The 72,089-nt window shown below is 36.5% G+C and overlaps 1 protein-coding gene across 1 annotated transcript; it reads right to left on the reverse strand.

Annotated features, from left to right (window-relative positions):
* Positions 1–13,967: 13,967 nt before the first annotated feature.
* vstm2a (V-set and transmembrane domain containing 2A) lies at positions 13,968–59,897 on the reverse strand. Its single transcript, XM_051882910.1, has 5 exons — positions 59,623–59,897; positions 57,945–58,114; positions 27,585–27,635; positions 26,763–27,096; positions 13,968–19,188 (listed from the first exon to the last, which is right to left on the reverse strand). Exons 1-5 carry the CDS (start codon positions 59,699–59,701, stop codon positions 19,112–19,114), a joined length of 711 nt encoding a protein of 236 aa, XP_051738870.1. The 5' UTR covers positions 59,702–59,897; the 3' UTR covers positions 13,968–19,111.
* Between the last annotated feature and the right edge of the window lie 12,192 nt (positions 59,898–72,089).

Raw genomic sequence — 72,089 nt, forward strand, 5'->3', positions numbered from 1 at the left:
TGTTACGTTTGCACATTTAAACATCATTAAATAGCTTTATCTATGCTTATCGTCACCAGCTAGTGTAAATGCAAGGCTTTGTCTTCCCTCTCTGTCTCTCTCACATACAGAATGACTCGTACTCACACAGGCACAAAAGCACTCAGGGAAAGACAAATCAATGCTGGGAGAGAGCGCTTTGAGACAGTTCTTTTAAAAACAGTGAGGTTAATCTGCGCATGCCAGACTTCCTGTGCGATGCATCACCTCGCACTAATGATCTTAAGAGTTCTGGGAGGATGTTTGCCATATGTATTGTCAGGAAGCAATTTTCGTACCTCTCTAAGGAAGATCATCTCTGCTGTAAACCAATGTTCAATTGTATTAACTCCAGTGGATAAAGGGCACAAACAACAATAGCTCAAGAAAAGGTGATATTTGTGCCAGTTCAAAACCCTGTGAACCATGACGCTCTTGGCAGATAAATATGCTCTGTGCTTCTAGACCAAATCTAAAAGCAATATAGTCTATCCTTGTGTTTCAGAAACTTCAAACTAATGTGCACCAGAACAATACTTTAGCAAAGTTAACTGGGTGATGACATAACATTCAGTCAGGTCGCTTGGTTATCGATTCATTGACTGCAAATGTGTTCAACTGGTGCAGTGTTTTGGAAAAACATTGTCTCATGCAGTTCTTTTTTTCAGTATCTGCAAGATGCAATGCATTCCAGTTATAATACTACTGAGCTCATATTTTATCAACAGAAGTCTGGCTCACTCATTCTAATGTAGCTACTGTGTACTGAACAGTATATTTTTGGGAATTTCAGGGCCTGTAACAGTGGAGAAAGGTTTGTTACATTTTGATTGGATCTTGGTGGACTAGCACAAACAAATGGCCAACAGCATCAGATAAGACTGCTAGGACAAACACCTCAAGGCCATGACAAACCAAGCCAAAGTCGGGCTGTTGTTGAGCATCTGTCAGCTCAGTTTTTGAGGAGTATTACACACCATCGACACTAGTCGGACCTCGTCTGCCGCCTTTTGGCCGGTTTAGCATGTTGAATCAGCATTCGGCAATGAGGCAGATCAATCTGATTGGCAATTCAGTCAAGAGGGCAAACAAAGAAGACACTTCCTGGGCTGCTTTTGCTGCCTTGGTCCCCTGAACTGTTGGAGCCACCCTGGAGGTGTCCTAGCCTGCCAGCATTGCCCATGCCCTGCGACCCAGGCCCACCATTGCCATACCATTTTGTCCGACTTGAGACAGCGCCGACGCCATGTGACTGTTATATATATATATATATATATATATTTTACAGGGTGCGATTTGTAGGGGGGGATGGGGGGGATTTCCCCCCTTCTGGTCTATGTATCCCTGCCTCTGCTGAATTATTTTTATCCCCGGTGGGGATAAAAAATATTACCCCCGGGTGTTGCTACTCCACAAGCCACTAGCATATAAAATACCAAAAATAAAAATATTTTTTAAAACAATTTTTTAAAACATCGGCAAGTAAAACGCTGCGTTTATATAGAAGTGTCTCTTTACGACCACAACAAACGGGACACTTTTCAGACGCGCATTCCGACTTCGCCTCAGCGCCAGGCTCAAGTCAAACGAGCGCAGAAAAGATAGGTGAGGACGAGGGAGCTTTACTTGAACAACAGTGAACTGTGGTCAGATGAGATGTTGTCAGGCTATGTCAGTAAAACTCAGAAAAATGAACATGACTGTCCAATCAGCCGTTATACTGTGCTCACGGTGTGCACTCAAGAATCACGCGCAAATGCGGCGGCGCGCTGCACACTACTTTATTATAGCTTAAATAAAGCGCAAATGAAACTACGAGCATTTGATTTCGATGTCGATTCAATATCTATTTATTTGGATGTAAATGCATGTAGTATGTTAATTTTTCTCAATGGGAAAAAAAAAAAAAAAAAATCTAATGTAACCCCTGTATTATTAAAGGTTACTTAATAACAGTTTTGTATACAATTGCATATAAGGCCGTTTCTATAATGATGATATGATAATAAATTAATCGCATTAGAGTAAAAAAAAAGTGCTTTTTTTTTTTTTTTGTAAAATGCTCATCTCTAGAGTACATTTTTCTCACTAACTATACAGTTTAAGGAGAATGAATGGCTTTTCTGAAGTACATGTCACATTACATGACACATTTACAAGCTGTTTTATCCGCGGTTGAAACATTGATTGAGTGATTAAATGAGACCTGATACATTAAGTTGTACTGGTTCTTTCAACATAACCTCTGATATTAATTCATTTTTATTTTGTACTGTAACTAGTAGTAAAGAGGAACAGATGAACCAATTCCCTTGAACTGAGGCACTACAGCGAAAAATCACACCACATTAAGAGCAGCAAAATGGTGGTATTTGAATTTTGTAAAAAAACTTACAAAAAAGCTCAGCCAACATCTTCGTATCTCCCACAAGGTGATAAAGAAGAATGGAAATGGCTCTTGGCTCTGGATTCAGGATGTGTGAACGTTCGCCAGGGCTGTTGTCCCATTCCTAGATGTGGCAAGGAGAACAGCCGTATAGAGAGATACCTGAATTGCCACAGAGTTCATGCACAGGGCCAGGAAAAAGACGACGGTGGAATTAAAAAAAAAAAAAAAAAAAAAAAAAGATTATGCAAGTTCTTGGGAAACCGAGGACCTCGAATCCTGCTGTGCCCATGGCATCCACCCTTGATTTGGAGCCAGAGCAGCCTGAGACTGGAGGTTTGGACGACCCCGTTGTTCCCGTGAATGAATTTACTGAAGAAAATTGCAAAAGGGAGAAGCTCAAGAATTTAAGAAATTTGAGAAGCAGATGGCTGCATATTCAGCAGGACGTGTTAAAAAGGCCACCCGACAGCTTTTATAGCCAGCTTGCCAGAGATTCCAATCCAGCATTCAAGTCTACCATTCCCTATTCCACGGTCTCTGAGCCAGCAGTGGTTTGTCTGTTGAGCAGCCCTCTGGAAGCCTGGATCTCTCCACCCATCCTGGGCCAGCTGAAGAACAGCTCAACTTCCCCATCCATGTGATGGAACCCAGTAAGTGCTTTTCAAACATGTTGTGATCATGTGCTAATTCTCACCTGCCTTTTGTTTGCCATGGCTAAACAAAGTCCTGAAAGAGTTACTCAACTATTGTAATGTATTTATATTTAATATGTATGAGACATATTCCAGATGAATTTTGCAATCTAATACAGTGGTTATATTACAAATTGCACTCACTAACAATACAAATATGCAAATATAATTTGCATATTCAAAATACCTTGATACAGATATCATTTTGTGTTGCTGTACTAATTCCCTCTTGTTTTTTGCTATGACTAGATAAATGAAAGGAAGATAACAATGAGCAGCAGCTATAGACCGAACCCCTTCAAACAGGCTAAAAGAAAATGTAAAAAAACAAAAACAAATTCTGCCACTTCCAGGCTTTCATAGCCTTTATGTCTCAGGGGAAGTCAAACCTGGACACATTTGGCTTTCTTAACCAGCAAAATCAAAATGTAAGTTTTGTTCTGAGCATGTCGCTTATAAAGGCCTGTTTTCATAGTAATAACTCATTAATATATTGTGTGTCTGTTGCAGGTGGGTCAGCTCTCTGAGGCAAAACAAACAAACAAACAAAAAACAGTTCCTGGCCATCAGGCAAAGTATTTCTTCTTTACGTCCAAGCCCAAACCATGCAAAAAAGCATTAATAGCCATTTTCAGGACACCTGGAATTGGATGGCTTTGCCAGCCTGCCCAACCTTTACAGATCTGAGGACCTCTATTCTCTATGTAAGCGTTTTACAATTCAGTGTTCGCTCACCTGGTAACCAACTGCCTTGTTTATCTCTCTTTTTCCAGGCCAAACACAGACACTCTCCAGAGGACTGGCAAAAGATTTCCATGTTTATATGTGCCTTGAGCCTGCCACATCCAACAAGGAATACATGTTAAAACTGACCCATCAGCAGGCTCTGGAACATCTGAGGCTTCTGGAGGATGACCTGAAGGGGCTTGCCTCTGACAAACAACTTCCCCATCCCCAACATTCAAACCCCTTACAAACAAGGGAGAATGAATGAATGAATGAATGAATGAATGAATGAATACATACATACATACAAGAAACAAATGTCATCAATACATTATTTGTGGAGGTAACATTTGTATAACAAATAACTGGAGCAGGTTACATTACTGTTACATCAGTTTGTCATCTTATTCTTTAAAACCCATCTTAGTTACATATCTAAATATATTATAATACTTTCCCATCTTTGCAGAAATAAAACATCCATCTTCATTAGGCATGCAGTCATTTTTTTCCATTGTATAATCTTGTTTCAGTCTCCACAGAACCAAGCTCGGAGGATCTTCCGGTGCACTGTTATTTATTTATTTTTTAGCCATCAATAACAACATCCCACTGGATCTAGAGGTATCTCTACCTTTAGTATTCTGTCTTTCTTTTTTAACACTTTTCCAGAATTCTTGAATCTTTGGCCAATCCACCTAAAAAATGTCTATGATCTCCAATTTGACCACATTTTCTCCAACATAATGCCACAGATGATTCTTTCACATAGGCAGAGATCACATGAGGTCCATAATTGACTATTAATTCCTTTATGACACCCCTCACATAATTCCTCCCAGATACCATCTTCAATTATAGTATTTAGTGCCAGTTCCCATTTTCCTTTAAAATCCCCTGTGTTTTGTATAGGATTTATTATTAACCTTTTATATAAATTTAACCTTTTGTATACATTTACAATATATTCCTCTATTTGTTTGGTTCTTTCATCACCAGTTCTTTTTCTTTTATCTGTCCATATCTTTAGGAATTCTAAATTGTTCTTGAAGTTGTGAAAAAGATTTAAGTTCCACTGAATTATTGAATCATTATACTAGGACCTTCATCTGCCCATGTTCTGAATCCACTGTCCCACATAGCTGCAAGAAATTCAATATATGGGCATTTTTTACATTTTTGTCCATTTTTTAATGTATGTTTTATCCATTCATTATCAATTCTCCCTTTAAGAGCTGATTTTATATTTATGAAAGTTTGTGCTTGGTCTATTTCTACCCATCCTGATTCCCTATTTCTAAACCCAAGCCACTACTGCAGTTAGCTGAGCCGAGAACCAGAGATCACAATTGCTTCAGATTTATTTTCATCAACTTTATATCCTGAAACTGATCCATATTCATCCAGACATTGCATGAGTGCAGGGATGGAACAAGGTGGGTTTTCTTTGAAGAGCTGTATATCATCAACGAACAATGCTATTTTATGTTCTATCCTCCCTTCATCCTCCATTCCCTGAATCCTTGCATTTTGATGCATGGCTTCTGCTAATGGTTCAATGCTCAACGCAAAAAGGATAGGCAGCAATGAAAACCCCTGTCTCACACCTCTCTCCTCCCCCAAAACACTGGCCATTCACCCTTATTCTTGATTTTAGTTCAAGTTAATCCATGCCACAAATTTTTCACCAAAACCCATTTCTATCAACGTTTCTTCTAAAAATACAAGAACCTCGCTTCAAATCTCCAAGTCCAACACGGGATCCCACCTGTAACTTATTTGACTTTCTACTGCATAGACAGCCAAGTTTTACTACAAGCCCATCATGCCAGTGGTAATTAACAAAGATTTATTTATTTATTTATTGCATGTTTTTGGCTCAAGAATCTGAGGGAGCGCATGCCCTTGTTCCCTGAAAAGACATCTCCCTTGTGTAACATCTGCTGGTGCTTTTAAGTTCTCCATAGGGGGCCAGGCCTTTGTAATCAAGGGTCTGATTGTTCTCGAGTGTTTCTGTGCGCTCTCTACAGGGAGAACTACACTGAAAAATAAACTATTTCATCAACAAAGGATTGTCTCAAATGAACACATGAATGAACTTTCAAACCAATATATTAGTTTAAAGAGTTTTCCTGAAACAAGTTGGTCACCTCTTACTGCATGTAGAGACTTTTTGTTCTTAAACCTCTAGTAATCCACCCTTCCCCCTTTTTTAATCCAGTTTACAAGATTGTTCTTGCATCAAACCATATAGACACACAATAAATGTGAGCCCTTCAGAACTCCCTATCTGATGTTTATTTTTATTTATAAACCTGATGTCGTAGATTTATTTTCATGTAGATTTGGTTTGGATCGCTGTCTTTTTGTTAAATGTGTCGGATACTAAGTGCTGGTGTTGGATAACAAGTCAAATGGGTGTGGATTGGCCAAAAAGGACTGATGCAGCGCTCAAACTTAGAAAAACAATATATTTGCTTTCTAGTTTCTGACTGCTGTCTGAAGAGCACTCTCCAATTTTGCATATGAATGTAATATATCATAAGAGTGTTGGACTACTGGATGCTCCTTAGAGCACATCATTTAATGTACATGGCCATAATGATAATTGTGTCTAAAGAAATATGAAGTTTTGGAGATGCTTGTCTATCCATCACAATTGGTCCTTGTCAAACTCGCTCAAATCCTTATGTTTGCCCATTTTTCCTGCTTCTAACACATCAACTTTGAGGACAAAATGTTCACTTGCTGTCTAATATATCCACCCACTAACAGGTGCCGTGATGAAGAGATGATCAGAGTTATTCTCTTCACCTGTCAGTGCTCATAATGTTATGCCTGATTGGTGTATGTTAATACAGTGATATTTAACCCATCCATTATTGCTGTGGGAATAATCACGTTTTTGGGGTTATTCGTGGTGTGCTGAAAGTGTTGAAATGTCTGTTCTTTTAAAATAAGTGTTGACTTTATAGATATTTTTCCGCCCCGATATGGCTGCTTTGTACATTATTTCCTCCTGAAAGATTTTTTTGCTGTTATAGTATTTCATATTTGGTCTCCTCATGTTTAACAGATAAACTGTGGGATCAAACTCCAAATTCAGTGATGCGGTTTTTAGATTATAAGACTATTTAAGTATACCAAACATGTCCTATTCCAAATAGGTTATGAATGTTATCGATTAGTTGAAGGTTCGATGCCAAAATTAAATTCATAATTTGACGTTCCTGCACTTCTTAATGATCACAGTCTGTGGAGCTGAGGAACTGTACTTTACATCCTCAATCAATACTATGGACCTCCAGCGGGCAGTGAATATTTCCTTTATAGATTTCTCTGCCATGTCCTCAAAACAAATAATTGTGCAAACAACATCTATTTACAGCAAGGTCTTCTCAGATGGCCTGAGGGGAATTTGCTGTGTTCAGGTAACCAGAGAAGAATGATATTCCTCTCCTTGATAACAACAGCACATATAAAGTATCCCAGAGGATGGACTATAGCAGCGTGATCTCATTAGTATTCGCAGCTGTTCGTACGTGAAGTGTGGTTTTAGCACACATGCATTTTTTCATACGCTTAGAGAGACACTAATAAGTACTATATCAACACATTGACAGTTTTATATATGAATACATATTTATGACTCCCATGAGGTTCACAGACTATGAAATTCATGGTATTCATATGTTGTGTTTGTTAAATTTAGAATAACACTTTACAATAAGACTCAATTGGTTGAACTATAGTTGAACTATATATATATATATATATATATAATCTTGAACTAAGAATAATTTTACACTGTTTATTAATTTTGGTTGACTAATGCATTTTAAACATTTCAAGTTGTATACTTTATCATTTGTCAATGTATTATGAACTAAATGAATAAACAAATTAAGGTTAACCTAGATTAACAATTAACAACAAATTTTTACAACATTTATTAGTTCATGATAGCTAATGCAAAATGTTAACAATTTGAACCTTATTGTAAAGTGTTACTGTATTTATAAGAAATAAGATTAATTAAATATGTTTAATGGCATTACAATTAATTGATTCAACAAATTTGACACTTACAATTTTATGTACAAATGTAACATTTTTGACAAATGTAACATTTATGTAAGTTATAATCCATGGCTAGATGTACATTAAATGATTTTAATGCATAACATGGAGGCAACGAACCACCGGATGCGAAGCGGAGTGCATTCAAATCAATTCCAGTCATCATAGCATTCGTAAAGATGTGTACATCTTTAAAGTTTTGTTAATAAAGGACTTTACATTTGAGATGCTTTCAATTTGTTTTTGTTTTGTTGTTTTTTTTTTTTTGTTTTTTTTTGGTGTGTGTCCTAACCAGTGTTGGGGAAAGTTACTTTTAACAGTAATGTGTTACAATATTGCGTTACTCCCTAAAAAGTAACGAATTGAGCTACTTAGTTACTTTTTATGGAACGTAATACATTACATTACTTTTGCATTACTTTTTCTCACCTGGGCTGGGATTGATTGTTTTTTAATAATAAAAATTATAAATAATAAAAAGTTCTATTTTTTTGTAAATGTAAAGTGATTGCTAAATCGTGTGCACAATTTACTTTTGTTCCCTTGATTTACTAAATCATGTGCATGATTTACAATTTTTTCCCCTCGATTTACTAAATCGTGCGCACAATTTACTATTTAGTTCCCTGGATTTGCTAAATCGTGCACATGATTTACTAGTTACTTCCCTCAGTTTACTAATCGTGCGCACAATTTACTATTTAGTTCCCTGGATTTGCTAAATCGTGCACATGATTTACTAGTTACTTCCCTCAATTTACTAAATCGTGTGCACGATTTACTGTTTAGTTCCCTCGATTTACTAAATCGTGCACATGATTTACTATTTACTTCCCTCGATTTACTAATCGTGCGCACAATTTACTATTTAGTTCCCTTTCAAAAGGGAACTCGCACTATTGGGGAACGCCGCCGTGTGAACCGGTGTCTGAAACGCTTATCAAATCACGGCAATCCTATTGACCGGCGACAGCCTATGATGTCACTATAGGTGCGAGCCGGAAGTATATAAGGGGCACCTAGAGAACATGTCATCCTCTTTTCATCTTCAGGGACTGTTTTGTTTGAAGCTCAATATCAAACTAGTAAGAAAATTATCTCTGACAAATGTTCCAGAAAGTGCGTGGATCCGTGTCCCAGGTTTTTGACACCTGATGACACACACAATCTGTGTGTTTTCCGTCTGGGAGAAGAGCACGCACGGGCAGTTCTTGAGGGATCTGCTTGTGCAAACTGTAAGCATCTGCCTGTTAGGACACTCTGCTCTCGTTTGGCCCTCATTCGTTGTCATTTTAAAACTAATGTGTTACTTTACTAGTTACGCAAAAAAAGTAATTTGATTACATAACTCACGTTACTCTGTAGCTCGCGTTACCCCCAACACTGATCCTAACATACTAAAATTTACACTCTAAAAATGCTGGGTTATGTCAACCCATGTTTGGGTCAAATATGGACAAACCCAACCACTGGGTTTAACATTTTTTGTACAAATTTAAACCAATAGCTGGGTTTCTCCATATTTGACCCAAACATGAGTTGACATAACCCAGCATTTTTAGAGTGTACAGTTTATGTGCACATATTTATGGATACAAATTAGATCAACATGAAGTTCAGGAAAAGCTTCAGAATGAAGGAGATTTTGGGCTGGTTTGAAAGTGTCATCAGCGAATCACTATGCTGTTAAACAGTAAGTGAATCAGAATGACTCATTTGGTGCAAATACAGAGGTTTTGTAGATAATTATGGCTGCACAATTAAGAATGAATCTGACACATTATTCTCACAATCATCTGCCAGATTGATTCATCATCCCTGTTGAGGGACACTCTTTAGATTTAGCAAAGAAAACAGCTGAAAAATGAGAAAGTTGAGCTGAAATGAGATGTTTTGACACTTTGAAATACAGTCCTCGGCTGCGTGTCAATTGGTAGGATGGGTGTCATATTTCTCTCTCTTTCGCTGCAGTTTTTAGGCCATGAGTAGAGCGAACACATCTTTAATTAGGCAGTGTGAGTCGAGGCTCAGAGAATGGCCCTCAGTTAACAATATTTCGTATTAATTAAAATGTTAATTAGACAGAATCCCTGAAGCCAGAGTGTGAGTCAGAGTCCTTTTTATAGGTCATGTGCACTTCTCTTTTGGACACTGTCAATATTCAGACTCCGCAGGAATCCAAACTTTTAAGTCTCTGCATACAAATATCCTGCGCCCTTAAATTCATGAATTACTTGCCTTCGTTCTTGGCCTTTGCTTCAGTGTAGCAGTCTGGGATTGTCGGGGTGATCTCTTTCATATTCGTAGACAGACTATTTGTATTGACATAAAATGCAAGATTTTTTTTTATGTACAACTTTAGTGATCTTTAAAATCTTATGTAAGTGTAGTCATTTATCAGTAAATGGTGGAATTGAGAAAGACCTTTTTTTAATAGCATATTTATTTATAAATGAAATCCATAAATCCAGTTTAGAAATATTAACTGACTTGATATCAGGCAAGGCACAAAATGCTAAGCAAGCAAACGCTGGCATTTAATCACAGCAAAAACTGAGTTTAGTGCTGCAATTAAAAGCTTACCTCGTCGTCTACCAGTCATTTTGCGGCGGCAGTACAGTCAGATGACAGAACATAAGGCTGAACACCAGTACTGACAGTTTCTGACAGTTTCAGTGCGTGAGATTGTCCTGTTTTGTTGTTGCCAGTATGCTGGGGCATCAGCTCTAGAAGCTCCGCCCTCTTCTGGAAAGGGGGCTGGGAACACCAGCTTATTTGCATTTAAAGGGACACACACAAGAACGGCGTGTTTTTGCTTATCCCCTACAAGTGGCAATTTTATATATGCTATAATAAATGATCGGTGGGGTATTTTGAGCTGAAACTCATTCTGGAGACACCCGAGACTTATATTACATCTTGTGAAAAGGGGCATAATAGGTCCACTTTAAGGGAACATGTGTTGACGTCAAGTGGCTTTCAAGAAGTAATAGCAACCTAAAGGTTTGCATTATTAATTCTTGGTAAAATTTTATCTTAATTAAAGAGTTTTCAATGTTTTAACTTGATTTCTATTCTTGGGTGCTGTACAGTTCTGGAGAAACTACATCTTTTTATACTAAGAAAGTCTGGATGGCTGACCCAATTATTATACTTAAAACGAGTAGTTGCTGTTTTAACAGACTGATTGGTGCCGAGGAAAATGTAGGTCACAACTTATATTCAGATAAAGTTATTTCTGCTAACACAGCTGCTTTTGAATGACGGTTAAAGGGATAGTTCACACAAAAATGAAGATTATCCCATGATTTACTCACCCTCAAGCCATCCTAGGTGTATATGACTATCCTCTTTCAGCCAAACACAATCAGAGAAAATACCCTTTAAAAATATCCTGGCTCTTCAAAGCTTTATAATGGTAGTGAACTGGGCAAGATAATTTTCATTTTTGGGTGAACTAACTCTTTAATGGAGAAAGATGTTTTTTGTGAAGTTATTACAACTTGATGAAAGATTAAGGACAAACATTTTTATTCTTAAGAATAACATGCAACACTAAGAGTGCAAAATGACAGAATCCTTTATCAATTTATTATTTATTACGGTGATTTATGTATAACAATAAAATAGTACATTAATAAGTAATCTTCTAATGCAACATTTAGAATGCATTTTTAAAAGACTTTTTTATTTTTATATATTTATTCAAAAGTGTATGTATGTACGTTTTTATGTTTGAATTTATACATTGATCATTGTGACCCACAAACAGGGTCATTTTGATTTCATATTGATTTTAAGTTAAGCAATGATAAGATGCACAGAATACACTTTCAAAATCACTTTCAAAAATTCAAAGAAGTAAGTTTTGAATTCATGCAATTTATTTCATGTTGTTTAAGGACACATTTTGGACATCAAGTTGAAAGATGGCAGGTCGTGTGGTAAAAACAGTGAATTTCCAATGTTTACCGTAGTTAATTTAGTTATAAAAATGGCTTTTGTACGGTATAGTTATTTGAATCTGCGAAATGCTGTTAGCAATGATTTGACGGCTCATAACTGGAACTCGAGCCCATAATAAATTTGATTTTGGTGTCATTTTTATTGTGTATTCAGTAGACTACAGGCACTTGCTGGCAGAGATGCAGGAGTTCACTCTCACATGCCCTCTGAAACAATCCTCTCCCTAAATCGTCATGATGTTTTCATGAGCTCTTTCTTTTCACTCGTGAAGCACTAATATTCCCTCATTGTATCACGATCTCTATATATCTCTCCTCTTTTCTTTTCAACCCCAGTCCCCTCGCAGAAATCACACCCACTCATGACTCGCAGCGGCTTCACTTTCCCAGTATCTCCAGCTTTGTGTCAGACGTGGAGAAAAACAGGCTTCAAGCCATGCAAAACCCACGGCAAGGCCGTTTCTGTATCATGTAAAGTGTTTTAAACATTACATTGTTCTTTTGATGTGTTTAGCGGTGGATGCTTCGCCACGGGGGGAATTTGCTTTAGTTGATCTACATTGACGTAGCCGTGCTTCCCCTCTCCGTGTTTTCCCAGACACCGAGTTCATTAACATGAAGGATTTTTATAGGATGCCATTAAAGGACCTTACATCACCGTCACCTCAAATTGATTGGTTTTAACGAGAACAAATAAAAGATGCAAGTATCTCATTGGTGTTTTTACAATGAAATGTTTATTTATTGTCCTCATATTATTCATTCAGTAAGTATCTGTGCTGCTGACACAGAGGTCACGGGCTCAAATGACCCAAGAAACTGGAGAGATACTGAGATTACAAATTCTGGCCCATCATTATTACGCCCTTGAACAAGGTCGTTGACCCGGATGCTGCCCTTGAGTTAGTGCTACCTGGTCTAGTGGGGATAATGTGATTATTCATGTGTTTTTGCCAAAGGTGAAATGACCACTAGACCAGTGGTGCTAAAAGTGCTATGACTTTTACTTCCAATGACACGGAGCAAGAATACAGGGGTTATCAAGTCATAACAGCTTTTCCTCTTCCTCAAATAAAGCTATTATATGGCTTCAGATATTATATTTTTAGCAGCATTTATTAATCTTTGTTAATGTTAGTTAATAAAAATACAACTGTTCATGTTAGTTCAAAGTGCATTAACTAATGTTAACAGAAGCAATTTTAATTTTAATAATGTATTAGTAAATGTAAAAATTAACATGAACTAAGATTAATAAATGCTGTAGTGGCTTAAAATTTAGATGAAAGGGAAGTTGCATTCATCTTTTCTTCTCTATTGTGTCGTATTTCCGCGTGAAACGCTTCGCAAACAAGAACAAATGTAGGGCGGGGCTTGATTTTGTCTGTGAGGAATTGATTGGATAGTTGTGGTTTGCTATTGGTGGATCTCATGTGAGTGACAGGTTGCCCCGCCCTCGTCATCAGAGAAGAGAAGAGATGCTCAAAGAGGGAGGAGAAGATATTGACAGCCAATCAGAATCCATCCTGCTTTAAAGAGCTCGAGAATTTAAAGTGATAAACAGAACATTATTGTGCATTGGAGTAGATGCTAATATAGTTTAATAACAGACCTTTATCCAGTTCTTCTGAAGCCAAACATTAGGTTTGGCACGTTAAGTTTGCAATGACATAAAAGACTTCCAGGGACACCCTTATTTCAATTATTATAAAAGTAAGATAAAAAAAAAAAATAGCTTTGAATTCAAGTCAGAGAAAATATTGGTTTATGTTTTGGACAGTGTATCTGCATTAGTCAATGCAGGTCAAGCCTCCGCCTGTCAGAAGCTCTCAGGATTTATATAAGACTACAATAAATTTCTGGCAGGGTCTTTAGCACTTTCATCAAGCAGCTTCTCATTGGATTCCCGATAAAATGGGTATAGAATATAAAAACTGAATTTTCAGACCAGCTTTATGGTGGCATCCAAAAAAGCCACAAATCATGACTCTAAAAAGTTTGTTTAGAAGAACATGAGGAACATATTGGCTGCTTTCGCAGTCTATTTCTCTTTTCTGTGTTTTGTTTTTGTTTTTGAGGTAAATGAATAAAAATGAAGACAGTGCTTTAGAGAAATTTAATTGTCATATTTCATGAGCGTGGTGTGGAAATGTCTTTGAGCGGGTTATACAGCACCATGTCATATCTTTCCTCTCATTTTCAATCAATCATCCCTCAAATTCTGTTCTTCAAACATCAGATCCTTTAAAGCACATCTGCAGATGATACACAAGCGGCTCCTTTCTGCAGTACAAATAAAACAGCTCAGAAAACTGATACACCACATACTGTAAATTACACTGCACGTCTCATAAAAAATCTGTCTGTAGACAGCCCGTGAAGATAGTTTATTAAAATTTGGCTCATTTTGTCTTATAATACAAACTTCAGCTTTGCTCAGCCATGACAGTAAAATGAAAATCACGTCATGTATTTGAAAGAGTCCAGTAAACATTTAATCATGACTCAAACAAGATGGTGATCCATATATATACATCGATTCCCGTGTTGAAACATTTGAAGAAGATCTTAACCTGGAGGACGACTTTCTGAAATACAAATCCTGGGTTTTCTCCGAGTGGAACGGCTTCTCTCTGTATGAATGGATTCGTCACATGCAGAAATCAATATCATAAACATCCAAAATAACATCCAGAGATCCATCTTTAGTAACCGTTTTTGTCAAATTCAGCTGCTGCTGTTCTGCTTTCCAAAATTGAGCCAATGATTTTTGGCCAAAACGGCGTCCCAAATGTTGTATACGGACGGAAAGTCTTTCCCATGGAAATCTCCAAACGGATGGAAACATAGAAACACACATAGGAACATTTCTGTCCTTTCAATTCACTGTAATCGTACACATATACAATTTTTCTTTTCTGAGATAAAAAAAAAAATGAAAAAAAATAAGAAATGGAAATAAACCATGCGGCTTGTTTTTACAGTGACTTTTACACAGGCTGTACAAGGCATCAGAAACTCTCTTCTTCATAAACTTTTTAATGAAATTAGTTAGCTTTTTGTACTTTATAATATGACAACCCCAACTTTATTTATAGCTAACCACAGGTGTCCAGCGTTAAAATGCCGCAGATGGATTTAGATGAGGTGTTTTGTCTATTTACAGCACACACAAATGTGGATCATCATCACCGTGTGCCCTATTTAAAGTGCCGTCTTAAAGTAACAGTTTTATGTAGATAAACCTACTCAAATCAACAACCCTACGCCGTGCATTACCATCGAAGGACTCTCGGATAGCAGCTGCTCTCAAAGTCACATATGCCCATAAATCTAGAGAGAATTTAGAGCTTCCAGCTGGTTTTATGATTAGTCTTCCAATTATGAGGAGTACAATTTGGCAAGAATCTTGCTGAACAACCTTCTATTGCATGACCCGTCTCATTATTCAAAGACACATCATGGTGTATTTTTTGTTCCATGACCTCATTTAAGGATCCGGATCATACAGCCATCAAAGTACAGAATAACAGTTTACATTACAGTGTTCCTGTTGGAGCTACAAGCCAGAAACTTCCGTTAGTAAACGTTACCGCAACTATTTGTATCCTACACCATCAAAACGTAACCGTTTTATAATATTTCAAACGTTTATGAGGGTTTTAAGAGGGAACCTTTAGGGTTAAATTAGAAATGTTGTCATCAATACTCATTACTTTCCATTGGATCTCAAATCAAGTTTATTATAGTTAATTAAAACTGAAACCATGAAAAAAAAAAACATTTAACACAATAAAGTTCCATTTGTTAACATTAGTTAAGTACAGTACAGGACAATTAAAATGACTTCTAAAGCATCTATTAATCTTAATTTCAACATTTTATAATACTTTATTAAAGTCACATTTGTGTCTGTTTATATTATTTAATGGACCTGAGCTGACATGAACTAACTGTGAATAGCTGTATTTTAAAAAATGGTTCCAAAAATGACAAAACCCCTTGGGTGCATCATAAATTAGTCAATTCTAGCCATGCATCATTTTTCAAATTGTATTTTATAACTTTTTGTCATTAATTACTGATAATGCAGCATAACACTCTACTTTTCGCAGAGGTTTAGACAGAAAACTGAAGTGAGAATGCGACATTTTGCTGGTGCAAGATAAAAATCGCTACGGGGTCCTTCCCTTATGTGACTTTCTTGAAGTTAACAGCATTTAAAGTCACTTTTGTGTTTTCTTTTAAAACAGATTCTATTCCTTATGCTTTATTCCCAGTGTAATCCCAATACAACTGCCCTGAAAGCCAAAACTGAGGAACAAACACTATACGCACAACTCCACCATGGGTGAGAAAATGAGCTTCAAAAAATGAGCATAGATTTGGCATAATACATGGGGGTGTTGTGTGTTTTGTAAACAGTCCTGCAATGTGCCCGTCTCAGCAGTCTTTGGTTAAATTATATAAAAACACCTCAAGACATCAATACATGAGCAGAATGTCAAACAGAGTAAGCTCCATCAACCGCAGCTTGAGATTCTTTTCAAAACCTTGACATTCCTGTAGGGACGTCTTGTTCTTGTTGATAACACAGTGTTGGTTAAATGTCACCATCTTATTTCCAACCACTACTGTCGCATTTAAAAAATATGGTGATGAGGGCATCACTGGTGATCATATGTCATTTTAAAGGTGTCATGATATCAGAAATCAAATTTGCCTTGATCTTTTAACACATTAGAGGTCTTTGTAAGATTAAAACATCCTGCAAGTTTCAGAGCTTAAAACATCCTCCTGATTATAAACAAAACATTTATTTAATAAAGCTCCAAAAATGCCTTATTTTAATATTGTGGGATCTGTGATGACACACTGGCAAATACATTTGCATATGCCCGCCTCCAGAGCAAGCATCGACCAATAGTTATACATCATCGCATCACATGCCCCGCCCACTGGCGATCAGTCTCTTAATGGCTGACATTTGTCTACACTGGATGTGAGCGTCACGTCAAAAGCAAATAGAAGTCATTATAATCACTGATGCTGTCTACACTGATGCAGAATACAGATGTGTGTTCAGTTTCTGACATCTGCCGACAACAGGACGAATGGAAGAGTGAAAGAACATTCGCTTTCACACGTTCAGTTTACACAGCTGGTTTGCGACTTCAGAAGGATCTCAACATCAGAAACAAGTGGATGGTTTATTTTAATGACGTCCCAGATTGCGTCAGAGGATTATATGTTTGTTCGGAGCATTTGACTGCAGATTGTTTTGTGAACGAGGCACAGTGTAATGGAGAGTTCACAAAGAAACTTTAGTTGACAGATGAAGCAGTCGACTGTATTAGATCTGACAGCAGCTGCATCACAAACCGGAAGTAAATTATTTCATAATGCTTTGTCTGTAAATGACAATTTTATATGGATAATTTTTCAAAACACTCACATTACATGCAATAGCAAGTGGGCGTTGATACTGTTTCCTATGCAGTGATGTTAGCCAATCATAACAGTGGGCGTTTACTGACAAGCCTTAAAGGAGCCACGCATTAAAAACGGATCATTTCAAACGGAGGATCTGAAAATAATAGTTTTTCCGCATATATATTTGATTTTTTGTGTGAAAATAACTTTACTAACATTATACGTGACCCTCAAGGAACATATTAAAATAATAATAACAAAAATCCACGTCATGACCCCTTTAATGCAGCCTATATCATGGATATTAATCTCAAAACGTTCAGTGTGGCCCTGATTAAGCAGGACGAGCTGTATCAGTCAGCTTCTTCTGGGAATCAGAAGACGTTTTAGTGACATATTGTGTTTAGTAACTGAATAAACATCTTCCTTGTGATGTTAAATGATGAGAGTAATTTTTGTTTGGACTAAGTGCCTTTGGTGGCACAAGAACAAGGCTGAAACATTAATTTTAAAAGTCTCCTGCAAAGCCGAGTCTTCCACTGCTTTAGGGAAAATGGTACCTATCTCATACCGCTTGCAATCTGCATTGCCAAAATAAAAAGACAAACGCAGATATAAATCATTCTATGTTAGCCAGAAAGTACAAAGCTCTTCCTTTTTAATTAAAAGTAAAGGGAGAGGACCAGAAAACCAATCGTCAACAGCTATTGATTTTGTCAGCTTTAGTGGAAATCCATGATGCAACTTGATTTTGAAGATGGTAAACACACGGCGGAAATGACAGTTGCTTCAAGAGGTGAAAAGCAATCATCTTCGACACTTAAACATAGGTGAATCACACTTGAGATGTTTAGAGGACACAATCACAACATTCAATAGCACTGAAGGTCATGAAACACCTTTAGTGATTTGAAGGTTGAAAGCTCAGAACATTTATTTCTTTCAATTTGTCCGACCCTCCGCTCCAACAAAAAGCAAGCAAGAGCCAAACAAACAATATCTCTTCAATCCAGCTCCACTGAAACGATGCTCTTAAATGGCATTGTCGTGTGTGATTTAGTTTCCAGTCAAAGACTACTATGCTCACATGCTACATGCTAAGTGAACATGACTGGGCATGTGAGTATACAACGCTACTAACAGGACGGAGGGGCGAAAGGAATATACTCACATTTATTATGCCAAAAATAAATGAAAAGCACATGTATTTAAGCAAGAACATCTGCATTAATGAAAATCACTGCAGCTCAATGCAGTGTAAACACTGTGATTTACCACATCAATTAGCGATCCAGAACACAACATGTACTAAGCCGTGGAGCTGTTAGTTTTGTTTTCAAGGCTGTTTTTGCATATGAATGGATGGCAGCTGTACAGAGTCAAGGGAATTTAAAATCAAATACTTTATATATATATACTGTATATCTGTTCATATATTCATATGTTACACAAATATAGACTCTTCCGAACTTCAGAGCAATGTATTAAATTCACAGCTGGAGATAAAAGGTAAACAAAAACCAACCAAAAATATATATGGGGCGCAAGATCCCATACGAGTCCGTGTCCGTTTGTGTCTTCTGTTTGATTTGGAGCGTGAAGCACGTGTCCGCTATGGCAGTTTCCTTCTCCTCCTATAGGCTTTTGAAACAAAAGTGCTTCTGGTGATGATCATTAGACTACATTGGTGCAGTGTTGTGGTTTGAAGTAAGGGACGACTGTGCTGTCCGCTCCGTCCAAATAGCAGGCAATTTTCTCTTGGCTCTGAAATAAGAGTGATTCTGGGAAAAAGAGTCACCGTCTTGAAACTATAGCCACACTTCCCTCATGAGGCCGGATGTGAGGAGAAGAAGAGCAAGTCCATTACTTGTGGCTATCCTCGTACCTGTGGGGAAAAATGATAGGACATTGAGCCATGAAAAAAAATGTTACTAGTTACTGTTAGATGCAATGTAATTATACATCATAAAAAAAGACTCAAGCTTCAAAAATTTTTTTTACCTCTGTTTTACTCTCAAAATCTTATTTGTTGATGTGTCAGGAGTTATGAACATGAAAAACTGAGTCAATGATTGATTGAAATATTTGTGTCAGCCACATTCATTAAGAAAAAAACAAACAAAAAAAAACTCCTGTATGATCGTCATGAAAACGCTTGACAAAACAACATCCTTTAGAGGGCTTTCAGTTAAAAAGCATGCACATTTGCAGAAATATTGATGGATTCTCATATGTTTATGTCAAATTTCTATACAATATTTATTCAATTTTTACCCAAAATGCGCCAATATAATCATTTCAATTCATACTGGCAGCCTGAGGGTACTATATGTACATTTTGTCCATAAATAACACTCGTGATGAACAGGCATATCATGTGACATTCCAGGAAATCAAACAAAGGCTTTCGGAGATCACTGTAACATGCAGATAGACACTTTTGAAGACAATAAACACAAGATTGCGATGATCTGTGTTCTTTATGCCATGTTGGGTATTTTCATAATGATAGATTTTATTTATAATGCAACGCTAATCGACATAGCTTTTATCATTGTGCAGAATAACGTAAAAGAATATATTTTCTGTCTGTTTTTTTTTATTTTATTTTTTTTATCCGAAGCCACATCAGATCACAGAAGGTTATTTAAAACACTCGACTTGTGATATAAAGTAAGCTTGGAGCAAAAACATGGTTTTAATCTCATAAATTATTGTGCATTGATGGTGTGCTAGGCTAACATGCTACCTAGCCCTAAGATGCACCTGCCACCTAGCTGAGCAAATAGTAAAGCTCACTGAAATGTTTCTTTTTTCAAGAAGGATTTGCATTTGATAGTTTCAAAGAAGGTGAAGTGAGAAGTTTGATCAAAGAAATGAGGGATTAAAACAGTGTGAATAGAAAGTCGTCAGTATTTATAATGAAGACAAAAGAAAAGAATAATTAGAGCCATAAGCAGGTTGGAGAGGTGTAAATGTGTGCATGGAAGACTGAATGGGGCAGTTTGCACCACAAAACAATAGAGACAATACACTGAATGGATGCATTGGAAGATGACAATAAACATTAGAGTGTCCTCAAAATAAAATCACATGACATGATCTTTAAAAAAAAAAGTTTAATAAAACTCAGAGTTTTAGACTTATCATCTTCAGATTTTAAATATAGCATGGTCAGACATGTGGCTTTATCTGCAGTGCATTTCTAGATTGCAACAAGGCCAACTTCAATTTTATTTTCATAAAGATATGTCATAAAAATAAAACTCTGATGCTATTTATAACTATTTCTTTCATTATGACAATAATTAATTTTCCCTTTACATTAAACTGCAAAGTGTCTGCTTTCAAATGAGACCATACTTTCAGTATGCTATTAGTGCAAAGCCTTCATGAACTGTATCTGTTTTAGTTTGGGTAGACCATTTCTTGGGATGTTTTCAAAAGCGGGGGTTCAGGCTAACAGGTTAAAGGTTCCTAATTTTGTTTTGCTTTCTCCTACAACAAGTGTACATGAATCCAAGGTCAAAAAACAGAGCTTTTTTTTTTTTTTTTTTTTTTTTTTTCATAATATCCACTGTAGCATCAGCTCTTTTCTCACAGTGTCTGAAATGGAAACAAGGATTCAGTCTCTCTAAACCCCGCCTTTCTGAGAGCCTGTTCTGATCTGATTGGTCAGATGGCCCAGTCTGTTGTGATTGGTCGACTGCTTATAGCGTGTGTCAAAAAGAGAAAAAGAGAAAAACTCCCTGTAAGAGTTTTGAGCACTTTTCCAGGTACATTGGCCGTTTTGACCCTTATGTGAGCTGTTGCATTCATTCTGCACATCTCCTGACAGTATTTAATTACAGTATGTAAATTTGCTCCAGTACGGTAAATACAGCTCTCTCTCCCCCAGCCCTGTGACACTCAATAAAGATCCATATTATGCTGTGCAACTCCTTTTAATATTACTATTTTTTAACAAAGTGCAATCAAAACAACTCTAAGCCACCCGGGTACCACAAAATTGTACGGTTTTATTGGTCTGCATAAATAAAGACGACGCTATCTACCTATTCACAGAAGCCTTGTGCTAAAACCTCCCCACATAAATCAAAGTGAAAACTGCCATTACACCATGAAAAGGGATTAATGCACACAGCCTTCCTGCACACTTTTCTAAAGGCTTTTCAGAGTATTTTTAAAACACCTATGTGCTGACAGATGCGTTACACAGAAAGGTATGTGTTGGAAGCAAGTTTAATTTAATAAAATGTTTTTTAGTAGTGCAAGGATATGCAAAAAAGTGCAACTTATCTGAAAGAGTGGTTGTTTTTATATGATTTAAACCATAAAAAAAATGTGTTGATGTAAATTAATGTATTTAGGTTGATTCAGCAATATTTTTGACTTGAATAAAACTTTAATTTTTCCTTTTTTTTTTTTCTTCAGTGTAGGAACGCTTTGATGACATTTGTAAATGATGCAAAAAATCCACTTTCCAGCATATTGTGAGCAGGTTTGTTCATGTTCCATTTCTCGCACAGAACTATAAATAACCCTGAATTTTTAAACCGCATTTCCTTTTGTTTTTCCTCATATTTTTCTCTAGACCTCCTTTGAACAATGAAATTAGGTGGGATGCAAGGCCTAAAGACTTCAAAGCAAATGCGATCTGATTCCGCTCTCAACGTACTGCATTCCTGCATTGACTACTGAAAACAATGAGGGAAGCTCAAGGATGTACACCGACCATAAAACCCCCGAAAACAAGGCAACAAAGAGGAAATAGAAAATGAAATATTCACTAAATCACAGTGACATTTACGGGATTTTTCCGTCAGACCAAGCACGCCAATGTTCCGCGGGGAGCTTCATTCCAGCTCTATCGCAGGGAGGAGAGCCGGAGAGGAGGAACCTCCCGTGACCCGCTGCTCCTCTCTGCCAGATCTCATTTGGCCCGAGGTGATCAACCCGAACGGGAACGTTCCTGAAACAAGCAATCGCATCGGACCGAAGCTTCCCTCCCTTCTTCTGCTGGCAGGGAATAATTAATCATTTCTGCCGGCACTTTTTACTCTGGGCTGAAATGCGCTGTCGATTATGCACCGCATCTATACGTTCATTACCAGTCGCGTCTGATTAGCTGTAAGGAAGAGTATGAGTCATGCCAGAATGTCATCTTCTATAATTACAGCTCGCTGATGTTGTTGTAGTGAAGGTTCTCGAAGGTTAAAAGAGCTCAAAGTACTCGTGTTCAAGTGAAACGGGTTAGATGCGAAAAAGGTATACAATATGTACCTATATAATATAATCTGACCTCGACTCATTTTACATGCTGTACAAATGATATGTTAGAAGAACCTCCATGCAATCATATTTAATCATCTTGATGGTGGATGGCTGATTGATGAAAGATCTTTCTCTCCATCTTTCTCTCTCTCTTCAGCTCAAACAGTTGGAGAATAATTTGATATCTTTGCTGGTTTAGGAATTTGCTCCTATTCAAATCATGAGCTGAAAACTGAATTGAATCGGCCACAGTACGCAGCAGGAAGAGGAATTTATTGAATTGCAATTCAAAGAAATTCACCAAGGTTACTTAGTTTCATTAGTCTAACATGATTTAAAGGGTTAGTTCACCCAAAAATGAAAATAATGTCATTAATTACTCACCCTCATGTTGTTCTACACCCGTAAGACTGTCCTTCATCTTCAGAACACAAATTAAGATATTGTTGATGAAATCCGATGGCTCAGTGAGGCCTCCATTGAGAGCAAAGCCATTGAAACTCTCAAGGTCCATAAAGGTATTAAAAACATATTTTAAACAATTCATGTGAGTTCAGTGGTTCTATCTTAATATTATAAAGCAACAAGAATACTTTTCGTGCACCAAAAAAACAAAATAACGACTTTTCAACAATATCTATATGGGCCGAGTTCAAAACACTGCTTCACAAAGCTTCTGAGCTTTATGAATCTTTTGTTTCGAATCAGTGATTCGGATCTCCTATCAAACGGCTAAACTGCTGAAATCACGTGACTTTGGCGCTCCGATCCACTGATTCGATTCGTAAAGCTCTGAAGCAGTGTTTTCAACTCGGCCCATACAGATATTGTTGAAAAGTCATTATTTTGTTTTTTTTTGGCGCACAAGTATTCTTGTCGCTTTATAATATTAAGATAGAACCACTGAACTCACATGAAGTGTTTCAAATATGTTTTTAATACCTTTATGGACCTTGAGTTTGAATGGCTTTGCTCTCAATAGAGGCCTCACTGAGCCATCGGATTTCATCAACAATATCTTAATTTGTGTTCTGAAGATGAACAAAGGTCTTACGGTTGTACAACGACATGAGGGTGAGTAATTAATGACATTATTTTCATTTTTGGGTGAACTAACCCTTTAAGACAAAACCTGAATAATTACATGATTCATTTATACTATAGTTTATGCATATGTGTTCATAATTAGTATTTTGGTAACACTTTACAATAAGATTTCATCTGTTACCATTAGTTAATTATATTAGTGAACATGAACTAACATTTCTGCAGCATTTATTAATCTTTCAGTGCAGCTTCAAAGAGCTCTACATGATCCCAGACGAGGAATAAGAGTCTTATCTAGAGAAACCATCGGCCATTTTCTAAAAAAGATTAAAATTATATACTTTTTAACCACAAATGCTTGTCTTGCACTGCTCTGTGATGCTCCACGCATTACGTAATCATGTTGGAAAGGTCGCGTGACGTAGGTGGAAGTACAGCGGTAGGGCGAAAAACTCATTTTCAAAATCGTCCGACATCGTTTGACTTAATCTTTGTACGTTCACTTTGTAAACACTGGATCGGTACTTCTGTCTACATCACGCGTGACCTTTCCAACATGATTACGTAATGCGTGGAGCATCACAGAGCAGTGCAAGACGAGCATTTGTGGTTAAAAAGTATATAATCTTTTTTTTTTTTTTTTTTTAGAAAATGGCCGATGGTTTCTCTAGATAAGACTCTTATTCCTCGTCTGGGATCATGTAGAGCTCTTTGAAGCTGCACTGAAACTGACATTTGGACCTTCAACCCGCTGAACCCCAGTGAAGTCCACTATATGGAGAAAAATCCTGGAATGTTTTCCTCAAAAACCTTCATTTCTTTTCCATGGAAGAAAGAAAGACATGAACATCTTGGATGACATGGGGGCGAGTAAATTATCAGGAAATTTGAATCCTGAAGTGAACTAATCCTTTAGGATCAAAAGTTGTATCTGTTGACATTAGTTAATGAACTGTCAACTAACATGAACATTTTAATAACTAACATTAACAAAGATTAATAAAAGATGTACAAATATATTGCTCATATTTAGTTCATGTTAGTCAATGTATGAACTAATAATAACATGTGAGACCTTATTGTAAAGTGTCTTTTTTAAATTTCAGATTTGTATGGTGGTTTATAAAATCAATTACACCTAAGAATATTATTAAATATTACATTTTCAGCAGAGGTTTTTTTTTATTATTATTATTCCTAAAATCTCATTTGTAAATCACCATCATGTTTCCCCAGCTAACAGGGAACATTATCAGAACGTTCTGGCAAGGTCCTCTCAAAGTTATGAACAAACGTTCTTCCAGTAACGTTAATAGAACGTTCGTTCAGAGTTATCCGGTCCTTAATAATGTTCTCAAAACGTTCGCACAAAAACATCGTTCATGGAGCGTTTTTTCATCTCACAATTTTTTAAATATTACTACTTGTTTCAAAACGTTCAGAGAAAATTAAAAAGTAACATTCCCATTATGTTTACTAAATGACAAAATGTGATGTTCCTTTAACTTTTCTATAACCAAGAAAAACTTTCAGCACGTCCAGATAACATTCAGTAGTAACGCTTTCTTAACTTAATGGGAACATTAGCAAAACATACTTAGAACATATATTTGTAAACTCTTATTTCAAATCCAATTCAAAATCAGCAACTGAACTGGAATATACGTGTCATTCTCAGTGTAATTCTGAATGAATCTGATATTTGATCATTTGTTGATCTTTAAGTGTCTGTTTTCATTGTTGTTGTTGGCAGTGACCAAATTGAGCGCGTTAAATATCGCCTGCTTTTAAATCTTTTATTTATTTATTTATACATCACCACAAACCTGATCTCATTTGACATTCAGATAGATCTGGTCCAAATATTTGCTAGTGTTTTTATAAGATTTTGTAATTCTTTTTATGCACAGGTTGCCTGTGATTTTAAAACTGCCACAAGCTCTGTGTCGAATTAATATAATGCATGTTAATCTCTCGGCGCTAACATGATCTCGCAATAAACGCCGAGGCAGAGTTCGCTTTCAAAAGAGGAACACATTTGAGCTCAATATAATCTGTCAATGAAATGACAGTCCTGCTATTTATTGTCTGCTGATGGTTTACACTCCACTACTAGTTTAAATAAAACCTATTTCCAACTCTATTACATATGAAATTATTTATCCCATAATATTGCAAATCTTGTAAAGCATATTAATATGAGCTGTAGCTCAAACAGTAGATCACGGCGATATGGCAAGGTCACGGTTCGATTTCCAGGGAAATCAAGAACTAATCAAATGTGTACCTTGAATAAGCAATGCAAGTCGCTCTGGATAAAAGCATGTGAAAGTCAACTCCAGTTGTTTTGGTTGCATTATTTTCCTACACTCTCAAACACGTTTCAAATAACAATGAAAATGTACAAGTATTATAATTGCAATCCCATTATTATGTAATGCAAAACTTTACAAATTGGTTGCCAATTGAGTATGAATTCCAATTCCATAAATGTGGAAGTAATTAAACGTACCTTATTACACAAGCTGTGATTGGTAATAAAAATCTTGCTCAAATATTCATTATTATGTACATATTTTAAATGTTAATCTAAATGTTATTTGCTGCCTCGGCCACTCACTAGCCGCACAAGAAGGATTTTTATTTATTTATTTTTTATTTTTTGTGGGGGGTAATGCATAATATTTCACTCAGTGGTCAGCACAAAAATAAAAAAACAAAAAAACAAAACATGATTTGAGCTCATAAGTTTAAAATGATTCACTAAGCACTGCAATATCTTTGCTGTCATTCTATTGCACGATTGATGATTAATAATGAAATCTTGCAAATGCATATGAATCCCTTTTTTATGGCAATGATTTTTAAACACAAGGAGAACTCTTAGAAGAAAATAATTAAAAAGAGTTAATTGTGAGTTTGGCAAGCATTTTTTGAGATTTCAGGATGAAGTAGATTCCCGGAGGCATTGCAAATATAGACTTTACTTGAAAGGGACTTTGGTATTATGCAATCGTTTCTCCTTATATATAAATTGAGTCAAGAGCCCTAGGATTCTATAAGGATCCCCACCAAACCTTTTTTTTCTTCTAAGCGTGAACATTAGACCCGGCAGCAGATCCTGCGAAAGTCTCTCACCTGACCCTGTGCTGTGTTCGACTGTTTTGGAGTGTGACGTCTGAGAGGTAGAAGTGGACTGGGACCTCTGGTCTGAACTCATGCTGTCCTGGCCGGGAGCCGAGCTGCTCTTGCGGGGTTTCTTATCGGTCAGGTGCAGCGGCGAGCTCTTCTTAATGGCCCTGTTGCGAGGGCGGATGGTGGCGTTGACTTTCAGGTAGGCTTGAGCCTTGTACTCCTTGAGCTCTCCGTAGTTCGCGTCCGTGACTCGACATTCATACAGGCCCTCGTCGTTCTTGCTCACCCGAGAGATCTGCAGCTTGTGGGAGATGTCATTGCCTTGGACCTTGACTGTCTGTGGAGAGAACGAGACAAATCCTCACATGAACTCACGAATCCCACACTTCCTTTCATAAAGATTGTCTCAGAAAATGCCAAGATCAAGTTATTTAACCCTATAAATCCTGTATCAGGCCTCTGTATGATCAACATGATCAAAACAATCTCCTACAGTCCTTCTGTTGTGCTGTTTTTCCCTCCATATTCTCACTATACTTTACTATGAGTCAGGAAAGCCTGATGAATCGAATATGATACTCAACAAAAAGACATATGTAAACTTTTTGTTTTGATTTTTATTTAAATAGTTTTGCCCAAAGGTAAAAAAAAAGTGATTTTTCTGACTGTTATTTCATGTGAGGCTTTACAGAGCTAAAGATTAATGCTCTTTATTGAGAAACTGGGATTGTTCACCCCAAAAATGACAATCAATGTACAGTATCACTGCATCTCTGTGAATCTGTGTGCACAGTATGTAGTAGTGTATTCTGAACACATACTCACACTTATTTTGGTTCCTTCTTCATCAGGATCTGGATCTGGAATCATCTCCATCTGATCATAAACAACAAGAATAAGAGTGTTTATGGTTTCTCATATTTAAAATTAAATCTTCACTAGGAATGCATGATGTAAGAGTTAATTTTAGTAGATATTTTATTGTACTTTATTGTTCATGCTCATTTCACTATTTTAACATTTCAGTGACCTTTGCTGTCATCTAAATTTCCACATTAAATGTGAACAATAGCATACATTATTTTACTTTTGACCATAACAAAAAGTATTTTATCAACTGAAATTTATATAAATATATAATTTCATAATAAGTTTTTTTTTTCTTTATTTTACTTCACACTGCAGTAGTAAAATTGCAGTACATAACTTCACTTGCAAGAGTTAAATCCTCAAGCTTTTGTTTTTGTGGAAAACTTTCATGTTTCAGGTTTATAAACATGTCACAAAAATCTAGTGAAATGCTGAAATCATCTGCCCACAGAAATGTTTGATTATACAGAAGTGAATATGGAGTGTAACAAGCACATATTGTGTTCCCACATGCACTTTAAACTCATGCAGAGATGTTCACTGCATTTACATGAGCCGAGCCGCTTGTGATACGCTTCACTCTGAAACACACAGCGCAGTGGATATACACACACACACACACACACACACACACACACACACACACACACACACACACACACACACACACACGCACACACACACACTTATTAAATTTGGAGAGAAAAATAATTGTAGAATTGTTTATTGTAAAGAATTGTATCATCTGCCATTTTTTTGGTCTTAACATGAAAATAATTATCAGCTGAGAAATGAAAAAGACAGTTCCACAAAATGTCAGTAGGGACTGTCACACGTACTATTATCGACACTGTTTAATATTGATATCAGTATATTTAGTTGCACTATTGTTTTGTAATTTTGTAACATGTATTGGTCAATGTGCATGTGCACACACATCAAGTACGCTTCACCTGGAAAGATAATACATGAAAAAACACCAAACCAAAAAGTTGCATCTTCATGATTGTGGTCCTGTGTGAACGGCCACTTTCTTGCATTTTATTTTTTTATTTATGTTAATTGAACATGTCAGTTGGACATCTTGCACCGATGTATCGGCCGATAAAAGCTATTATTATCACTATCATCCATCGGCCCATTGTTTGAAAACAGCTGATGATCAGGGTGATTATATCCTGTCAATCAAAAAAGTGCGGAAAAACATGTTCAGACTGCAACTCATACTGTGTGTGAAGAAAATCTCTGCTGTGTTGAATTTAGCTAACGCGACAATAACACATTAACAGTTAATTAAAGCACACTCTATTTGTTCCTATGAATCACCTGTAGTTCAAGCCAGGGTTGACAGGTCTGCTTTTTTTTGGCTACATCAAACATTATTAGCGCCTCCCATCCAATTTTCAAATTCTGTCCATTTTATCACAAAATTCAAACTATAAATGGTTTTTTTACACTCTTAAAGGATTAGTTCACTTTCAAATGAAAATTATCCCAAGCTTTACTCACCCTCAAGCCATCCTAGGTGTATATGACTTTCTTCTTTCAGACGAACACAATCGGAGAAATATTAATAAATATCCTGACGCATCCGAGCTTTATAATGGCAGTGTGCGTTACCAAACGATTATGAGCTGAAGTGAGTAAAGCTTACCGTAATTTTCATTTGAAATTGAACTAATCCTTTAAATGTGACGTGGCAGATCACTGTAGCGCCTCAATTGAAGCGGCAGTGTGGATCATGAGTCTTTTCTTCCATATTAATACAAGGTATATCTCCAAAAACAAGCATGAACATCAGAAGGTATGTTGAAAGATACAATACGTATCTGTGTCTCAGTTAATCACTTAATCTGTGTTTCAACCGCAGAAAGACGTCAATAAAGCTACCTTACAGTATGTTCCCTGTGTAGTTTGCAGCATTTTTTGGGAGAGATTTTTTTTTTTCCTTAAGAAAAATAAAACTATCGTTATCGGCATTGGCATCGGCCGATATCATTCTGAATAATCATTATCGGCAGAAAAATTTAGTATCCATGCATTTCCACTAAAAATAGATGAGCTAATGTGTCAGTCAGATCACTTTTATGCATTGTACACTCTCAGAACAAAAGGTTCAACTATATGATTTTAAAGAACACTTTATGCCTAAAATGATTATTGCTTAATATGTTCATGTTTAACAGGTTATCTCTCTTTTTTTTTCTTTTTCTTTTTTTTTTTTCTAGTGATAAATATGCTTACAAGCTGATAAATTCATAAAATGCAATCAAAATAAAAAATTAATTAAAATAAAATGAATTCATGGAACACTTTATTGTTCCATATAGAAACTTTTCTTCTAAGAGTTTAAACTTTCAGCCGACTATGTTGTGTCAAGTGGGTGGATTTTATTAATCAGCAAATTAACCATCCAGTAAGAGGTCAAGTAACTGAGAATCAAAATGGCAACCTGTTGATTATCGGTTATTATTATCAGCTCAGAAATACCGTATTTTTACAGCTCTAATTATACAGAGAAAAGAAACATTCAAGCTTTTGTCGCAATGTCACAATTCTCGCTCGGGTCCCACGACACCATTAAAAACTCTGAATGCTTCAAAAGCTGTTAATTGTTTGTTCAGGGGAAGGGGAAAGCGTGGCACACAGACGGCGAGAGGTGTTTCCGTCGCGAGAGCTAAACAGAACAATGATTCATTAGAACAGGCACAGGAACAGATGGCACTGCAGGAACCATTTTCTGCTCTTTAAGGAGTTTGAAATATTCAAAAAGCACCACATCAAAAAACAATCAGCTCAAAATCCATCAGGCTAAAGAGGAATAACGCTTCCGCTCAACGACACGCGGCCGAATAATGAACTTCATCTGCTTGAGGTCTGAGGCGATTGGTTTTAAATTAAGCAATAAGGAACAGATTAGATCCATGGTAAACATGTTCATCCTTAACGCCAATAATGTCATGTTTGCTTGCGGCTCTCCGAAAGAATTATACGCTCAGGCTTCATCCTAGCTAACCTTTTGAGAGAACACCTTGAAAATAAGCTGGAATGAAGAGACGTCATGCCGCCTTATGAGCCGATCCCACACTATTTGAACCCAGATTTAAAGCTGCCTCTGCTTTATGGCATTGATTTTAGTAGGCATCATTTATTTAAATGAAAAAAGCGCCAAATGGCATTTTGAAGAGGAAGGCCTTGCTGACAGGGTTCATCGTAACCGCAGAGGCTCTCGTCTGCCACATGATATAAACAACATTTGGCTGAAATGCTCTAAGTTTCTTTGTGGTTTTGAAGAAGGGAATGCAAGGATAGAGAGTCAGTTTCAGGACTGGCAGTTTTTACTACAGAAGACAAATACATTCTTAAAATTAAAGCTTTTTTCACAGTGAAGAACCATTTTAAGTTCCCCAAAGAGCCTTTCAGTGATCAGTTGCCCAATAGAAAGATTTCATGAATGTTAAACGTTCATCATGGAAACACTGATGTCAATAAAAATGATGTCCTTTATTTTTAAGAGTGTTCAGTGTTGAGACTCAAAGCAAACCTTGTGAAAAAGTGCGCTTAATTGTATTGAATGTAAAAACAACACTGTAATTGCAGATAATATTAATAAAGGCCACTGAAGTGCACCTAAAAAGAAACTGTAGTGTGTAACACACTTAAGTATGCTTTTAAAAAGTGCACTTTATAATAATGCCAAATTAGTATGTTTTAATAACCTTCTGTCGTGCTTTAAAGAAGTGAACTTGTCTCGATGTGTTGACTAAAATGCTAAAGCACATACTTATTACATAACACACTATGTAAATTATTAATGCATGTAAATACATGACTTAAGTTTCATTAGAAATGAAACTAAAGTATATTTTAGTTTACCATAAATGCACTTTATTTCAAACACAAGAGAAGTTACTGTGAAATGACACATATAGATGCACTGAAGTCCAGCTTGAGTGGGTCAAAAACTAGTTGAACTTTATTTTATTTAATATAAATGTATTCTATTATATAATTTGGTTACTCTTTATTCTAAGGTGTCTTTGTTGCACTGTAATTATACATTTAAATACCGAGTAATATTAAGTAACTATAGGGTTATGATTGGTTTAGGGTTAGTTACATGTAATTATGCATAATTTACTGTTATTACTATATTAACTACATGTAACATAACAAATGACACTGTAAAATAAAGTGTAACCTACAATTTTATTTAATTGTAATTAGCTTGCAGTTAAAGGTCTGAAAACACATATTCAGTTCACACTTAATATACTTTAAAAAAATATTTCCACATTAAGAATGTTAAAGTGCATTTCTTTTTCACAATGCTGTAAGCCTTTTCAAAGGGGCCTCAGTAATTTGACCCATATTAAAAGTTTAACACCTGAAGGTACTTCTGTAAAGCATGTTTAAAATCATGTACACTCACACGAGATGAATAATAAAAGCTGTTCCCTTTCAGTCGGTCACGTTCGACGTACGTCTCCATTCCCTCCTTCAGGGAACGAGGATTATGTACGTAACCGATACGTTTCATTTTGCATGTGGCTTGTCCCATCTGTAACACCGTCTTCTTATTGCACACATTAAACTCATGCGAGAATTAATCATGTCCAAGACGTACAAGGGTCTAACATTCTTCATCAAACATATTTATCTGTATTGTGTCTAACGTGGAAACCACGTCAAACCCTCAAACCTTCAGGCCAGTGTTTGTCAGTCTCAGGAAACGAGTTTACGTGGTATGACATCTAATCACAGAATTATCAATGAAGTTTATAAAGAAGAAGGAGATGAAATGAGGGGAAATTCCATGTAAAAATCCTCTTAAAATGCATGTTATATAAATGTTGTGTCAAAGCAGTGTCAAAAGTTCCAAGAGAAAATATGAAATAGCATATATAGCATAAAAAATGCATTAAAAAATCAAATCAAATATATTTAATCAGTGTTTTTATCTTTTGTACAATATTGAGAAGCAAAAAACATATTAAGATGTTGTTTTTAGATAGCAAGTCTTTGGCATTCTTATATATTTTAGGCATAAATCAAACTACATTTAGTGAAGTTTATGCTTAAATCAGTAAAGAAATAAAACATACTAGAGGGGTATGAAAAATAATCTTAATCCAAGAAGTATTCTCTTTTAAAATGCATTTCATATTCTCAGTTTGTAAATCTTGTTATCTTAATATTGCTTCTGAAACAAATTTAGGGACATTTAGATATGTTTACTGGAAAATAAAAACAAAATTGTGATTAATAAAATGATGATTTGCAGAAGGGATCCAACTGATTGTTCTGAAAGTTGGTGAAAGGAAGCTCTCAGAGCAGCAGAAAGGATAACTCACTCGCAGCTGACGTCTCGCTAATACGGCCCGTTGATCTCCATTACGCTGCGATCTCTTATCTCGGCTATCACATACCGAGCATTTAGCTGGACCTCCAGTAGCCTCCCATTAAAATCAAATACAATTAAACTAAATGTGCTCTAATGAATTTCCAATTTCAATAGCGACTCTGGGTGTTCAGCATTGACTTCTAAGTAGTATCAAGCTTAATCTGCAAACAGTGCCACTTCATTTCATGAACCCAGAGTCTGCTTCGTAATATTTAAAGGAATAGATCAAACTAAATATATCAAGTTGATATATTTATGATAACACTTTACAATAAGGTACCACTAGTTACATTAACTACCATTAAAACAAGCAATACATCTGTTACAGTATTTATTAAATACAGCTTTCATTCATTGTCAGTTCAGATCCATTAATTAACGTGAACAAATACAGATTTTGATTGATTATTAGTAAATATTGAAATTTACATCGAGTGAGATTAATAAATGCTTTAGTTGTGTTTTTCTTAAGTTAATTAATGTGAACAAATGCAATTGTATTGTAAAGTGTTACCATTTTTATATCAGATTAATCATATATATATGATATAGAAGAGTTTTCTCTCTTCTCTACAATGAAAGCATTTAAAGAACGGGTTATTGAGCTTCAAAATGGAAAGAAACACCATAAAAACATCACAAAAGTAGTCAATATGACTTTTGAATGTATATTATAGCTTTATGTGAGCGAAAGGCAGGAATTCGCAGAAACCTCAGTGAATAAATATTTTTGGTCTGATTCATTGTGACATTATTATTATCATCACACTTTAGAATGATGTTTAATTTGTTAACATTAATTTGTTAAAGCTGCAGTCTGTAAGTTTTGCCTCTTTGTCGCCATCTCTGTTTGAAACCTGCAATTGCAGTTATTTGCAGAATTATCATCTTTACGTGGGTTGTGCCTCGGCACGGCTCCTTACCGCGGATGAACCTAATGTTTTGAGGAGAATGTGTGGATACTGTACTTCTGAATCGCAGATTGTAGTCTTGGAAGCATGACCAAAATAAGAATTTTTAACGGAAAATATCATCTGAACAAGTAAGTAACATGTTTGCCACTTTTGTTCTGACCAACTGAGAAAACCAAAAAAAAAAAAAAAACAAACAAAAAAACATTACAATAAATCACACTACCATTGGTGATTAAATCTAATGATCTCGGATCACGTCAAACCGTGCAAATTATTATTATTGTTATACTTTGTTCTCAAATTGTTAATGTTAACAACACCAGCGTTGCGTGACTGTGTATTTAGTGTGTATTGACATTACATGTAGATTTCAATTTCTGTACAGTCTAATCTCTAACGTTAATTTGTCATACCATACAATCCGCCATCAAAATGATGTTTAATTATTGCAGCTGCTGTGAGAAAAGGCTATAAATGATTGTATTATCGCTGCTGTGAGCCTGTAAGATCTGCATAAATAGACACACATCAATCCTGTAGCAGATCTAGGCAGGTGGAGCTGGGGAGGTGGAGGGGTTCAGAGGAACTCTGATAGATTACAGCAAACACTGAACCAGAATATTTAAATGTTGAGCAAGCAATCTCATTGGCTGCAGGATCAGCAGAGGCCAATCACATGGTAACTGATGTAATTGCATGTAAATGACTGATCATCCTGCGCCCTCTAGAGTTTGATCTAGATACATCTCTTTTCCTGTCACACCCACTGTCTTGTTTATGCAGAGCAGCTTAAGCATGTTTATGTTACTTAATAAGTTCACACCAAGTTTAATAATATGCCAAACAAATATGTTTCCATTCCTTTTCATGCATGCAAACGCGCTGCTGCCCGACAGGCCGATACCTTCAATAGCTTCGACAAGTCATCTGTGATTCTTACGCTCTTCATTACAGCAAACTGTCGTTCTTCATGCCCGCTGAAATTGACTTCTTGTAAAATGTGGCCCTGCAATTATTTTGCATAATGCACGAGGCTCTGAGGTCCCCAACACTAAATTAATGTCAGGGAAGAAGGATAGCATCATCTATATTAAGATATAAACATATCTCACTTGAATGGCCACGGCCGTCAAGCATATTTCACCATGAAGATGGAGATTAAGCCCTCGGATATCTGCAGCTGAACCTTGAGGATATCATTATTATGAATCTGTATCTGCCTCCTTATGAGGATATTGAACAGTGTTTTTTTGTTCTCAAGGCAAACAGTATGATTAGATACACACTTCTGAAACTTTCTACTGCCACACCAGCTCCGTTCCATATCCGTTCAGCATGCAGTTTCATCAACTTAAAGCTGGCTGAACTTCAAGCAGTTATTATATTGCTCTTGTATGCTGTGTGAACAGTGATGCATTATGATGGCCTTGCTTTACAGCCGATGAAATACAGCTGAGGCAGCACATGGAGCCACTCGGTAGAGCCGGCGTATGAGGAACATGTTCCCCCTCCTTGCTTAATGACATCTGGACTCTGTGCAATGAAATAAATGTGTGTGCATCTGCAGATTTCAAAACACTAAAGCAACTTATGCACAAGAAGACGAGGGGCTGTGTTTCTGAGGAGGAGCAGGTGATGATTAATCCGTTTTTTCATGCACTCAGGGAGATTTCCCAATAAAAGCATCAGGATTTGCATTTAATGGCAGTCATCAGAGGTCTTTTCATCATTTATCACTGTCATTAGAGTTTGAGATTGTTCAATTAATGCAGCTGATTTTGTTTTATGATGTTTTCATGAGTCCTTGGAATAGGGCTTTACCTTGACACAACACAAAGCAATTTAGCATTTAATATTTACAAACTAAAGAAAATATTAAAATGCGCTACAAATGACACATAAACATTAGCTTGCAAACAACATTATATTAAATATAATTGAAATAAGTATCTTCTGCTCAACAATGCTGCATTTATTTGATCAAAAATACAGTAAAAATAGTGAAATATTATTATAATTTAAATCAGCTGTTTTCTATGTGAATATATAGTAAAGTGTAATTTATTCCTCTGAATTTTCAGCATCATTACTCCAGTCTTCAGTGTCACATGATCCTTCAGAAATCATTCTAATATGATGATTTGCTGCTCAACAAACATTTATGATGTTGAAAACAGTTATTGCATTGTCATGCATTTTATTTTTCAGGATTCTATGATGAATAGAAAGTTCAAAATAACAACATTTATTTGAAATTAAAAACTTTTGTAATATTATATATGTCTTTACTGTCACTTTTGGTTAATTTAAAGTCATACTGACCCAAACTTTTGAACAGTAGTGTATAAAACAAATAAAAAAAATAAATAAATAAAGTAAAATAAATCGGAGAGCTGCTCGGTACCGTTCATACACTACACACACTGATCTAGTTATTTCCTCTGCTCACTGGAAGAGTTCATTAGTTGAGTGACACGTCCTTAACCGTACATGCAAGAGACATCATTTACATCCTAGCATCTCTTCAACCCATTGAACCCATTTTGAACCGGTTTTCTGCACACAAATCTGCTGTTACACAATACATTTTGTGTGAGTACCAACTCTACACCACTTTCCTGTTTCAATTGCCTCTCTGCATTGACAGATTGTTGAAACATGTCAAATGTGGTATAGCATCATACTTGTTATGCTGAGAAAGCTTGTTAATGCCCAGAGGGATGATATCATTTACTGCTGGGCACAGACATGCTGTTGTGCGAGTCATGAATTATTCAGGCCTGTGGAGAGGCAAGAAGGCTGTTAAGCAGTGTGTGAATATATGTATATGAAGGAAATTATTGTATTTGACAACTGCTCTCGGTGTGACTCCAGACAGATGTTGTTTATGATTGATTTCGGCTCTTGTAACTTAGTTAACAAGTGTTCCTTGTCACTCGTTGACAAATCTTGAGAAAACAATGCATCTAACTAGAACCGAAGCACTAAGACTGTATAAAAGTTTACAGGATTGTTTTGATTTTGTAGAACATTAGTGCGTTGTAAGAAAGAAATCCGTAGAAAAACGGATGTCCTGACTGAAAATTACTAGTGAGTCATTCAACTCAATTAAACCAGAGGTCCCCGGTTCAAATTTTTGATTTTGTTAATATATATATATATTTTTTTTTTCTGTAGAAAGACAAACATTAATAGTGATGAAAGCCTAAATATTAAATGTCACAGATATTTATTTACTGAGTAATCCACATTTTTGTAGAGGAGGGTCAAAATGACCATTTTCACCTGAGATTTGGAGCCAAATTAGAGGGTGTAAAATTGACTTTAGAAAGATGGCAGCATCATTATTTTATTTTTACACAGAGATTGGTAGATCTATTAGTAAAATCTGTTGACTTCATCAATCTTTGTTTCATTATATGCCAACAGTGACAGTTCAAAAATGGGAAAAAAAGCACTTCTTGTGATTTTTTTTTTTCCTCAAGTTTGCATGTCTATAACTCAAGAAGTATTAAATATATCTTAATATCCTTTCAGATTCTGGTTCTTAAACTTTCCTTTTGGTATCTTCATTTTAAAGGCCCTCGATGGTTCAATCCCAGAGATATGGAGATCTTAATGTGGCTCCATGAGTAAATTGGTAAATTACACATTTTCAGTGGTCAAAAACCAAATGTGGGTCACTCTGCATACAGCTGATACTTTTTTCTTTTAAAGAGGAATATCTGAAAAACAAATAATGTTGAAACTATAAATGTATCTTGTTTTTTTCTATCATCTCAATTGTATAGAACATTCCTGTCTGAGTGCCATAAATACTCCTTTTCCAAAATTTGCATGCCTGTAACTCTAAAAGTATTCAAGACATATTAATATCCTCCTAGATTCTCATTCTTAATAAACTTTCCTTTTGAAAGCTTCGTTTTCAAGGCCCTATATAGTTCAGTCCCATAGATTTGTTGATCTGAAAGCAGCTCCATGTTCAAATTGTTGAATTTTATCCAACAAAAAACAGAAACCCAAATGTGGTTCACTTTGCACACAACTGATACTTATTGCATTTAAAGAGTAATGTCTGAAGAATAAATGACATTTAAACTAGAAATGTATCTTGGTAACATGTAATATAAATAAAATGTGATTTGTTGATAAAAAAAGTTTATCAAATGTATTTTGTTAAAATACACGGCTAATTTTAAAGGGTTTTGTGCTGTTGTACCCAATATGGCATATACCATGGGTGGGCAAACTCGGTCCTGGAGGGCCGCTGCCCTGCCGAGTTTTGCTCCAACCCTAATCAAACACACCTGAACCAGCTAACCAAGGTCTTCAGGATTACACGCAGGTGAGTTTTATCAGGGTTGCAGCTAAACTCTGCAGGGACAGCGGTAGTTTGCCCACCCCTGGCATATACTGTACCAGCAGATGCTAACTGCTAAAGCTAACCAGCCCATCATTGACTCATCGATGCTTCTTCATAAATTCTAGAGTCACATAAAGGGTTCATAAATACATTCAACAGATAATCCAAGGTTTCTGAACACCATGAGGGTCCGTGAGGTCTGAAAGCAATGCTTTCGCTCTGTCTCTTTATACTTATTATTCCAAGCGATGAGTATATGCTGCATTATTAAAAGAGCTGCTTTTCTCTGCATTCAGCACATTCATTCACTGGAAGACTGTATTATTTGCTAAGGGGGGGGGGAATATAACACGATCTCATGAGGTCCTAATGGACGGGCAAACTCTTGCAATAGGTGAATGACAGAATAAGTACATATAGTGCTGCTCCTCGGCACTGACAAGGACAAGAAATGAAGCCGACAGCACAGATTCTGCAACACACTAGGATAATACTGTTTCTGGATGGTTGTAGCTAGTAAGACTGTAAACTGAGCATATCTAAATCAAATCTAAGAAATCCTGCCATTGTTTTTATTTATGATGTAGTGCATAACAATACTTCTAGCCTGACGTTATGATGCCAATTAAGATGTGAAATGAGATTTTTATTGGGAAAAACAGACACATTTCATATTTCGTTCTCACTTATGGAGAAATGCATGAAGCTTTCTAAAACTTAGAATGAGCATTAGGGGTTTCTGATGCTTTATTTTATGGTGCATGTCAGAATTACGAGATTTTGACTTTTAAAAACCATTCACCTCACTCATATTTACAACTTGTAAACTCTAAATTTTCTGATAGTATTGCCTTAGAAACACATAATTCTGAGTCCGAGGACGTGAACAGCTCTGAGTAGTAATTACAGTTACTAAGTGCAATGTAGTGTTGTCAAAAATAAAAAATTTTCAACACATATTGATACTGAAACATCTGAAAAGCTTCCAATAATCATTTTCTGCAGAACAGATACACAATACCAGCTGCTCTCTCTCTCTCTCTCTCTCATCTCTCTGACAGCGAGTTGACACACACGAACTGCCTCGTTTCATTTGCTCCAGATGAATATTGTTGGTGTAACAGGGCTTGAATTTCAGCGTGGAATTGTGCGAATTTCGTGTAATTTTACTCATTCCCGCAGATTTTGTGTTCACACACAACGTTAGCGCACATAAAGCCACCTCTCAGTACTAAATTGAGTTATTTTTCACTGCTTATTGCTCTTAAACAGTCAAATACACACAAAATAATGTCAAAATGCCGGTCTTGGCGAGTATTCACGTAAACACAGTCAGTTATGTTTGAAGTGAACATAAACAATAGAGAAAGAAAACGTGTAACAGTATAATGGATCCGTGCGTCAGGTCCTAAAGTGACAGCAGCCTAATAAACCTGCTGCCAAATTAGGAGATAATATTAAAAATATCTATATTGCAGTTTTCCCCCATGTCAAAATTGTGGCCAGTGAAAATGCTGAGTGGCTTGTAACTTTGGAAAACCACTAGACACAGTGGCTGGTGAGCAAAAAAGTTAAAGTCAAGCCCTGATTATAATCAATACCAATTAGCTTCCTCCATAAGTCTGGTTGTAGAGTCCTAAGCCTCCAAGTGGTTGGAATACTAGTGTCCCAAAAAAAAAAAAAAAGTTGCAAATAAAATCAAGTATGTAGTTTCTGTGACACTAGTGGCACCGAGTGGAATTACAAAAATACAGCATACTTTGCAAACGCACCTTTTGCACATCATGCACATCATGTGGAACTCGTGTATTAAATAAATGCAGTGCACACAGACTGAAGTACTTGGAGTCTTTGGTTCTTTTAATTGTGATGATTTTGGCTCACATTTAACAAAAACCCACCAATTCACAATCTCAAAAAATTAAAATACTTCATAAGACCAATAAAAAAAAATAAAAAAAAATTGTGAATTGTTGGCCTTCTGGAATGTATGTTCATTTACTGTATATGAAATGAACATACTTTGCAGAAGCCTGACATTTCTGTTTAAAATATCCTTTTTTTATTGATCTCATGAAGTATTCTAATTTATTAAGATAGGGAATTTATGGGTTTTTGTTAAATGTGAGCCAAAATCATCAGGATTAAAAGAACCAAAGACTTAAAGTACTTCAGTCTGTGTGCACTGCATTTATTTAATACACGAGTTCCACAATTTGAGTTGAATTCCTGAAATAAATGAACTTTTCCACGACATTCTACTTTATTGAGATGCACCTGTAATGTAAAGTGGTATGTTTTCATTAAAGTCTGCACATGATCTAAAGCTTCTGCTTGTGTTTTTCTGACTGATTTTTGTGCAGAAGTTTTGTGGGAACCAACCCACCTACTGGTGCCAAGACAGCCACAACAAAGGTTGGAGTCAAAAGAAGTGGAAAGGCCTCAGGGAAGAGGAACCACATAGTTAACCCTCATGTGTGCACTCTTCTCAAAACACTAATGGACTGTTAATGCTGTTAATTTTAATAAATATTTTTCTTACAACAGCTTGGTTTGATTATTTTTTTTAAATGTTTATTTTAAAGCATTTACATCAATATAATGGTAAATAATAGAGTACAGTTTACTGTTAAAATAAGTATTTACAGTATTTTCAAAGTATAACGATTATAGCAACATCTTGCCTTTTGGAGCATTTACAGGATTTTATTGGCAACTTTAGTTGCCAGGTAAATACTGTAATTTAGTGCAATTACAAAAAAATACTGTAATGTATACTACAAGTTCAATTTTATAATCCTGTTAAAAAACAAACAAAAAAAAATACTGTATTCCACAAACAACAATATACTGTAAATTGCTTAACAGTATTATACTGTAATCCATTTTACAGCAATTAACAACTATTTTACAGGATTTTATTGGCAACTTTTTTGCCAGTAAATTCCTGTAAATTCTACAGTACATTTTTTACAGTGTGTGCTATGTGTCATGAGTAAGTAACTGAGTAACTAACACTCTGTCTAGAGTGAATGCGAGCACCTCGCTTTTAATAAACCCATCCAACGTGTCTGCACTGGATGCATTCTTTACATAGCCACGCCCCAAACTCTCATCCTGTTACAGTAGCCACGCCCCAAACTCTCACTATAGGTTGAGCTGGAAAGTGATTGACAGGTCTGAACAGACACTCTCAGTGAGTAGACCCATGAATGCCATACTAATAGTAGTCAATGAACAAACGGAGTCAACAACAACAACAACAAAAACTTAAATACTTGACCTTTATTCAAAATATGTGCCAAAACTATACTCGTACTCAATTCTGTAAACCTATGCCATCAGTGCTTCCTAAACTGCCAAAAATCTCATACACATGATCAGCCTGACCTGATTTGAAGGCAGCATTAATTTGCAAGTAAAGCTTCATGATTTATTTCTATACTCCTCATTTTTAAACTCTCACAGCAGCTTCTTGAGAACTCTACAATCTGGTTCACTATCATAGTGGCGTTTTTAGCCCATCTCGAGGTCATTTAGCGTCTGCAGATGTGCCGCAGTGACTGGACGTGGTTACCAGTGGTGACAGCTGTGTTATTGATGGTTTCAGCCTCTAACCAGACGTCCCGTTTCCCCAGTGAGTGACAGACTGAAACCAGTTCTTTCAGTCACAAGAAATGGTGCTGGTCTTCCTGCATCCCTAAACGCCTAGCTTTCTTTTTCCAGCCTCTGTTTCTGTACTTTCAACTGCCTCTTTGTCTCCTCTGAGGAGAAACACAGTCAACCTGATACAGATCTGTTTTTGAGATGTGTAAATGTACGCTCTGAAAGGCTCACCTGGCACAGTGAAACAACAGACGTGTTTGCTGCCAAAAAAAAAAAAAGTTTTCTGCAAGAAAACAAGCAAGGCGCATCATGTCAACAGTCTCAGATGGAAACGTCACTGTTGTTCTGAATACAGTACAAATGACATTCACACATCACTGAACTCGTTTGGAGGATTACTTTACTTCACCCAAGGCCAAACTTTGCTAAACTTTGTTCATTCACTCTTAAAAGAAACGATTCTATGTGGAACCTTAAAGTGTTCCGTCCGGCACTTCATATATAGAACTTTTCAGGGGTTCCAGTAATGAGATCATTTTATGGATTTAGTTTTAATTTATTTTGTTTTAATTCTGTTTACATTTTAATATAATTTCATGAATTAAGCAGCTGTTAAAGCTCCACCCTCTTCTGGAAAGGGGGCGGGAGCAGCAGCTCATTTGCATTTAAAGGGACACACACAAAAACGGTGTGTTTTTGCTCACACCCAAATAGGGGCAAATTTGACAAGCTATAATAAATAATCTGTGGGGGATTTCGAACATTTTTGGCATAAAGGTTAAATTGCATCAAGAAGAACCACAATGACCTTTTGTTTTTCTTCTAATCTATCTAATCTATTTTTGAAGTTAGTGCCCTTGGTTACCAAGGAGACAACAGTTTCAGTGAAGTGCTTGACGTGATGTGTGAAGAAAACAAAGAAAACGTCTCAGTTATGACTGTAACCCTGAGAAGGGTGTGTCGTCAGACGCGAGACCTGAAGCACTCTCCTCGAAAAGGGCCGGGCGGGAGCGGAGAGTCCTCAGTGGGAGACATCATCCCCTCGAGATCAGACGTGCTTCGCTCCCAAGCAGACCACACAAAGATCGTGAGTGTCTCCACCCGTAATGCAGTGTGGGCAGGGAGACACACACAAACTAAACTGCTGCTTACTTGCCATTATCTAAGTCCTACGGTACAAACAACACCAGAGACAGTGACAGAGTGTTTACTGAAGAGACAGAAGCTGGTGATGTTTGGTCCAGGAATCCTTTATAGCTTCCACGGTACGCCATCATGCATCACGGGATGACGTTTCGTCAATGAGATTGGAGTGATTCCACACTAATATAGTTCACTTGAAGGAGTGAATGAAAACGAGTGAGTGAATTTGGACACTGACAGCTCTTTTTGCATAGATTGTGCTGTTTGATTATCATTTGAAACTTAGCAAACTGGCAGCTCCAGTTCGTCAATTTCTCATCAAGCTGTAATCTGGAAATACTATTTCATTGTATGTATTTAGGGTGTGTATAATGCATGTAAAATTATCCTTAGAGAGACTAGAGAGAAAATTACACACAACAAAATTACTAAAATTTTAACCAAAAATTAAAATAAAAACAAAAACAGAAAACATGAAAAATAAAACTAATTGAAAATAGTGATAAAAATATAATAGTATCTCAACGATACTAAATTAACACTATACTTCATATATTTACACTGCTGGTGGACAGATTCAAATAACGAGAGAGTGTTAAGAGAGTTTATGAAGTCCATAGGGCCAAAAGTGCCCATCGTTGAAGAAATACCCATAAATAATATAAATATCATGAAATCATGTTGAGTTTGAGCCACGTCTGTGTTTTGCATAATAATATCTGAAGTATGAGGCTTTGAAGGAGAACGTCACGAAAGTGATGTTTCCCTTATGAGGCTTCACTTATCATTTACCTGTTTTAACAATGAGCTATTTTTAATATTGTACAGAGTAAGGAAATTAATTTCATGAAAAACATCAAAGCAGAGATGCGCTAATTTCAGGTTTCTCTGAATCGCATCATCATATCTCGTCAAGGTCCCACTCAACCTTCAGCTAATCATAAGTGGAGTTACTCATTCAATATTTACTGCTTTATTAGAATATAAAATGGACCTTCAAGGACGGTAACGTGGGTAAGAAGATATTGTTAAGAGTGAATCACTTCTTATTATTTATTTCTAGCCTGATTTACACGCCAGTTCCAACCTTCAAGTTCTATTTTCGCTTGCCATATTTGAGCTGTAATAATTAATCTGCATAATTGCCGTGGTCATAAACTATCAGATGCACTGCAATGTTACAGACACCATATGGCTTTGCATATCAGATGATTATCATCACCACTAATGCATCCAAAATATCAAATACACAATTCAACAATTCTAGCTCCCTATAAGGTTATTTTAAAAGTTGGCATGAAAGGGAAGTTGCGCTCATCTTTTCTTCTCTATTGTGTCGTATATCTGAGTGAAACGCTTCTCAAACAAGAACAGATGTAGGGCAGGGCTTGATATTGATTGGATTGTTGTGGTTTGCTATTGGTGGATCTCATGTGAGTGACAGGTTGCCCCGCCCTCGTCATCAGAGAAGAGAAGAGATGCTGCAAGAGGGAGGAGAAGATATTCTGATTCAAGATTACCAGGAACATGAATTTAAAACAATGATGTTGATGTGCACCGATAAATCATTTATAATACTGCAATATTCCATTAAAAAATATAATTAAGAGTCATCCATTTTGATTTCATGGTGACTTTAAGGTTTCAGGAGAGCAGGACACATCTAACCCAGTCTCATTTCACTGACTGCAACACCTAACTTCCATTAGCCTTTGGAAAAGTCATTAGTCCAGGGGTTCTGATGTGTGAAAGTTTGAATAATGTGTTTATTACTGACAAGAAGTAGAATTGTTTAGTTCACCTATTAAATTAAAGGGGGTGTAATGCTATTTCATGCATTCTGACTTATTTACACTGTTAAAGTGTTGCATTCTCATGCTAAACATGGCCAAAGTTTCAAAACACGAGTTAAAAGTATTTCTGTGCAAAATCCACTACTTCCGGTTTCGGTACAGGATTCTGAGAGTTTTTTTCGAGTGTGTCCTGTATGACGTCAAAAGAGAGCGGAATTCCTTGTATAGGCTCTTCTCCCTGATACACACACACACACATCACCCAGAGCAAGAGCAAGATCACGCCTATCAACGTGTTTCATTCGGGATACGGAAGCCAAGAGATTTTTCAACAATGGCTGTCCCAATTCAGGGGCTGCACCCTTTGAAGGCTGCATACATCATCGAGGCAGTCTCATTTAAGAAAAATAAGCCTTAGATTGCAACATAAGAAAGAAATTACAGTGTTTTACACCTCACAATGAATATCAGTCAATTTTATTACAGTTACTTTTCTTAAATATGACATCCTTGATGAAGTATTCAGCCTTCAAATGCGACCTCCGAAGGACGCAGCCTCCGAATGAGACGCAGCTCCTGTCACCGAAGGAGTGTGTTTTTGGTTGTGAGGGAAAGATTACCTTTTTCAGCTTCCCAAAGAACCCAGCGTGAAGGGAACAGAGGATGAAGTTTGTTTTTCCGGGGCAGCAACGGAGTTGTGCATGTATGTTTGTTTGTTCCCGGGATTTCGGTGATGAATACTTTGTAAACAAGTCCCAGTTCGGCACTGGATTTGCAGATCGCGGGCGGAGAGTAAAGCTGCATCAGATGTCTGTGTTTTGTTGGCAATCAGTGCGCAAGTGCATATAATATAAACAATACGAACGTTTTTGTTCCTTTTCATTTATAATGATGTCACAGCTAGCGTGCGATCTCTACACAGAAGCTGCGTGTGCTCGTGACTCTTTAGCTCCGCCCACAGCACTGACGGCAGACACGCCTCCAGGATCTCGGCTTTTTTCGGAAAGACTCGTTTAGTTGTATCATATTTATAAAAGAGATACACTAAAGACCCCCCCCCTCTTTAAGCTTTGACTGTCGTAGCTTGCCAAAGTTGAAGAGTAAAACACAATTCATGTGAACACAAACATTTATGGCAACTATACTGTGTAGAAGAAGAGCAGTTATGAAATCTAATCTGATCTAGATGAACCCATGTGACATATGATCCATCAGGTGTTTAATGTAATCAAAGTGCCTCTAACGAAACTGAAACAAAAGCAATTGTGATTCATATGTATGAAGCAGCTGCTCATGCAGTCTTCTCAACCACACAATATGTTTATTTTATGTTACAGACAATCCCAGAAGTACTTGAATAAAAGTTTAGATTTTTTTTTTATCTGCTCTGACGTCTGTGGTACTGACCAAAAATAGACTAAATCATCTTTCTAAACTAAATTTAGGCTGGATGTTTTGATGCCGCAATGATTTATTCACGTCCAACAAAGACTGTATTAGGTAACTAGATAGGGCACTCAAGGCTTTTCCCAGTTTGCCAGTCAGTCATTCTCACGTCTTGCGGGACAACAAGTGAATGATCTAGTTAGAGAGAAACATCATAGCTCTGACAGACATCTCCCATAATGCACTGCAATGCAAACCTTGATATGGAGCTCATATACTTGAGTGTGAAGCAGATGTTTTGACACTTCAATGCACGTTAATTTCAATTAAATGAAAATGTATTCTAGTTTAAATGTATAGTAAAAGCAATCAGCTCAATCTAAAAAAAACAAAAACAAAAAAAAAAAACATTAAAATTGCTGGGTTAAAAACAACCCAAGTTGGGTTGAAAATGTACAAGCCCAGTGATTGGGTTGTTTTACCCCAGTGGTTGGGTTAAATGTTTGCTCAACCTGCTGGGTTGTTTTATTTAACTCAACTATTGTTTAAAAATGACTGTATTGTTGCTCAAAATGAACCCAAAATATGTTAGAAATCAACATTTATTTATATGTTTAATAAATGAACATTTATTAATAAGTTTAATGAATAATAATTAAACAATAAACATTATTACATTGCTCATTAATAAATGTTTGAGTGTTTTCAATCCACTTAAGTACATCTTTATATGTATTTTCTAATTGGTCAACTAAAATATACAATAATGTCAATTCTATTGAAACTTGTATGCCATGCACATTTTTTCTTGTCAAATCAACTTAGATAATTAATGTGTTATTAGTAAATAATATTTTAAGTTTCTGTTGATTGAACCAATCACCTCCATTGTATTAACTCAAATGTTTAATTTCAATGAACTCAAAATTTTAAGGCAACCAGGAGACTTACTCTAATTATTTTTTACAGTGTAATGATGAAGTTGCAATTTAGTACATTTAAATATATTCATTTTAAATGTAATATCGAATAATGCAGCTAAAATGATAATCAAGTGCTTTAGTATGTTAGTCAACACATCAAAACAAGTGCACTTCTTTAAATAATGACAAAAGATCATTAAAACAATGATTTAAACTGTACTTTAACACATTGGAATAAACATAGTCATGAAAGTTTACTCTATCTATACTTAAGTGCCGATTTATTTCATTATTAATATATTATCAGCAATTATACACTCTAAAAAGTGCTGGGTTGTTTCAACCCATGTTTGGGTCGAATATTAACAAACCCAACCATCGGTTTACATTTTTAAATTACATTTTTAAGCCTAACAGTTGGGTTTGTCCATATTTGACCCAAACTTGCAGCATTTTTAGTGTATACTTCAGATATTTGAAGCACTCTACAAGTGAACGTTCAATACACATTACTTCTGTTTCACAAGGTTACTGAGCTCCACATGTACTACATGTTTTAATACTGCTCACTTTATAAACTCACATCGAGGGAATCGGCGAGGATGTTTTGAACTTGCTTGTGAAAAGATGAACTGTTTTCTAGGTTAGTGGCAATTAAAGCACTAAAAAACAAAATGCAGTGGCATTTCCATTCAAGCAGGACGTATCCGTGGTCAAAACCTCTTCATTTTGAGGAAAGTGTGGCGTTTCGACCATGGGGCTCAAAGTCATCACACACATCAAGATAGGTGTTGTCTGTAGTCATTCTGTTATGTGAAAAACCTCATTTCCTTTACGGTCCTTCACGGCTGTTCCCAATCCTCATCTCCATAGGGTCACGACTGGCTCTTAATTGATCCCGTTCCACCCGAGAGCTGCAGGTTTCCGTCTCCCAGCAGCACTTGAAGGGAACCTCATGAGCGGGAATGGAAATTGCGGCGGAGGAGATCTCGGTCTCGAGCAGGTTGGGGATTTGTAGGATTTGTAGCGGTGTAGGAGGGATATTAGGGGTAAGTCGGCCCCATATGTTGAATAAATCATTCACTGATGTTTAATTAAAGTCCTGAGAGATAAATTAGCCTGACTTAGTTTAATAAAGTTTTGATGAATACCTGTGTTGGAGAAATTCACACCTCATGAAGTGCTCGATTTGAATATAAATCACTGTGAGGATTATCAAGACAAAGTACTTTATCTTCACATCACAAGAAGCTGTTTTTGAAAACTGCAAGTCTCCAAGAAAGTAAACAGAAAAACATCTCGCCATGTCTGTCCAACCAGTTTATACACAACATTTTTTTCACTACAATTTTCAAAATCAATATAATGATTTTACAAAAAGTATAACGTTTGTAAAAACCAAAAATATATGTGCCACTACAGAGCGAGGTTTGAACGGAGCGATTCAAGATGAATTAAGGGTTTCTCAAGGGTTTAGAACAAACTCTAACGTCAACGTTTGAGGAATATGAATGCAGCGCTGCCTTGAAAGAGCAGGAAGAAGAAATGAAGAAATGAAAGCTTTCTTTAAACACAAGTTCAGGTGCCATTCAATACTTCCAATACGCTGCCTTCATGTAATCCTTCAGTGGAATCAAACGCCGGCCGTCCTGATGGGATTCCAGTCAAAATCCATTAGTAATTTCCTGCTGAGGTGCGATTCTGGTAATCTGGGAATCGAATTCCAGTTCCACAACAAACGAGATAAGAACAGGACGAAAACACACAATGCTGACAGAGATATTGAAAATATGAGAGAGCTGAACTTTATTTTTATTTCTCTTTTCCACAGCCATCTCTAACAAGATTCCTGCAGCTCAAATTTTATTTTACCACCTGTGTTATAATAGTGATTATCTGTATTTTAAAGTGCAAAGCAGATTTTAGTATTTGGTATATATTATACATGGTTATGAACTGTAAAATATACAGGCACCAAAACCATTTTTTTTTTTTTTTGCAGTAATTTTCTGACTTTTTTTCTCTCTCTTTTCTTTCTTAATTGTCTCCTTTTTTTTTAAAGAGGCCATATTAAGCACATTTTCATATCTTGATGTTGTGTTTGTGCTCTACTAGAACAGGTTGATTATTTTCCTCATATTCTCCATTTTTCAGCTCCTCTCTTCCCAGTCTGTCAGTAACGCTCTGTTTAGTTCCTGTCTCTATGAAGCCCCTCCTTTTGAAAAGCACAGTGTGCTCTGATTGGTCGGCTGGAGCAGTGTGTTGTGATTGGTGTTTGGTAAATGTCCCGCCCCTTACCATAACCGCCAGTTTCAACACACTACTAACTAACCCAACCAGGCCCCGCCCCTTTATTCTGCGTATGAATTATTTAAATGAGGAATATTGTGAAGAAAACTCAAGACTACAATGGAGGCGTTTCAGGGAGTTCAGAAACACTGACACTGATATAGAGAAGAACTGGAACTTTGCGGAGCTTTTTCATACTCATAAATAGCATAATATGTCCTCTTTAACAATGAAGTTTTAATGTTACACCAGAGACACATGCGAACACACGTGCACTTGTTGAAAGCCCGTTCCAGAGAGAGAGAGAGAGAGAGAGAGATCAAATGCGAGTCATTCACTAATTGGAGCCCACAGTGCCCGGTGTCTTCAAAGGGAACTACTTTTGTTTTGATCCCTTAAATTGAATTGGACTGTGCTGCTGGCATCTCTTCTGCACATTACATGGCTGCTGATTCGCCCTCCCTCTACATGATCATCTGTCCGGTCGCTCCTCTCTCTCTCTCTCTCTCTCTCTCTCTCTCTCTGGGAAGCTGGTGGCAGCCTCTCTTTATCGCACAGCTATGGCAGTTGTGGAAAGAATCCATTATGCTGGGATCTCCAAATCCTCAACGGCCCAGAGTCAAGATTAAAAGAGTGACTGCCCACACACATTTATACTCGTCATCCCGCTGAAGCTTCACTTTAAATCATCAAGCAGGCCAGTTTCCTTTTTGTTGTTTTCCAGTGGGCCGATGAATATCTCTTCTTTTCAGTTTTTGTTGCCAGTTATGCTGACTGAATGTGTAATCGATGCCAGTTAATTCCTCCGAGGGGCTTTCCATGAATTTGTGTCTGCCATCAAAGCCTTTGTTCGGTTATCACAGCTTGTCAATGAATATAAGGTTCATATGTCACTGAAAATTAAGAAACACAACCACAGGCATGTATCATTTTGCCTTGGGTTCGAAACTCGTGACATTTAGAAATTTGCTTGAAATGGCAACGTGACCTGCATTCTCACCTTCACACTTCAGTGCTTCTCAAAACTACGAATTAACTACAATATTTGACAGTAGTTTATAAGAAATGATCAAACGATCAAATGATCTAAATGATCCCCAGCGTTGGAAAGTAAAATTATTAGCTGGATGGTTAATTATGAGCAGATTAAAATAAAAATCACTGGTTCAGGTCCATGTACTATGTAAAATTTATACCATTGAATATCTTTTTACACATTATTGTTCAAAAGATGTTTTAATGCTGTTGAAAGAAGTCTTTTCTGCTCACCAAGGCTGCGTTTATTTGATCCAATATTTGTAAAATATTTTTCCAATGTAAATCAGCTGTTTTCTATGTGAATATATAGTAAAGTGTAATTTATTCCTGTGATCAAAGCTGAACTTTCAGCATCATTACTCCAGTCTTCAGTGTCACATGATCCTTCAGAAATCATTCTGATATGATGATTTGCTGCTCAAGAAACATTTATGATTATTATCAATGTTGAAAACAGTTCATATTTTTGTGGAGACTGTCATACATTTTATTTTTCAGGATGTTTTAATGAATAGAAAGTTCAAAATAGAAACATTATAAAAGTCTTTACTATAAATTTTGATTATGCATCCTTGATGAATGAAAAAAAAAACATGTTCACCCCAAACCTTTGCATATTAATGTAATTGGATATTTCAATACATCATAGGGGTTGAAGGACTTCAGAGTTTTTAAAGTCGACTAGTTGATGATGATGTTGTTATTGAACAAATATGGAACAAAACACATTTTTTCATTCCAATGTGCTAATTTTCCATTGGTTTTCTATGTAAATACACACTGGACAGTATTTGTGTATATGACTGCTGCGCTCGCGTCTTGCCTCTTTTGCATTGTCTCGCGCATGACACTTCGTTCTAAAAACGCAGCGCTCAAGTTCAAATCAGTTCAACTTTTAAGAAACGCACATGAGACCATGCATTTTTTCCCTATTTAACTGCCCACGTTTGCATTTTTGAAAGCAAAAATGTGCTCTGTGTGAACGACCTCGAGCTGAGACTGGCCAACTAGTTGATTAGTCGGTGTAACTCAATATATGTTACTGCATGCAAGGCCAGTGATTGCTGTACAGTTACATCCCAAAAGTTGGTGGTTATCAAAACCATACAGACTGAAACGGGTGATCATACTATCTCTACAAGGGCTGAAAACACATTAAATTTAAATGCAACACTACAGTATAAAGCTGTGCTGAAATTAGAGCTCTCTCAAAACACCTCCGTCTCAACTCAGAGTCTATTAGCAGCCGTTTTCAGCGATCACGACATCCATTCCACTGCTAATGGCCAATGGGACTGAGAAACTATTGCTAATGAAAAATTGTGGTTGAAGCTACACACAAGTTGCCCATTACAACTACTGCCTTAAACTCCCTAGTGACATGTATATTATATTCAGACGATTTCTTATAACCACTAAACCAGTGTGTCCGTGCACAGAAGACTCGCAATGAAACCTTGACATTTTCATTTGAAAGTTTGTTGGCTTGTCAACACATTTATGACTTCTGAGAATTTTACAAGCATTAATTAGTTGTAATCATAATAAGCTTTTCATTAGAGTTATGCTACGGCTATAAATGAACTCTGCCTAATAACTGCCACACAGTTCTTCCAGTTAAGCCATATTGGTGCAATATCAATGTCTCAATAATATGCTCAGAGTGTCAATGTTATGCTAGAGAAAGTGGTTTTCTTCTTCTTTCCTTTTTCGTGACCATTTCTTTATACACATTTCCAAGTCTTGACTTGGCTCGAGGCTACAGGTCAAAAATCAAGGAAAAGGACACGTCCGGTTCAAACTCAGTATCATGGGCAGATGGAGAGCTTCATCAGAGCAGCGCTGCATTGATTATGAATGTGTCTGTCCTAACAATAGCCCGCGCTGATGGATGCAGCTATTGGAGCCACGCGCTTTCATTGACCTTCAGGGCTTATTGTCTTTAAAAGTCTGGCGGAGGGACTTAGATAGAGGACTGGGTGGTAATTGGGCTAAAGAGAGAGGCAGACTGGATGGTATGGATTTTGCATTAGTTTGTACTCGTAGGGAGTGTGCTGTCTAGATCGGCCAGTCATTTCCATTGGGAAAACGAGACGTTTGTGTGAAACCTTAAGTGATAAAAGGCCTTCTGCTTGTACTGCGGCAGAATCAGCGGTAGCTGTCAATTAAGCTTTAAATGACCGAAAATGCCTTCAGTCATGCCACTAGCAGCAGAGCCGGCCGGGGTTTAAGGAGAAAATGCCTGATGTCTGTCCAATAAATTTCTTGTCAACTTGGATCAATGTGGACACTAGAACTGTGTTCCAAAACCTAGTGCGCTTGTCTCGCTGCCTACTGCCTACATACAGTGCTCAGTGTAAATGAGTACACCCCCTTTGAAAAGTAACATTTTAAACAATATCTCAATGAACACAAAAACAATTTCCAAAATGTTGACAAGACTAAGTTTTATATAACATCTGTTTAACTTATAGCATGAAAGTAAGGTTGATAATATAACTACACATTTTTCAGTTTTACTCAAATTAGGGTGATGCAAAAATGAGTACACCCCACAACAAAAACTACTACATCTAGTACTTTGTATGGCCTCCATGATTTTTAATGACAGCACTAGGTATGGAATGAACAAGTTGGAGACATTTTGCAACATCTTTCTTTTTCCATTCTTCAAGAATGACCTCTTTTAGAGAGGATGGAGAGTGATGCTCAACTTGTCTCTTCAGAATTCCCCATAGGTGTTCGATTGGGTTCAGATCAGGAGCCACTGAATCACTTTCACCCTGTTCTTCTTCAGAAATCCAACACTGGCCTTAGATGTGTGTTTAGGATCATTGTCATGTTGGAAAAGTGTACGACGAGCAAGGGCACGGAGTGATGGTAGCATCTTCTCTTTCAGTACAGAGCAGTACATCTGTGAATTCATGATGCCATCAATGAAATGCAGCTCCCGACACCAGCAGCACTCATGCAGCCCCACATGAGGACACTGACACCACCATGATTCACTGTAGGCACCATGCATTTTTCTTTGAAGCCATCAGTTCCAAAAACATTCATCTTGGTCTCATCACTCCAGAGTATAGAGTCCCAGTAGTCTTCATCTTTGTCAGCATGGGTCCTGGCAAACTCTAGGAGGGCTTTTTTGTGCCTGGGCTTTAGGAGAGGCTTCTTTCGTGGACGGCACCCATGCATGCCATTCCTCTGCAGTGTACGCCATATTGTGTCACGGGAAATAGTCATCCCAGTTTGGCTTTCTACTTCTTTAGATAACTGCAGTAAACTTGCATGCCGATTTTCTTCAACCCTTCTCATCAGAAGACGCTCCTGTCGAGGTGTTAACTTCCGTAGACGACCTGGACGTCTCTGTGAGATGGTTGCAGTTCCATCTTTTTTACATTTTTGTACCACTTTTGCTACAGTATTCTGACTGATAAGTAAAGCTTTGCTGATCTTCTTGTAGCCTTCACCTTTCTGGTGTAAAGAAATGATTTTCTTTCTCATTTCTCTTCCATGTGGTGCCATTGCTGACAGCATGAAATGGGAAGGGGTTTTAACACCTTTTATAGTCAATTTTCTGCTGGACACCTGTGTAATGAAGAATTAGACTCACCTGTGCTTGAATTCTTGTTAAATTAAATTTGTAGTCTACAACTTAGCTTTGCTCCAGAGACTTTCAGTGGGGTTTGCATCACCCTAATTTGAGTAAAACTGAAAATTTTGTTCTCTAAGTTATATTATTAACCTTACTTTCATGTTATAAGTTAAACAGATGTTATATAAAACCTAGTCTTGTCAACAATTTGGAAATTGTTTTTGTGTTCATTGAGATATTGATTAAAATGTTACTTTTCAAAGGGGGTGTACTCATTTACACTGAGCACTGTAGATGAGCCTAAACTAAAACTATAAAAAGCATTAAAAATAAAACAAATGTTAACTTCTTTTATTTCAGCTAGTTCCCAAGGCAACATTTTTCAATTTCATTCAGTTTAACCCTTTCACCGCCAGCATTTTAAAAACGTTCCCAGCCACCGCCAGCATTTTTGATCATTTTCACAAAATGGTGTCCAGAATATTTTGCTGTATGAATATCTGAACACACAATATATGAAAAGAAAGAAGAGAGCCTCTGTTCTAGCTTCATGCATTTTTTTATTATCAACTCTTGAATGTGTGGGGAAAAAAAGCAACATTTTAAACAAAAATCTGAGAAAATCATGTTTTTGTCAAAGACTTGATCTGGATGAATTCAGAACTATGATCAAAACACAGATGGAGTAGATTGAGTCCATCAACACCCCCAAAACATCACAGTCATTTCTTCTTCATGCATTCAACATTTTATTCAGTAACGTTAGGCAGTTTTGATTTATATGCTGTTTAATGTTTGATGATCGTATTATTTTACATGCTTCTATCACTTGTTTCTGCTTCTTCTTCGCCTGTGTTTTGATCAGGAGTATTATCACAGCTATATTGTGAAATATTATTCTGTTATTTCAATTTGAATATACTGTAAAATGCAATTTATTCCTGTGATCAAAGCTGAATTTTCAGCATCATTCTGACAGAACCTTCAGAAATCATTCTAATATGCTGATTTGCTGCTCAAGAAACATTTCTGATTATTACCATTGCTTAAAAGTCATATTTTTGTGGACACCGTCAAATATTTTATTTTTCAGGGTTCTTTAATGAATAGAAAGTTCAAAAGAACAGCATTCATTTGAAATAGAAACATTATAAATCCCTTTGGTCAATTTAATGCATCGTAGCTGAATAAAACTATTCATTTATTTGGAAAAAAAACTTTTGAATGGTGGTGTGTGAATGTGGCACAGCCACTGAACATTAGTATGCAATAATACTTCTCACATTCTCTTTGAACTGTTATATATCCAGATTATATCTGGCAAGTGTGTAAGATCTGAGCTGAAGCCCTTCAGGATCTGCATATGATATGTAATGTGAACTTCTGCTGTATAATTCCAGCCTGTGAGTCATGAAGAAGAAGCATGTTCGACTGGTCACGCTCCTGTCTCACAGCCAACAAACCTGCATATTACGATTACACTGATGGATCTATCCTCTTACAACCGGAGGAACTGTTATTTTCTTGTCTGAGATGCCAATGGTAATTTATCCCTTATAAAATAAAGTCAAAGAAAAGGTAAGGCATGCTATTAAGCAGTGCATTTGTCCTAACAGGATGCAATCAAACGATTCTTTTGTTCAGTTCAATTTAGCAGAGAATCTTTTGTGTTTGTACACAGTGCTTACAGAATTATTTCATACAGTTTTGCTTCTTATTGTTCCCATAATTTTTCTGGTGACAGTTCATTATTAACCAACAATCGAGGCCAAGGTAATAAACTATATCATGCCGTCTCCAAATCTTGACATTTCAATTGTTTTAGACTTAAAATGCCTTTTCAATTCAATAAATCCTATCTGAACAAGCCATAATTGCATGATTTGAGGTATTGCCATGACTAGTCATCTTTGCACAAAAGCGCAGTGATGATAAAAATATGTTTGATGATTCACATTTGACAGTCTCTAATTTTCCCTGCGTTCACATTCAGTGCTAGAAGGTAGGGTTCCTCTAAAAATGATCAGTCTACCCAAGTCTTGATCTCTTTCCGAATAAGTTTATTAATAAACTTCCCTAAGTCGCAGCACTGCTGTATACTCTATAAAGTTCACAAAAGAACACGACTGCCTGGAATAAATCCAGCGAATTCACTCGAGACCATCAGCGAATGAACTTCGAGCCCAGAAGCTCCCATAAGTATGCAAATAAAGTAGATCTTTGCATTCGCAATTACATTATCATTTGCATTTTATGTGGGCTGTAACTCTTTTGATAAATGACCTCTTGCCTTGCTACGGGACATCAGAAACGAGCATCCCCACACTAACGGCCATGATTTATCCAATTTGAGCGCTGCACATGGAGAGACTTTTGACGACACCAATCGGCGCAGATTACGGCAAAAGTGCTGCGGCCTGAGCTGAGGTGAGTCCTCGTGTATCATTACAGAGCAGAACGTGTACTATCCCTCATTCACGACTATTAATAGCACCGTGAGCTTGGAAATCGTTCTATATTTCGCTGTCAGCAATAGTGACTGTCATTATACTGTATATATCGATGCCTACAGATTCAGGGCATGGATCATATCCATTATACATTATACTGTGACACAACAACAGCACCGCTGCAGTCCAGCGCGTCTCCCGTCACGTATCACTCCTAACAGCCACTCTTCAGAGGTGAACGCTTTGATCAGAAGCCAATGGCGGATGTCACCCGTCTTATAATTCCAGATGTCTTTATATAGGACGTCTCTTCGCTGACTTCTCCTCGTCAGGGACCCAGCTGCGTGTCATCTGACGCACAATACTCCGAGAAGAATGAGATTCAATCATCGATGCACTACAGCTTCTCCCATCCACAGTCCAAATTGATAGATCCCATGGATCAAAGCCTCGGCAATATGTGTGTGATGAGAGACAACAACGGCTTAGTGATTGCAGTATTAAATCTGAGCAGGAACAATAAAGGACGTTCTTCTTCCTGTGCGGTCGGAGCGAACAAAAAGGCATTTATCAAGCGGAAAAACAAAAAAACTTGTTTGATGTCAGTGAACTGCCAAATGCTCTCGCAGAAACAACCGACTGTACTGTTACAGCCTAAAGACATCTCTCAACCTGCCAGAAACCACCATAATGACACGCAAGCCGTGACTCAGATCATTTGTTGACGCTCGCAAACATTTTGTCGTTAAACATGTCGTCACACACACATTCAGCCAGTGGCGTCTCTAATGCACACGCTTGATGTTATTCACAATAGGCCTCACTTCTGCATTTTGTCCTTCAAAGGACCAGTGATCTCCAAATGAGTGTCACAGCGATTCCGTTGCGGATCTCAAAGCCTCAGGAGTCTTGCATTCACTATGAATCATGAAGCGTGAATCAGGCTCCTGCTTGCAAGTCAACATCCTTGAGCGAAACAGCTGATTAGTCTGACATGTATTGTGCTCTGTGTAAGTGTGTGTTTTGACGTGGAGGGTTAGGGCTTCTAATTATGTGGCATGAGTGGGAAAACGGGAATTCTGCACGCTCTGCCTTTCAAAAGGACAGGAGAACATGAGTGAAAGTAATTGCTGAGGTGGTTTATAGCAGCAGAAGGGAAATAGCAGCAATACAAACACAACAAGTAAGCAGCGTCTCAGCGACAGGGTCATCGCATAAAAAACAGTTCATCCAATCAATTAAAAGTGCAACAGAGTGGGTGGATAAAATGGATGCATGTGCATGAAAAAGGGAGAAATTCATGCAACATGCCCGAGGATGCTTAACGGTGCTTAGGAGACTTCTCCTGTAGGCTGGAATGACGTTATGTACAATTAACCCTTCCTTAACCCCCTGCATAAAATGTTATTACCTCCGTATCGTCCTCATCCTCCTCGCTCGTAATCAGTTCCTCCGGAGCACGAATAAACCACCACTGGATCTCTAAGTAAACTGAGGTCATCCCACTTTGAAAGGCACATGCCATTTCAATGTTCTGTCCTTCCCGTGCAGTGATGTTAGAAGGGAAATCTGTAAACTTTCCTGCAGGAGAAATGAAACAATTTAACCTGAAATTAAAGACAGACAATCTACCAGTGCTTATACTGAACTCTTATATTTATATATCATATTTTATTAAAATTATAATATAATTAAATTGTTTATTTATTTTTTAAAAAAATATTTTAATAAAATAACTAAATATTTGCATTAAAATGTCTATTTAATATTTATTTTTATACATGTTTAGAAAAAATGATTGAAAATTATATATATATATATAAATTTATATAATTATATATAATTTAGTTTTAAATACATATTTTTTAGTATTACAAATAATTTTCATATAAATTTAATTATTACTTTAATAATATTATTTTAATCATAAAATAATATTAAGATATTCATATATATATATATATATATATATATATATATATATATTAATTAAACTATTATTTTATTAAGATTATTATAATCATAAAGTAATATTAAGATGTATACATATATTTTTTCAATCATATATATATATATATATATATATATATATATAAAACTATTATTTTATTAAGATTATTATAATCATAAAGTAATATGAAGATGTATATATTTTTTTCTATATATATATATATATATATATAAATTTTTTTATATAAAATTTAATTATAATAAAATTAATACAATTTTTTAAATATTTAATTTATTTAAAATATTTTTTTCAATAAAATAACAAAATATTTACATCAAAATGTCTATTTAATATTTATTTTTAAACGTTTATGAAAAAATGATAGAAAATCATATTATTATTATTATTATTATTATTATTTTAATAACATTATTTTAATATATATATATATATATATATATATATATATATATATATATATATATATATATATATATATATATAATTTTATTTATTTATTTATTTCCTTTGCAACGAGACAAATGTTCTGGTTGGGTGAAATTTAATGAATACTTCCAGACTAGAATATCGACGTGTTCGTGCAGCAGAGCCTCTCTTTGTTAAATGGCATTAAATGAAGCACTTTCGCGCTCTCGTCCTGCTTTTATCCCGGGTTTAACGGGAGCTGTCCGTGGTGCTGAAAAACAACCGCAGTCCGTCTAACGAAGCCCAGTTCTGAGCATCCGCCACTTGAGATGCAAGTCGCGCGTGCTGTTCCTTCAAAATTACCCTTTACTACCTATAATGCTGGCAAAGAACACAAATCACGAGTTCATGTGAAGAAGAAGCACAGAAACGAGTCCAAACGCGACGAGTTCTCCGAAATCAACAGTTGATTTTTCCATTTCTGCTCTCGTCACGGAGAACAGGATCGCGTCGTTATAACTTTTGTCACTCAGCATATTATTTAAAGATTACACAAATATATGCGGCGATCGTTTCAACGGTAATAATAGACATCGAGAGCATATTTTGAGTTGCTGCTGATTATGTTAGAAAATTTAAAGTTAATAACAGTGTATTATATTGTGGAAAGATGCATCAAAAAGTCTTTATTTTCATCCGTAAATGTTCTTACCATCAAGAGAAAATCCAACTTGAATGGACAAACAGGAAAAGAGCACAAATCCAATACTGTCATGTAAGGTCCCCATCATTCCAAAGACAGATCTCACATGAGCTGGAAAAGAAATGTCCTCCAGAAATGTTCAGCGCATTAAGCAAAAGCCTCGTGAAGATGCCGCGCGAGAAACATGCTGCAACTCTGGCGCAGAAGTCGCTCGTGAACTTGCGCACAGGTGCGTTCGGCTCTGCACTGTCTCTGCGAGGTGTTGATGGAGTAATGATGCTCTCCGTTCCTCTCTCTCTCTCTCTCTCTCTCTCTCTCTCTCTCTCTCTCTCTCTCTCTCTCTCTGTGTGTGCTCGTGAAACGTCAGTGTGCGGCTCTCACCCGCGCGCTCCCCATTGCGCGCGCGAAAAGAGGCGTGAGAGACCAGCATTTGGAGAAATATAACAAACGAGATTGCACATGTCAAGAAGAAAAAACTAAAGTTATCCTCAAAAATCACAGAGATTTCGCTTATTTGCGTGTGCAATGCAATGCAATAAAAAAGGTTACAATATCTATACTTAATATGAAAAATCCTGGCAAATAGAAATTAAATATATAAATTGCTGATGCACTTAATGGATATTTTTAAAAAGAAAAAAAAAAAAAGTGAACTAATTGTTTTTATATTTAATTGCTTGTAAACACACGTAAACACACACACACACACACACACACACACACACACACACACACACACACACACACACACACACACACACGGGACAGTTGGAAACATCTTGAAAAAAATCTTTTTCCACAAAGGTTGTATGTATGCAAATTGTATAATATTCAAGGTACACATTTCTAGTAATTGTACAGTTAATTCTCATATTGTATTTTCAGAAAGTTTTGGAATATTTTTCCTCTTCCCAAATTTGTCACTACCGAAACACAATAATAAATCATTTAATAAGAAGGGTCACATTGACCTATTAAGATTTTGTTTACATCTATCTTGTAAATATATTTTTTTGCTATTTTTTTTTTTTTTTTTAAAGAAGTTTTCACAGGTAAATCAATAACAATTACAATTTTAACAATATTTCAAGTGTAATTTATGAGATTTGCTGTATTTTGGATCCAATCTTTCTTTGTAAAAGTCATGAAGTTTATCAAACTGATTTCAAAGTGAAGGATTCATTAGTTTGAATAAACATTGAATCAAACACTATAATAACATCTTAGTTGATTATTCAATATACTTACATGTTTTGGTCATGACTGCACATATGCGGTAGTGACAGTAATGTGTTGGTAGTGACCACATCACATAACAGGATTTAACTCACATATTAAAACATATTAAAACACTGGTGATTTGCATAACTGTACTAAAATTTAGTTTATTTCCCCCAAATAAACGATTATGTGTTCCCTTTTGTCACTACCAAAACAATGATGTCACTACCGAAACAATGATGTCACTACTGAAACAATGATGTCACTACCGAAACAGTCACGGCTGAAACATGTGGTGAAGTTTCGGTAGTGACAATTTTAGACACTTTTGAGCAGCTCAAAGATGCTAATCAGCACATGGTTAGCTAGCACACTTCTGAACAGTTCCTTAAAGTTCCACACAGATTTTCAGACTTTTGAACACATTTAACTCAGAATGATGGAGCTATCTACTGTGAAAGAGGCTATGAGAGGGAGGGACAGGAATATTTCCTGATCAGAAATGTAGAAGTGTGTTAAAATCAGTCTCAGACAATGAAAAACACACACTGTTTCAGTAGTGACATCAACATGTGGGACAATGTTTTTTTTTTTTTTTTTTTAAATAGAAATATGAAATATATATATATATATATATATATATATATATATATACTTAAAAATAACTTCGGAAACATTTTTAAAAACAGCAATGGAAAAAAATGCAAAAATTATTTTAATATCATTTTCACAAGTTGAAATTTAGGGGTTAGGGTTCGGGACAGAAACCTCCCAATTGAAAGTACCAATAAATGATGATTTTATATATATTAATCTTATTGATATTTTAAATATTATTGTGGGATACTTAAATGCTTTTTAAATGTGTTTTTGGCTGTGGGACAGCAGTTTGACCAATTCTGTAGAATGGCCCATATATTATATTAGCTGTGAATTCAGGATGTTAGGGATACTTTTTGTCATTGAGATGACTTGGAAAAAGTGTCCCAATCAGCCTGAATTCATCCTATATGTTAATGTGATAATCAATGCATATGCATGTTTTAAAACCCTCTTAAATTGGAATATGTTTTGTGCATTGTGTCCAAACCAAGTATGATCATCATATTTTTGCTATAGCTGTTGCATTCACAAAATAAAATCACACTTGCACACATTCAGACATGTGTCAATTATATTATCAAGGTATTTTTAATCAAAATGTTGGACTTTGTTTCTCATAAACACCAGGTCAGGTTTTCAATCTCATGGACAAACTGTTTAATGACTCACAAATGTACAGAGAAGAGCAGATGTGGATCCCTCTCAAACCTCATATGTGACGGTTTGATGGACAGCAAATCATTTCTTTTCTAATTACCAGAAAATGCTGGATATATAAACAGAAGCAAACCCTGGTGATTCAGTGCACTTACACCAGAGACACAGCGTGTGTTTGAGCCCCTCTCGAGTAAAACCATAAATCAGCAGTTTAAGGTGAGCTGGTAAGGAGAGCAGCACAGGTACTTAATACTTGCTCGCCACACAGAATCCTTTGAGCAGAGCAGTGTGCATGGAAAATAATTACGCTTTTTTTTTTTTCTAGACTGATGATGGTGGCAGAAATGTAAATTGTGTTCAGCATCTGTGATATTTATTATAGTGCACTCAGTATTAATATTTTATACCTGGTCTGATAACTGGCTCTCTGCTGCACATCATGCAGATAAGACGAGGCTCACACAGACTACTGATGCCCTTCACAATCACTTCTACAGCCCAAAGATTGGATAAATATTCAAATGTCTTTCACTGGCTGAAGGCTTTATTCATTACAAACACAGAGACGTTGAATGCAATGATGACTTTGGGTCAAAAACTTTGTCGCCCATATAGCAAGACCAAGTGATAGTTGGTAAAGCACTGCAGAAACACTTTATTAGTAACATGGACTGTAACACATACTTTACTCTGGACTATAGAGTGCATTAGCACCCGCCCCCTTTTCAGCAGCGCTGCTTCCCGAAGATTTTTTTCCCATTCTTTTTTCCCAATGGGATTTTTTAAAAAGTCTTTGTTAAAGAGTTATAAGCCATTAACCAAGCCAACCAGGTCAGGTGAATCACTACAAACACTTCAAACTTTGATTTGAAGCAAAAAAAAGTATTGTAAAAGTAAAGGACTGCAATCCCATGAAGCATTGCAAACAACATAATCAAATTAAAAATAACGTAGAAACATAAAACTACTAATTTACAAATGTTGTATATATATATATGTTTTAATGCAAAATATGCATGCATATTGAAACATTTCAGTACTTTTTAAGAGCAGAGAGAGATTGATTTTTATTACATCATTTGCTGTGCTTTATGGGAGTGGGCGGAGCTAAAGAGATATACTGTTTTCAACTCTTTGATTGGTGTAATTTTCTGTACAGCATCATGGGTAATGTAGTTTTTATTCTGAAAAAAAAAAGAAAAAAAAAGCTACATTTAAACCCTTGTGAAAAGATAACAAAATTAAGGTGTTGCTGCTGCTGTTTTTTATTGTTCAATGTTTCATTATTGTTCAGGTTTTATTGTTCAGTTGTTTATTTATTGTTTATTGTTCAATCAAATATCTATTTTAAGTGTAATAATTCAATCTGAATTCATAGTTTATTGCAATTGACAATCTAAATTGTCAAATATAAATATTAGATGAAATATTGTATGTATGTGTGTATATATATATATATATATATATATATATATATAATAAAAAAAAGCTAAATATAACTATTAATAAAACAATGACAATAAGTAAATAAAAAGAGATACTAAAACTTGAAAATTGAATGAAATCTGAAAATTTTGAAATAAATGCTAATACTGCACACAAATCTTACATCAATTTACAAATAATATTCAAATATGTAAAGAGTGTTTTGTGTTAATGACAACCTAAAAAATAAAAAAAGTTTAAAATCATAATTGGTTTATTTTGCATATTCTGATATTCCACAGAGCGTGTAGCCTAGAGAGTCATCTTATCCCATGCAGCAGTGCGGCAAAATGTAATAATTTTCAGTTTTGCGCAATAACAACTCTACATTTATTTATGCTAATAACAGGCCATCATCACAGGGATCATCATCATTCTCTACATGCTAAAATCATCTCTAAATATGTTACAATATATAAATAAATGCATGCTGTTCTTCTCCCAAACGTGTGGATGCACTCTTCAAAATAAAGCTTTTGAAGGGTTTTTTTTTTTTTTTGGCAGCAATTCCATAAAAGAACCATGTTTAGTTCCCCAAAGAACCTTTCAGTGATCAGCTCATAAAATAACCACTTTTCTTTTAGAACCGTTTATTTTTTAGTATATAGAATGTTTAATAATCTAAAGAACCATTTGTGCAACAGAAAAAAAATCAATGGATGTTAAAGGTCCTTCATGGAACCATCAATGCCAATAAAGAAGCTTCCTAATTTTCACTACCTCAAATTTGTCTGATTTGTCATTTTACAGACTCTAAAATTGATCAGATCTTCGCATCTTTGTGTGAATGTATGTCTGGATGACGTCAATATGATGAGGAAGGGTATTCACTTCACACAGTGGGTTACATCATCACTATTAATAGAATTTAATAGTCCAGGAATACTGCTCACTGAATTACTAGGAATCAAACTCATATCTGCAGTTCTGTACAGTGTGGGTGTTCAGCGGTACATACGAACATCCTTGAATCTAGAGAAACTAACAATGTCATATCCAGCTTTAGTGGCTCACTGTGGAACACACTGAAGAGGAATCAATCTCCTCAGCACCATGCACAATGACAGGAGGATCTTGTCAACATCGAGGGCAGTATTAGTTTGAGTATATTAGTATCTCATATCTCAATCTGTTGGCTTCCTCTGTGAGCCGTTGTGTGCAAACGCCACTGACCTCCTCGGCTTTTACCGGCATGTCACGCAGCCACAGTCTCATCGGCTTGTAAATATAGATTTGCCTAATACTTAGTCATTGCTAATAGCATATGCATTAGACAAATGAGAGGTACAAGCTTGAGGGGGTTTATTGAATATGCGGTACCTTGGAAAATTAATTATAGCCCATGGTGTTGTATTAAATGTCAGCTGGGTTCTGCTCAAGAGGAACAGGAAGCACCAACGGTCAAGTAATTTTGCATGGTGGAAAATGCAAGAGCTGTGATTGGAGAAAAAGAAAAATCTAATAATATAGATATGTATCCTATTTATGTCCAAATGGTTATTTATTGATTGTATGCTTAATTTAAAATTTGTGAGGTATTTTGCCAGTCCATTCACAGACTATCTGGTTGCACAGCGGCTGATCATCATTACATTGGCAAGCAAGTCGTGAAGCAGCATCGTTTGTCACAGTCCAGAATGGTAGACAGAGGCTTTGCCTGGCCTATGAATGTTGGCTCGATTCAAAGCTAAATATCTGGCAGGGAAACGCCACACGCAAAAACTGCAGTGAAGTCGTGTGGATTTCATGGACTTGGCAGGGCAAGGTAGTTCTACAAGTGGGCTTGCACAAAACAGAGAGGGTCTGGATGGTGGTTTGAAGGAGGAAGCAAAAGATCTGACCACCAGAATTACAATACCATTCCCACTTTATTTCAGTTAGCAACACAGAGCTATCTGCAGTGCCACAGAGTAATAATCACGCTTTATAGTGCTGGATAGGAAACGAAAATACTGAAAAACTGTATATTGACATTCATTCAATTCGTTCAAACACACTTATTCATTCAGAAACCAATTATATGTCATAATGAGTGAATCGTTGAATCATCTACTCAACTGATTATTTCAAAACATCGAAACTCCAATATGGTGTGTTGCTCAGATTTGCGATTTTGCTTATTGAACTGTTGTATGAAATCATTAAAATGTTTAGTTTCTCATTAACTTCTCAAATTTTTCTCACACTCTCAAAAATGTCTCAAATTTACATATCAAGCACAGTATGTGAGAGCTATAAGCACAACCTTAAAATCGCATGTAAAGACAGTTTGTCCCGCTATAAAAAGCCAGGGCCGAGCATCTCCGCAAACTCAGAAAATAACCAAAACTATCCAAGGTTATTTAGTGCAGTGGCTAGATTAACAAATAAACAGACATCACCTGAAATGAATATTCTATCACAGTTTAGTAATAATGACTTTATGAATTTCTTCACTGAGAAAATCAAAAGCATCAGAAATACAACTGTAAATGTACAATCTTTGACATTGTTTTATGATTCAGCCTCAATTATTGCCCCTCAAGAAAAATCACAGTGCTTTGCACAGCTATAGGACAGTAAGAGTTAAATAAACTTATCATTACATCTAAACCAACAGCACACAGATCCAATACCCACTAAACTACTGAAAGAGTTGTTACCTGCACTTCTTCTCAATATTATTAACTTGGAATTAGTTTCCACAGGTATGCTGATGATACTCAGTTATATATTTCATCATGACCAGATGAAATCTCCAAATTATCCAAATTGACAGGGTGTGTTTAAGATATAAAATATCGGATGACCAGTAATTTTCTTCTATTAAATTCAGACGAGACTGAGGTATTACTAACCAAAAACCTGCATACAGAATCTCTTAGAAAACAATTTTCATTTAAAAGGATGTATTGTTATTTCATCCTCTGCAGTTAAAGAGTGTTATATTTGACAGCTACTTGTCTTTCGAAAATCATATTTCATATGTTACGAAAACAGCCTTCTTCCACCTGAGAAACATTGCTAAGCTACAGAACATGTTATCTGTTAGTTTATAAGTTAGTTCATGCATTCATGACGTCTAGACTAGATTACTGTAATGCATTACTAGCTGGTTGTCCTTCATCCTCAATAAACAAGCTACAATTAGTCCAAAATGCAGCTGCTAGAGTTCTTACCAGGTCAAGAAAATATGATCATATAACACCAATTTTATCATCTGGTCACCTATTAAGTTCCGTATCGATTATAAAGTAATGCAACTGACCTATAAGGCTCTAAATGGTTTAGCTCCTGTGTATTTAACCGACCTTCTATCGCCCTACAATCCTTCACGCTCTTTAAGATCACAAAACTCTGAACCCTGTACCTAGGATATCTAAGTCCACTAAAGGAGGGAGAGTGTTTTCACATTTGGCTCCTAAACTCCGGAATAGCCTTTCTGATGATGTTCGGGGCTCAGGCTCACTCTCCCAGTTTAAATCTAGATTAAAGATCTCTTTAGCAAAGCGTTCACATAATGCATCTCATATCCTTGTACTCCAGTTATATCAGATCAAATGCACATGATTATCTTTGGTTAATGTTATGAACAGCAGCTACGCTAATTATTTTTCATTTGCTTTTCTGTTTTATCTTGGGATGGCCATCCCGAGGTGACTAGAGATTAAAATTTGGATCCAGCCTTTTATGAAGATTTCAGATGACCAACACCTATGAAGAGATTACCCCGACCCCTGCGAGGACTTCAGATGATGCTAACTCTGAATCAACACACACAACTGCCAAATATTGCCAAAAAGTCTGTACATTGTAATCTTTATGATGACAGTTTGTAATTGTAATGCAGAAACATGCGTTTTCTGTAAAGCTGCTTTGAAACAATATGTATTGAGAAAAGTGCTCTACAAATAAATGTGAATTGAAATGAACCACTTTAATTTTGTAAGTGGATACAATCAATAACAGTGTAAACACATTAAACACAGTGTTCTGTTTGCACACATCTGCTCACCCACTCATGAACATCAGCCAGCGCTTTCTTCTGAGTGATGTATGAACACCTCACCATATGTCAATACACCACAGCACTCTTAAAGCACGAATACTGTTCCTCACGTCCAGGATATGGAAGCTGATCGTCTTTGAAGGTGATGAACACAATGAAATGCTGGAGAGGAAGTCCCAGAAGGCCTTTGAATTCAAGGGCCTTTACATCTTGTTTGATATTAACCTGCAGTCGTGACGCTAGTGAATGTGTGTGTGTGTGTGAGTGTGTGTGTGTGTGTGTGTGTGTGTGTGTGTGTGTGTGTGAGTGTGTGTGTGTTCCATCAGCCTGAGCTTTTCCGTTCGGTCATGCATGATGCACTGCTTCATATTATACATTTATTTATTATTTGTCTTTCAGAATCAAAATATCAAAAAGCTTCAGAAAAAAAGAATCAAAAAGCTCAGATCATAAAAACTGCAACATGAACAGTTGGGATACAAAAATAAAGGAAAGAGCTAACAATCTATCTGTCTATCTCTGTCCATCCATCCATCCATCCATCCATCCATCCATACATCGTCTGTCTGTCTGTCCATCCATCCATCCATCCATCATCCGTCCGTCCGTCCATCCATCCATCCATCCTCTATCCATCCATCCATCCATCCATCCATCGTCTGTCCATCCATCCATCCATCCATCGTCTGTCTGTCTGTCTGTCCATCCATCCTCTATCCATCCATCCATCCTCTATCTATCCATCCATCCAGAATCAAAATGAATTCCAAGCTCAGATCATAAAAACTGCAACATGAACAGTTGGGATACAAAAATAAAGGAAAGAGCTAACAATCTATCTGTCTATCTCTGTCCATCCATCCATCCATCCATCCATCCATACATCGTCTGTCTGTCTGTCCATCCATCCATCCATCGTCTGTCCATCCATCCATCCATCCATCCATCATCCGTCCGTCCGTCCATCCATCCATCCATCCTCTATCCATCCATCCATCCTCTATCCATCCATCCATCCATCGTCTGTCCATCCATCCATCCATCCATCGTCTGTCTGTCTGTCTGTCTGTCCATCCATCCTCTATCCATCCATCCATCCTCTATCTATCCATCCATCCAGAATCAAAATGAATTCCAAGCTCAGATCATAAAAACTGCAACATGAACAGTTGGGATACAAAAATAAAGGAAAGAGCTAACAATCTATCTGTCTATCTCTGTCCATCCATCCATCCATCCATCCATCCATCTATCCATCCATCGTCTGTCCATCCATCTATCCATCCATCGTCTGTCCATCCATCTATCCATCCATCGTCTGTCCATCCATCCATCCATCCATCGTCTGTCCATCCATCTATCCATCCATCGTCTGTCCGTCCATCCATCCATCCATCCATCGTCTGTCTGTCCATCCATCCATCCATCCATTCATCCATCCATCCATCGTCTGTCTGTCCGTCCATCCGTCCATCATCTGTCTGTCCATCCGTCTGTCCGTCCATCCATCATCTGTGTCCATTCATCCATCCATCCATCCATCCATCCATCCATCTATCCGCATCAGTGTGCTGTTGTACAATACAAAGAAAAAATATACAGAAAAAAAGTTGTATTTACTTGCTAAATAATGTTACATTTACATTGACACAGCGTAGCGGAGTGACTTTGGCTCTCCTTGGAGCAGTGTTTGTTAAGCTGTAAATATTTGGAGGTTTTAATGAGAGCCTTGGAGACCACAGGACTGACAACAGGTCACACTGGTCAGTTCACAATGTATTTTTTAGGAAGTATAACTTAAGCCATTTCCTTCCTTTTGGCCGAATACCCTCTTGGCTGAAAGACGAGCCAGTGAATTTTTCTAAAATTGGCAGACATTTCATTCAGCACCATACATTTTTGAAAGACATAGAATGAGAAAGAGAGGGAGAGAGAGCGAGAGAGAGAGCTGAAAAAGAAGGTGGTGGAGGTATGGCCACAACTAACAATCGAGTCAGCAAGGTCTATGAGCAGCTCTGACATCTCCCTCTAAAACATTTACTGAAAGCATTTTTCACAACTGAATCAATGAAAGAATCCATGGAGGGGTTTACAGCTTGATTAAAGTCAAGGCAGCTGTCTGAAAAGGAACTTTCCGATAGTTATATTAAGGCTGAAAAGAGGTATTTATCATTATAATGAACATGTTACACTAAACAGTGCTTAAAGGGATGGTTCACCCAAAAATGAAAATTAACCCATTATTTACTCACCCTCAAGCCATCCTAGGTGTATATGACTATAGTCTCTGAGACGAACACAATCAGAGATACATTTAAAAATATCCTTAGTCCTCCAAGGTTTATAATGGTTGTGAATGAGGGGGGGCAAAAATAATGCATCCATCCATAAAAAAAAGTAATCTATACGACTCCAGGGGGTTAATAAAGGCCTTCTGAAGTGAAGCGATGCATTTTTTAAGAAAGATATCCATATTTAAAACTTTATAAATTAAAATAAATAGCTTCCGGTGGACAACCGTACGTTTTTCTTACAGAAATGCATCGCTTCACTTCAGAAGGCCTTTATTAACCCCTTGGAGTCGTATGGATTATTTTTTTTTTATGGACGGATGCATTATTTTTGGCTTCAAAATGCAGCCCCCCATTCACAACCATTATAAACCTTGGAGGACTAAGGATATTTTTAAATATATCTCTGATTGTGTTCGTCTGAAAGAAGAAAGTCATATACACCCAGGATGGCTTGAGGGTGAGTAAATGATCATTTTCATTTTTGGATGAACTATTCATTTAAGTCAGAACTGTCTTTGGCATTAGAGTGCATTCATGAAAGAAATGCAGTCAAATTTATATATATATATAGTAATGCAAAGTAATGCATGTCCATGTTGTAACACTTTGATGAACAATAGTCGATTTATTCAGCATATAGTGCTTTTAGCTACATTTTGTTTTTGAACATGCTGAGCAGTCTTTCATAAGTGTATAAGACCAAAAAAACATCAAATGTGAGGAGCTTGAAATACACATTCATATTCAGTCTAAGATCTGACACTATCCTCTATTCTCCGCTGCCATTATGTCTTTTTCAGGCAGTTTCTGTATCTTTTTTTCAGCCTGTCTCTCTCTTCTCTCTCTCCAATAGGTTCCTACAGCACAGCCACTCTTTTCCCTGCCTCTCAGTAAGCCGATATCATGGTAGAATTAGATTAATGAAGTATACGACCCCATCGTAAGAGAGAGAAACGGCACAAATGAAATATTTTGTCAGTGTTGCCGTAAACAAACAGTGGAGCTGCATGTAGAAGCTGTAGAATATTTTGTGGGCAATGTTACCAACACTGCATATGAGATGTGACTGCATAATATGCTGAGATTGTATCGTGTGTCTTTCAAAGCACATGAATAAGATATGAGGGCTCGCAGAAAATCAAGTTAAAAGTTATTTCATATTATCATATGCTAATACAGAGCACCTGATGGCAATACTCGCTCGCTCACACTGCTAGCCATTATCCAAGTTGTGTTTTGCTGTTATTTACACCATAGCATGTCCTTTCTTTCTGAAGTCGTCATCATGTACACATTTGCCCTCAACGGGTAAAACAGCAAAACCACAGTAAACAGAACAAAGACGACAGACTTACCAGTTCATATTGGATTTAGAGTTTTTATTTACAGAGGAATTACATGTACTTTGAAGTCACGGCTGTTGAGTAAACTAATCCCAGCCTGTCTGTGGAGAATCTGATTATTATCGTAGCCGGAGAGCAGCTGTCTGTGACATGAGAGCAGCTTTATGCCACATTGGGCCACCAGCACTGTGCAATGAGAAATAAATCTGCCATTTCTCATTAGTCGACTAGAATAATTAGTATTTAATAAGCATGTTTGTGTTGGCACTGAAACATATCCATTTGGATTTGAAATGTGGTTTTATGAGCATCTCTTTGGGTTAAGTCTCCGCTGTGCCATTTTATTGCTAAAAGAAGACCTGTGTTCCAGCGCCACCATCACAGGATTAATTGCCCCGCCTGATCTCATTAGTATTCGCAAATCTTTGAATGGTTGCATGGAACATTTGGGCGTATTGACAGCATCTAAAATGTAAAAGTATTCATGTATACACAGCTTAAGATTACGAAAATATTACCAAACCATGCAAAGCGTTTATAAGTATATTTGTATAGATCTTTCTGAGCCCCTAAAATATGAATGTCATTGGATTTACAAAGACATTTGTTGACAAAAACATACTTGAAATATGAAATATTTTGCTGCGATCTTATAGTTGTTATTTTGGAATAAATGTAAGATGATAAATATACTCAATTTTAATAAATAGGGCAATAATTACATTACACAGTAGAGAAATTAATATAAAATGTATAATTAATAATGACATCAAGTTGAATTTCTGGTCAAACTGATCAAATGTATATGATGCACGTCACTTTGGATAAAAGCATCTTCGAAATGCATGTAAATGTAAGTCTGGTTATGAAAAGCATTAGTGTTTT

The sequence above is a fragment of the Ctenopharyngodon idella genome, chromosome 23, assembly GCF_019924925.1.
Source record: "Ctenopharyngodon idella isolate HZGC_01 chromosome 23, HZGC01, whole genome shotgun sequence".
Lineage (NCBI taxonomy): Eukaryota > Metazoa > Chordata > Actinopteri > Cypriniformes > Xenocyprididae > Ctenopharyngodon > Ctenopharyngodon idella.

Coding starts and splice junctions, on each gene's coding strand:
- vstm2a (XM_051882910.1), bottom strand. CDS start 59,701: ATGATGGGGACCTTACATGACAGTATTGGATTTGTGCTCTTTTCCTGT. Junction 58,115..59,622: donor AGTTGGATTTTCTCTTGATG/GTAAGAACATTT, acceptor TTTCTCCTGCAG/GAAAGTTTACAGATTTCCCT. Junction 19,189..26,762: donor CGAACACAGCACAGGGTCAG/GTGAGAGACTTT, acceptor TTTTCCCCACAG/GTACGAGGATAGCCACAAGT.